Consider the following 65,941-nt stretch of genomic DNA (forward strand, 5'->3'; position numbering starts at 1 on the left):
TTTGCTACAATATTTTCGGCTGCTGCCACACCACACCACAGCTGCTTCGGTGGCGCGGTTTTTGCCAGCCCCGCCTGCAACGTGGTAGCCACGCGTTAATGATGGTTGAGCACCTTTGGCTTAATGCTTCACTCTCCCCACTCCTTCCGCTCGTCGAACAATCACTTTTTTTTTGGGAAAATGAGCAAAAAAATGGGAAGACGACATCGCGCGCACGCTCCGGGTAGATCCGAACAAAGGAATGCGAAGGAAAGATGCCCCCCCCATCGGGGCTCAAGGTGTGACCGGGGGAAGAGAAAAAAACCCACCCAAAAAGGGTCCGTATTGTAATTTGCTGGGTGGGTGAGAATGAGCCGCGATCCGGGCCCGAGTTGTTGCTTCGGCGAGAACCTTTGGCCGTGACGGTGTGCCGAAAATTAGAAGTCATCGGTGCCCGAGCGATGGTGGAGTGTCGAGCGTCAGCATCCCCGTCTCTGTCCGGCCCCCCCCAGCATTATCACCCTAAAACGATTACAGGAGAGCGTTCGTTCAGTGCCGTCCACGGCGTACCAGGCGCCTCCATCGGCAGGCCACAAACGACCAGGCGTCTCCATCCCGGGGCGCCCGGTTTGATGTTTGGTCCGCAGCGAGCAACGGGCCGATCACTTTTCATTAGAAACCATACGTAATTATGTTCATTTTCTGTTCCGCCAGCATTCTCTTCGAGTTTATGCTGCAAACGGGGCGGGACGATAGAGAAAATGAACATGATAAATTACGATCCCGCATAAAGGATCCTTGTTAAAACGGATCACGATCCGGTTTAATCAACCGATGTGCCGTCGTCCGAGACCGGATCGTCCTCTAGCTGTAGTCTTATCCAGTCTTAGTAAGCGATTGTTTACAACCAATCAGGTGCCGCATCTTGTTCGACTAGATCAGTTTCGCTGTCGCTCCAACTGATCTAGATCTAATTCAGTCATTATCTAGTTGAACTTGACAATCAAAGCAACCGAAAACGAAACGAGTACGAACAAACACGAGAAACGAAAGGCCACCGGGGCCAAACAAAGGACACAAGGAAACTATCGTCAATTAACTGTCCATGGCGTCTGGCGTTCCCAACGATTCCCGCGTTTGTGTGTGGACGTTTTAATGAGAACGTTCGAATGTTTGACAGCATGCCCAGCCAGTGCCGGGGCAAAAAACGGATTACGAGAGCTGGCGGTGGAAAATTAACAAGATTCGTCCCGGAGAGAATCCCTCGCCGGGGCCAACAAACAAGCAACCCAGGAAAAAGATGTACCCATGAAGACCATCAAAATCCGCTTACGTCCTCTTTGCGCTCGCGTATGAATAACATTAGCGTGCGCCGATCTGTCTGTGGCTGCTGGAAAAAATACAATGCCAAAGGTGCAAACTGGGACAAGTGAAGCTCCCCTAGCTGCTCCGACTCAGGGCCCCATCCGGCAGCCGGTGCGTCCTCACCATCATGTGACAGGTTGCAATCTGGCAAATCCTAAATCTCCAGCTCCACAATCGTTTGGCCAGGCCAGGCCATACTGTGAGTACCGGCCCGGCCCGTGCCCGGCACAAAAACGTGAGAAACGAACCAGCGGGCAGCAGCAGCATGCGGCTTGCCGCGCGCCCCCCCCCCCCCTGGCCCTCACGCCCCTGCCGTGGAGCGTGCCAAGGAACCGACTGCCGCTCGCTGGTATGACTTTTCATCCACAAGAGCATCCCGGTGCAGTCCCGGCGACGGCAAAAAGGGCACGAAGCAAAAACGCGACTACAAAAGCGGAGGAAAAAATACAGCAAAAATCCTTTCTCCCATTACCCGGCCGGGGAGAGGGAGCACCCACCGTGGCGCACCCCTCCGTGAGCACTTACGGATCGCTGAAAGGGCTGGGCTTCTACTGGGTTTTTCACTGGGGCTCTCGCTGTACACACTTGCGCCGTATCCTTTTGGCCGCCATCGGGCCGCGCTCGGTCCCGTTTTTGCTGAAACACAAAACCTGTACCGCGATTGTCCCCGCGGACCCCGCGCGAGCAAAGTACGGGGGCAAAACGGGAGGGCGGACGCCGTGTGGCCATCGGCTAAACATCGCGTATATATTTATGCTCACCGGCCACGTCCCCGCAGTGGCCAGGCGTTGTGTGTGTGTTGGTGAGTGAAGTGTGTTTGAGTGTTAGATGGAAAAGGTAAACATCGGGCGTTTCCATCGACCAGAACCCGGGTCCGGGTTGGACTGAACGGGGAATATTTTAATGGACATTAAATGGATATGGACACCCGACGTCCGATGGGGCGAGCGCTTGGAAAACCAGTTTTTCCTCCGCTTTTTTTTGCTGCCAATGCTGCCCCAGATTGTGTTGTTTGTTTAAACTCGTTGTAACGCGCCGCTCCAGTACCATCTACCTCTCTCGCTCGCTCCCTTACACACCCTCGTTAGGGTTGTTATCGTCCGCGGTGAAAGTTCCGTCCCGACGACGCCGACGATGACACTGTTGTTGTCCAACCCAAGGACCGCCCAAATTAGACTGTCCAACTCCCATTTGTCGCAACCCCCAGCCCCGGGTTGTGATGATTGTTGGAAAAGTTTTGGATAATTGGCGAAAACACCCCAGCGCCGCCGGATGATCCGGTCGCGCCCGGACTTTCGGGTGTCTCCTGTGTGTGTGTGTTTGTCACGTGTCCCCGGGTTTTCGGCATATCAAGGACGCACGCGGTGCGGGATCAACAATGACGAACGGGTCGGATTTCGGGTCGGCACACCGAGGACCGAACCTCTGATACTGATAGAACCAGAACCGGCACACCGTGACAGCGGGAGCGACCGACCAAAAGGACCGACCTTCAACGGGTACAGCTGGGGCCGGATGATAGAGAACCGCACCGCACCTTTTTTTTTGGGGGGGAGGGCCACTGAATGGAAGTAGATTTTCCTACCAAACACACCCCACCCGAGCACCGAGAGGGTGTTCCGAGACACCTGGGGAAATATAATTCAAACTTTCCAAAGGGCCCGCCTGCTTGCCACTCGCTCGGTCGCATCTTCGTAACGCGCAGTCCATTCGTAACGGTTCGATTCGTTGGCCCCGAGAGCGTCTAGCGTCTGTTGTGACGCGACATCCTTCTGGCACTTTGGGCCCCAAAACACGTTACAAATGTCGTTGCCAGGGGGGTGGGCGTAAGATATGGAGCATGAAATGTGGTCCCGACCCGACCGACCTAAAAACCCGTGAAAAAGGACCCGTGCATTGGGGCGAACTTTTGGAACTATGGTGGATCAAAACTATGTTATTATACGCTCCCCGGTAACCCCGGGCAACCCCGGGCCGCATACTTACGATATTCGACGTGGGCAACGTTGACCCTCTCGTTGATTTGTCACTCACTGTCCCGTTTTTTTTTTGCGGTACGCACTGTAATTCTCGACTCGTACCGGACCGGGTGTAACGGAAAATCGCGCACTCCACGAGCACTCTCTTCAGTTGTTTGGTAATGTTTCACACACACACACACACAGAGCGAACTAGTGCCAAGCAAAAGGTGGCCAACTTGGTGGCGGAACCGGCTGAAAGAAAACCAGAGAGAGAGAGAGAGAGAGACAGAGATTAAATGCTGACCGAGCCGAAGACCAGCGACGAAGAACAAACAAAACGATGCGGCTCAAGCGCATAGTTGATTTTAATCACGGCCAACAAACCCCGACTCCCGAGATTCCTGGCTGGCTGGCTGGCCGAACGGGCGCAGGAATCCCCCCCCGGGGGGGGCCACGTGGGGTGGCCTGCGGCGGGCCATAATGTTATGCATCTCAATTCATCAAAACTTTCCGTTTATCGTTCGCCAAATTCCACCAGGAGCTGTACTTCATCTTACACGTTCGCCTCTGCACGTTATCTTCCCCACTCATCACGTACGGACTCGGCCAACGGAGCTCGTGGGGGGCCGCCAGAGCCACGCAGGAACAGGGCACCGGGGGGGAAAGGACTCAAGCGGTCGGTCGGTCGGGGCGTGAATAGAGAGAGCGCGCACATCGGGAGCCACAAAAAAGACGTACAACAACTTTTCCATCTATTATGCATGCAGGTGTGTGCTGCTGGCGATGTGTATGTGTGCTGCTGATGAAAATTTAATTCTTTCCGTCTCTCTCTCTCTCTCTCTGGCTCGGTGTGTGAACCATTGCAGGAGGTCACACGTACACACGCACGCACACGCATTGACACACGGAGCAACATCGAACCGACTGCATCAAACAGCACTTTCACTCGCCATGCCAGTACTCCGGACGGCTACTCGATTCTTACCAACCCGACCGTGGGGGTCAAGAAGTAGGAAGAAGGCAGGGGTCCGGTGGGACACGGGTCGGTGTGGAAAAGTATGGCTTACACCGACGGACGGCATGGTCCACTTTGTTCGTCTCCTTCTCCGAAAGGATGTTTAACCGATGGACCGCCAAGGAATCAGGATGCGCCACTCCAACTCGGATAACTCGGAATGGGAAGCGCGATACGGGACGATCTCACCGTGGGGTTGCGTTAGAGGCAAAAGCTTGCTTTAGTAACCACCTTATCGTCACCACGTTCACGTGTTCCTGGCGGGGGGTGGTGTTGGTTCTTAGGTTGCCCCTTTGGTCCAGTGCATCTTCTTCTTGTTGGGGTATCCCGTTCTTTGCCTTCGAGATTGGTGGGGTTCTCTACTCTAATCCTTCGAACGCCCTGAAGCCCCTCACACACACACACACAGGCACACACAGACGGGCGCACCGAGCAGCACCGAGCGGGACGATCGTAAAGCAAGGACTGTGCGATGAAAATTCCATGAATCGGTTGAAATCATCCACCTTTTTCCCCAACTCGCTCGCTGTGTGTGGCGCCAGAGAGTTCGTGTTATTTTCGTTCGCTACTCTGCTCCCGACGGTCGGCTCGGCGCGGTTCGGTTCCCGATCGTAGACGGCCGTGAACTAGGCGCACACACACACACACGCAGTCGACGGGGCGCAACCGACGCAGTTCACGCACACACACCACGGCAGTCAGAACTGCAAGTGAAACCCCCGTGGGGACGCAGCACACCAGCTGGACAGTGGGCGGCCGGCCAGCACACCTCTCTGTTTTTTAGTAATGAGATGGACACGAACACACACACACACGCACGCGAGAGTGCACGGCCCAGTAGGGGTGTAAATGAGGATGACCCCCACACCTGCTGTGTTTCGCAAAGCTATAAACGTTTCATCGCCGCGGAACGGCGCACGGTTACTGACCGTACTCGGGGGGCGGGATGGGTTCTCGGGTTGCGATGCGGGAACGGAAGCTGAGGAAACGGACCGTTTGCTCCGACCGCCCGAATGTATATTCTATATATTTTTGTATCTACGAGTGTTTATCTCACACACGAGACTCCGGTCCGCTTTGTGCCAGATCTCGCCAAACGGTCGAGACATTTCTTCATTTGGCGACCCCGAACCTAATCACTTCCACCGTCGCCGTTCGGTGTTAAATTATGCAACGTTCAAAAAATTATCACCTGACAACCGACGGCACCGGAAACCGCGTTGATTCACCGGATGACGCGTTGTCTCCGCGCCAAGCGCGCCTGGTTCGCCTATTTTGCGCCTATGAACTGGCAAAGTTGCAACGTAGCGGCCCTCGCGAGCGCACAAACACACACAAACACGGTCACACAAAGTCACAAGGAGGCAGGCACAAGGGCCACGGCCGGAAAAGCCACCCGAAAAACCAACACACCCGGAAGCCCCGGGGGGAACGAAGGTCGATCGAGGATCGATCCGATCCGTCCGACGGACACGTGTGCAATGTGGCCGAAAGCGCTGGCGTCGGCCACTTTTTCTATCACTCCGTCCGCGGTTCCTTCGGGTGGCGGGGAAAACCCTCACTCTCTGTGTGTTAGTGTGTGAGAGAGAGCGTGAGCGTGGAGCGACAACAAACGGCCAAAAATAACGCCCCAAAGGAACGGGCCCATAGTGCGAGGAGTATCCGATAAAACAAAGGTGGTCTGGCCAAGTGGTTCGCGGAGAGAGCGAGAGAGTGCAAGAGCGAAGCTTCCTTTATCGTAGCGCATGCTTCCACGAATTTTCCCACCACTACACAGGCCGCACCTGGCAACGCCGCCGTGCGGTCGTGGTGGTGAGTGTTCGGTGAGTGAGATTTCACGGTGAGCTGAGATGAGTTTTCTCACACACCAAAGGTCGGTTCGGATTTTCTCCTCGCATTTCCACGATCGACCGACCGACCGAAGCCGCCCGAAATTCGCTAATAAATGTCTCTTTCTCGCTCCCTCCATCTCTCTTTTCGGTCCCCTCTTTGCCGGTGGAAAATTGAAAACCTTCACTCATCACATTCAAAGCGGTGATCTCGCGGTGCGTTTTGTGGCTTTGTTTCACGTTGCCTTTTCGCCACCTGTTTCTTTGCGAGAACCGCCTTCACTTCGCGCTGCCGACAGCAGACCGTTTGTCGCCTATTGTTGACGGTGATGGCACTTTGAAAATTGTGCCTCCATATTTCACTGCCGTGCGGAGGTACGGTGGCTATCGGTGGCAAGCGCTCCGAATTTATTGCCCCCGGGGACTATTTTGTCCACAAACCGATATAGTCTGTGGCCGGGCTTGGTCTGAGCCGGGCCAAAAGTTATCGAGAACCCATCGACGGCAAATTGGGGGGTTAAGAAAACGTAGACCGGCCAAGCAAACCGCCAATCCGATTGCCGTTCTTGCTAACGCACCGCCTAATGCATCGCCTTCTTTGATTTTTTTTTTTCGTTTCTATTTCGAGGTGGAAAAAATTCAACGAACTTTTTAGCAAATGAAGCCCATTTTTTGTCGCTTTTCGCCCCCAGGCAAAATAAATACAAGCGGCGTGAGGGTACGGTGTCCCTTTTTGGGGAAAATCCCCTGCCCGGCGATGGACTTTGCGAGCCATTCTCCGTTGCCGGCATTCCATCACAAGACATTAAAGTGTGCCGTTGGCCGAACGACGCGTATCGATTGAACTTGAATTTAGTTTCCAATTTATCACTGTAAGGTACTCCGATCTGAGAAGGAATCTTGCCGATTTGTATTTTTTTTGCAACTCTCACGTTCTTCGGGATATTAATAATTGCTAGTAAATTATGGAACACCTAAGAGGGCTGGGGCCATCGCCATTATTCCGGCCTTCTGTGTGTGACTCATCTTCTTGATTATTTGACTCTCTCTCTCTCTCTCTCACGCTCGCCGTATGATGTACACTCTCAGCTACGCCATATGCATTAATCACTAAGTTGTGCGGATTGATGGCGGAGCGCACGCCTCGCTGTTGATCTTAATCAGTTAAGTACCCTGGGGTTTAATTATGCGTCCGTCATGCAGTGTTCCGGTTCCAAGTATTTGCTAATTAAACGATTTGAAACGGAGACTGCCTAGCGCTGACCATTTCAAGAAGCGTTCAGCGAGCACCTGCAGCACGGTGGATCGGCGCTCGCCTAGGTTTCACTCAAAATCAAACAGAATTTATTGTACAAAATGTAGCACTAAGCCAAACAGAACTTTCTGCGCCAATAGTGCGTTTTCGGTATTAAAAATAAACCGTAGCCCGGGGTCGCATGCCTCACGGACCATTGGGTCCGAACGCAATCATGCCAGAGCATCGTGATTGCCCCCGGTTGGCGATGGTGGAAAAATCGTGCAAAATATCATACTCGGACCTTCTTATTGTGACCTCAGCCATCCCGGCGCCTGAGGTGATTGTTCGATTTCATGGTCAGCTGGGCATATAGGGCTCAATCCATCCACACCGAGAGGTAATTAATCAACAACGGCCAGTTGAGCAGTCCGGGTTCGAGGAGTGATCGAATCCTTCCGTTCAGCGCGGAGAATCTTACCCGTTGACGGGTACCGTACGCGGGAGCATCGATAATAATTGCACACGCTTTTGCACTCATTACCCTCGCTCGCCGGCGGGAGCCGCCCCGCCGGATCGGAGGTGAAGCGGAACAAGGATATCTGGTCCGGTACACTTCAGAACCCAATAGCAACAGCATGGCGTCACACACTTTTCCGGAACGGTAGTTAATGAGCAGCGGAACCCGTTTTAAACGCACCAGAACCCGGAACCACTCGTCAACGGGTGGCGTAAAAATAAAACCACACTTTGAACCCTTTGAATGGCGCACAGAACGTGTCCTTGCAACACCGGACGCAAACCTCTCGGACCGTTTGCGGTGCTCGCTCGACTGCGCCAAGATCAAAAGAAAATACACACTCCCAATCATTGCCGGGGCCATGGAAAATTGACCACCGTGTCTCTTTATTCTTAGGGTTTATTAGGACGATGGACGCCATATTATGGCTATATTAGTATCAATCGTAAAACAGATATAAGCAACGCCACCGGGTACTTCAAGTGCTTCAAGAACATCGATAATTATAGAACCCGCTAAGGGAGCGTTGTTCATCAAGGCGACTTCCGGTGTTGGTTTGAGGTTATGTATCCAGATGCCATTACCGATGCCATCCAGATTTTAATACTTGATAAACTAAATAGTTGTAACTGTGCATTAACTACTTCCGGTGAATAAGATCGTTTGCATGGAGACGCCTGGTAGGTTTCAAAACTAACACTCCGACTTACGGAATCAATCGGTATGGCATCGGGAATAGGAGTATCACGCAAAAAATTGGGTTTGCATTACAAAGGAAATGCTGAAATGACGATCAAATCCACAGAGACGTTTGTGATGTTTGTGGTAAGTTGTTAAAGGATCTAAAGTATTTCTGTGGACCTCCGGATAAGGCGTCGGTGTTTTGCAACAAGTCGAGCTAGAGTAAAATGCAAACTATCAAAATATTGACAGTACCGCTGTAAGCAACCAATGTTTAGTTTTTAGTAAGTTTAATGTACTTTTAATTAAGTTTAAAATAAATGACTCCTCAAACAGAGAGAAATTTTTTGACATTAACACGGTTATGAGCTGTGCAGGCTGACGAAATGCATCCCAAGGCGGAATGGGTCCCCGCGGGAAAGGTAAATTCAACAGGTGCATGAATTTCACGCTCACTGACGCGATTAATCGTTCCTTGAATCCCAACCCGTTCAAGATCTAACGCATTCCTGGTCCCAGGTTCGTCCGCGCTCGACCGACTCAACGACGATGTGCGGCGATGGGCTCGATATTTCTGTTCGTAATATGTTTCTCACAAAAAACGACGGACCACCCCACTAACCTGGGCGTTGTGGGACATCTGATAGGAGATCGACCGGGGCCGCCTGCGATTGAAAAGGACATTCTACGCGGGGGTGTGTACCGGCTCGTTGCGTAGTTATGCAGTTGATAGGCGCTTTTCGAGGGCTGGGACGATGCTGGTAGCCTTTCCGTGTCGTCATTCCGTCCCCTTGCGGCCCATAGCCCCGGAGGTTGTAACGAAAGGCCCACGCACACACCGTGGGATGCACGAGATGTACTGCCACGAACAGATGTACCCGCGTGCCTTCGTGGAAGCGGTTCCGTAGCCAACCGTGGCAAGGATGTTGCGAGTCCGTGGGACTGTTTCATCATAATCAATGCCCCGTTACCTGGCACACACCCCTTTATTCCCCGAGTTACCGTCTGCGCATAATCGTTTGATGATTTTAATCGTAGCATAATGAAAATTTATCAAAGCGTTAATCTGGAGCTCCGGGCCAGGTTACCTGTTGCCGGGTGACCACGTTGCGGACGGGTTGATCCATCGTTCCGCTGTGCCGAAGGACGACCGATCCGATGCACAGTAATGTCCACACACGGCGCATCTCTCTCTCTTTCTCTTCTTCAGGAGTAGCCTTCGTCTGCCGCAGCATGCGCCATTTTTCTCAACCGTGACCGGATAAACCGAATTAGTGTGCTCGGTTGAGCGAGAGCAAAGGACTACCGACCGATGCGGCGAGCGGCGTTATGGCCGTCCGTTCGATCCTTGGCTCGACCAGGACACACGACCAACATCCCACCCCACCCCCACTTACGGGAGGTTTATTTTTATCAAGTTCCTCGCGTTTGTTTTGCCACGCCATCGTCCTACAGTCTGCGACAAGGTGGCTTTTTGCCGTAGGGCGTCGGGTGTCCGCATGAAAGGGCACAGCGTGATGCGTGTATGTGCGTTAGTAATTGGCAGAGGTACAGTGTAGAACATCAATTATTTAATCACTTCAGCAAACTTCCAAACGACCGTGTCAAACACGGTTGCGGCGATTCCGTTTCCCGATCACGCTGTGGCGAAAGGCCGCCTTGTGCTTTCGGATAATGAGGCAGTATTCTTCCTCAAGAAACAATAATGGTTTGGTATAGAGTTGATATAATTAATACTATATTATAAAGATTGAGTAATATAACCTATCTAACAGACATTTGCCAAACGGAACAAAAAAGAATGCACACCACAGGGGCTGCCGCCAGATACGACTAAGTTCCCAGGAACTTTTTGCCGTAAAGTTGGGCCTTCTTTTCGAACGCCGGCGATTTGATCGCAGTGTTGGGCGCGTAGAACGGATTCATCAAGTGCTTAATGTACGTTTCGTACATTTCGTTGAAAAAGTTCTTGATACCCTCATCGTTCCGATTGTCATGGACCATCACAAACCGGAGGTGGCTCGCCGTTACGAAGCCCGATACGAACCACTGGTTAAACTTGTCGATCGATTTCAGGTACGTGTTGTTCGTTTTCCATTTGTGCTCATCGATCAAATCGAGGGCCGCGTGTGCGATGAACTGATTCAGGTGGCGATGATCTTCTTTTTGCTGGTGAACAAAGTGGGACATAGCAAAACAGAGGGAGCATTATTGAAAGCGAGCTAAGCCTAGGACCAAACCAACGACCACCGATCAAAGTCACTTCGCTACCTTCGCTTCCTTGTTGACCGTCACAAACTCCGTCTCGAAAATGGGATTATCGTTGTGCCCGACGATTGCAAAGTAATAGCTGCTGCTCATCTTTTCCAGGGAATCCTCAAAACGATCCGCGAACACGTTAGCTCTTTGCGTACAGAGAAACTTGTTTTGTTTACATCGATGCGAGTGCGAGACAAACCAGTCTGTCCGACAAACAACAACGGGACGTACAACAAAACCGAGAACAATTGCACTTGTTTGGAATTTCATATGCCCGCCGTTCAACTAACAAGCGACATACGATGGCACATGTGAAGTTTCGAACTTGACCTTATACACGTAACGGCGGCTTTCAGAAGACGTCAGATACAAAGGGATCCTTCTACTCTAATACGGTCGTGAACCTGCGTTGTTCTGAACGTTGCTTAAAAGTGTATAATTCAACAAATTATTTATTACTCACTTAGCAATTCTAATAGTAATCATCAAAACACTACAAAAGGTATAACTTTACAGCTTTATTTCACTTAAAAACTCACTCGACTGCCCTTCTCGTGGGAGTTGGCGTTGGGGAGGGCCCGGCAAAAATGATTAAATACAAATGCGTGCAGCCCGGGGGCAGTTCCTGTTTTGTAGTAGGTTTGTTAGGGACTTTTACTTATATTACAATAAACGCGTACATACAAGGGCGAAAGGAAGGAAACATGTTATGTTCTTATGTCGATGTGTTTTTGATTTTGTTCACCGTTTCTGCTCAGAAGAAGCTCTGTCGATTGATCATAACGTAACGCTTAAAAAGGAGTATCAACGGCATTTGTGGACGAACGAACCACCGACAATGACTTCAATACTTGAATGGACGAAACAAGACGTTTTTCAACGAAACAACTATGTGCTATCACAAATCAAACACCCCGGTAGTGATCGTACTGGTTGTGGTGTGGCCGTGCTAATCGGTTTCACCTGTGCCAGAAGAGAATACCAACGGTATTAACACGGAAAAAGAGAGCTACTGCACTACGGCGAAAGCAAAGTAATACGGTACTCTTATGAAGTATACATGTATATCGATAAAAGAAGAGATACTTTACGAGATTCCTTATGTTAGCGTACACAGTAACTGATTCGTTGTATTAGTTTAGTTAGTTAGGTTAAGCACTTGGGATAAAAGGTAAAGCATCAGGTGCACCCTCTTACGTACTGATATTAGTAGGAGCCACCACTTGGGAGCTGCAAAAAAAAATACACATATGCATACTTTACATAAAAACTGTGATCGACGCGAACGCGGTAGGGAAGTTTGCATCAAACCTAACCGAACTCAGTGAACCAAGCGGGTCAAACATTACACGTGTCATACAACGGAGCTGCTGCCCGTTCCGTTCTGCCGCACTTAAGGCATTCGCACCGACAAGGCACCCCTATTTAAAGCACTATTATACTGGGTTGTCCTGGGAACTGGAGTCTGTACTTGTAGTCTCTACAATAAAAAAGAAATGGTATACCAATTGAAAGGCAAAGCGGCCTAGCTTTCGTGGATGTCGGCAAAATGCGCCATTCGCCGGTCAAACAACACGCCGGTGTGTGCGGTGTCTTGCTACCTAAAATGGGTCACATTTGCGCGTTTCTTGAGCACGCTCTCTATCATTGCTCGGTATAAATGCTTCCGCGAATACTGTTCCTGTCCGTCGATGGCCGAGCGGGTCGGTGGCCGGTCACACACAACCGTACTCGTACCAGATCGCACTGTCACGGTTTTTTGGATCCCCCTTCTTCTTGCCGCCAGTGCTTCCCGCACCGTTCGGGGCACCATCCTTCTTGTTGCTGTCCTCGACCCCACACGCCGGACTGGAACCGGGCGCATGAGCGGTCCCTTCCATCTGCTGCTGCTGGGACTGTGGACCACTGGGGACCACATTCGAAGTCGTTTCCGTTTTCAACGTCGTCGTCGTGGTGGAGATTCGATTTAGCAAAACAAACGTCGGTTCACCGCCACCGGCCGGTTGGTTGTTTGGTGCGCTATTTTGGTTGTCTGGCCGCGGTGGGGGAAGTGGTGGGGGGGTCGAGTTCGAGGGCGGTGGCGATGGATTAACGCCCGTCGTCGTCGCCGTCGCCGTCGGTGTACTGGAGCCGGAATTTACAATCTTATCGTCCAGATAGACCGTCCGTCGCGTGCCTGCTGTGCCGAGGTTCAGCGCATCGGTTGCCGTATCGAACCTGCAAAACATTGGACATTTTAGTGCACGTTCGATGTGTCGCCCAGCGAAGAGCACCGCGCACCCTTGGAAGCTGTTACGATGGGCCGGATTTACGTCGTCCCGCCGGGAGGACTGCAGACTGCTGCGGATTCCACCGCGAAGCAGGGTGGCATTGAGTGCCTCGTTGTTCGGTTTCCGTTGCAAGCTTTGGCGCAGCTGCGAACTGCGCTGCAGAAGATTGGTGTCCGATGCCACCGAGTTCGGTTCCTCGATGCTGTTGTCCGACTCGTTGCCACCGGATTCGGAGCCCATCGAAAGGCACTGGCTCTGCGTGAGACGTTGCTCTTCAACCCACGAGCGACGATTCTGGGGGAACAAATTGTGAAACAAAACATGGTTAGGTGATCGCGCAGCGCAATACTGTGTAGCGAATATTCATCGCAAACCAAATAGGAACAAAGTAGGCTAAAGATAGGTAAAAAGGTAATGTTCAACAAGACTAGCAGTCAGTCAGTAAACTGTCGTTCAAGGAATAGGTCGATATTTTAGAGAGATAGAAAAGAAGGAGTAAATGAAATAAAAGATATCAAGTAGCGACCGCGATATTATTAAAGATATTACAACTGCGCTAAACATCCTTACCCTATTCGGAACGCGATTCATCAGTTCCGAGCCGGCTCGACGCATCTTTTTCACCAAATTAAGGCCAAACGGTTTCCTAGAAGAAAAGTAGAATGCGTTGGGGTCAAACTTGTCACGAGCTGATGCGACGCCGATGCTCACTTTTTCGGAGAACAGCTATCGAGTTTACGGTAGTGTTCCATAATTTTCTCCTCCAACTTTTCCTTCTGGCGGTTCAGGTTGTTCACCTTGTCGGTGAAGTTCTTCTCCTCGTCGTGGTAGTGTTGCTTGTCCTCGAGCGAGTGCGTCAGCAGCTCCTGGTATTGGGCCAGAATCTGCGAAACGTGATCCATCAGCGTGCGCCGATCAATGTCCAGGCTGGCGTTCATGTTGAACAACATCTGGGAGTGCGCAGCACCCGAAGAAATATGGATTATTATAAACGGCCAGCCCATCGACAACTTGACCCGCTCCCGCACTTACTTCGCATCTTTGGTGTATTTTGGTGTACTCGATCTCGAGGTTGCTGATTTGTTCCTTCTTGTTCGTCAGCTCTCCGGACAGTTCGGTATTGCGCAGCTTCAGGCGACTGTTCTCCGTCCGGTACGCCCGGTACTGATCGTGGCAATTTTTGTAGTCCTGCTTCACGCGCTCACTCTGCGTAAACAGACACCGGAAGTCATCCTTCAGCTTGGAGTGCTCGGCGCGCAGATTGTTCAGGTTCGTCAGCCCGTCCTTCATCGAGTGCTGCTCGGCGCGCAGTTCGTCGATCGTTTTCTCCAGCGCTGCCGTCCGTTCGCGGTGATCGCGGTTCTCCGTCTTGAGATCGCGGATCGTGTTCTTCAGCAGTTCTTTCTCGCTGTTCAGCGCATCGTAGTCGCTGCTCAGCTGCTCGTGCAGACACTGCAGCGCGACGTAGTCATGCTGCAGCGACTCGTACTGCTGCCGTTTGGCTTCTACCTGCTTCACCAGCATGTCCTTCTCGACGGCCAGCTGTGAGTTGGCCAGCTGCAGCGCGACATGCTGCGTGTTCAGGGACGCAATCTGTGACCCGAGTGTGGCAACCTTCACCTTTTGGCGGGCGTTTTCCTCCTGCAACGACTCGTGGGCCTGCAACACGGACGAGTGTTCCTGTTTCAACTGCTCCAGCTTTAGCTCGACCTCCGACGGACCGGACGTTTCGGTGGACGGCACGGGTGCAGTTTCGTCGCAGTTCGAGAACTCGATGTTCTTTTCCACCGTAAAAATCTCCTGCCGGTGGCAGAGGACGCAAATGTCGGCTGACTTGGTGCCACCGGACCCGAACCCGCCAGCGAGCGGCCCGTGATGGTCTTTGCCCGCGACGCTGAGCACAATCTCGCGCACCGTTTTGAAGGATTCCGGGTTCTTGCACAGCTTCTCGACAAACACCTCCACGTTCAGGTCGTTCCGCTCCAGCTCGCTCTCGTTCAGCCCGAGCCGCTCCAGGTTCTGTTTCACCTTTTTCGTCGCCATCGTGCCATCGTACAGATCTTTCTGCAGCGTCGATATCGTGTCGCTGTGCATCTTTTGCTGCGACAGCAGCTCTTGGTTTTCTTTCTCCAGTTCCTGCAGCTTCAAGAGCACGCTCGAGCCTTCCTGTACCTGGCGCGCGAGCTGCTCGATGTCCTTCTCCTTCGCCTCGAGCTGGCCGCTGGCCGTGTCCAGGTCGTGCTCACACTTCTCCAGCACCTCCTTGTACTTGACCAGCTCCTTGGTTAGGTTTCCGTTTTCCCGCTCGACGGTGGAGCACTTTCCGCGCAGATCGTACAGCTCCTTCCGGGTGTCATCCAGCTCCCTGAGCCGCTCGTTCAGTTGCACACTTTCCTTGCTCTTGCTGTCGATCGATCGCTCCAGATCGATCGTACGCCGCTGGATGCTTTCGAACAGATTCTGCACCCGCTGTTTGTCCTTCGCCAAAGCCTCGATCTGTTTCTCCAGATCGATCTGTCGGATCCGATCGAGCTCCCGATCGTGCGTCTGCCGGTCGATCATCTGCTGCTTCGAATCGATCGCATCCTGTAGCTTCTTGTTCTCTTCGAGTGCGTTTTTGAACACCACCTCGAGCTCGCCATTTTGCTGCACCAACCGGTTACAGTTGTCCTGGGTCTGTTCCAACCGCAACGAGAGCTTCTTTTTGTCCTTTTCCAGGTCGAGAATTTTGTTCGAATTTTCGTGAAACGACGCTTCCTTCAAGCTGTCGAGGGCCGCCAGAAGTCGACGATTTTCCAGCTCCAGCTTGAGCGCACGCGTCTGAAAGAGAAGAAAGCAAGCAGCACGCTACAGTACGAGTACGCCGCAAGCACGGCGAGGCGTAATTCACCTGCGCATTGGTCGTTAACTGCTCCGACAAACTGTTGTCGTTCGACGGAAAATCTTCCGTGTCCGTGTCCGATTGAGTCTGGTTCGCCACGTTCGCATCCGATCCGGCCATCAGGTTCTTCGTGGCCAGCTGTAGCTGTACGTTCTCCTCCAGCAAGTCCTGCAACTTACTTTTGTCCACGTCCCTCTCCAGACTCATATCGTTCAGCATCTGTTTGAACTTGATGATTTCCGCCTCGAGCGTCATCACCTGATCGCTGCGCTTCCGCGATCGCTGCAGCTGCTCCTCGAGCATTTCTCTATCGGAAAAGAAACTAGGCGTTTAAAACCGCGCCTGGCCATAACACGCGCATCCCTGTGTGCACTCACTTTGTCTCCAGCAGCATCCGATTGTCCTCCCTCAGCTCCTCGACGCGCGTTTTGTAGAACTCGGCGTCGGATAGTTTCTCGCGCAACTTTTGCACCTCAACCTCGAGCCGATCGGCCCGTTCCGAGCGTTCGCGCAGTACATCCACCTCGTCCCGGTACGCAGCGGCCCGGCGTGCTTCCGAGTACCAGTCCTGGCTTTCGGTGCGCAACTTTTCGTACTGGTTGCACTTGTGGTCCAGCTCTTCCTTCACCTCCATCAGGAGTTCCGCTTTTTCCTCCAACTCTTGCCGTAGCTTCCGCAGCTTCGACTTGTAGTCCGCCAGTTCCACCGCCAGGTGGTTGTTTTCCGACGTTGTGGACGGTGTGTTGGCCGTGCTGGTCGAGGCGGAGGAAGCATTGTGGAGGCTGCTCTTCGAGCTGGAACTGTTGACCAGTGCCTGCTGCTCGCTGTCGGTGATGAGCGAACACATCCACTTGCCGTGGTACTGATCGCGTTCCTTGGCGAGCCGCACCAAATGCTTGCACATCAGTTCCGGCGGCAGCTGATCGACCGCTTCGGGCGTCAGGACCAGTGTTTGGCTGTCCGTGACCTGCTTGATCACTTCGACGATCGCGTGCTGCGTATTCACGTCCAGCTCTTTGATGCGTGCGATGAAGATCTCCTTGTTCGGGCACTGGACGGCGGCACCCAGCAGTAGCGTGATGAGCAGCTTCATCTGTTCGAGACCGCCGCGCGTCTCGGGTGAGTGGCCCAGGATCGAACAGTCCGGCAGCGTCAGGATCGTCTGGCCCAGCTCTTCGTCGTACAGGTTGCGCAGGTTCTTGACGATCGCATCAAAGTTGCGTGTCCGGGCCGTCGCGAGCGGTGTCAGCCCGTCCATGTTGCGAATCTTGGCCGGATGATTCTGTGGTTCCGGATCAATCTGCAGGTACACGGTGTGCAGTATGGTGCCGTCGAGCAGCGACACGTACCCGGCAATGATTTCATGCCGCGGCAAGCACGACTCAATCTAAACGAAAAGAAACCACAAAACGATATAAATATATAAATAAATAATAAACCCACCCACCGGAGATGTGACCATTCCGTTGCGAAATGGAATCGGAATTTGTAATTCGGCCATCAACCCAGAAGCGCGACGAAGCGACCTTACTGACTGGCATGGTTTTCTTCACTTGGTGTTTTTTTTCCTTTTTTTGGTTTCAGTTTGGCGCTCAAGAGCGTTTCAAGAAAAGGGTCAAAAACCAGCCACCCACAAATGATCGGTTGTTGCTGGTTGCTGGCCTTGCAACGGAGTGAAGTGGTTGCTTTACGGATCGCAGACATTAGCCAGTGCAACTTCATCGGCGCGCCGCCGCTGGAGATTCAGTTTCATGCCCTTTTTCTATCACCACCCGTCCTCTATTTATAATGTAGCGAAGGCAAAAAACGGTCGCTGGTATGCGCCGCGGCGAATGTTTGGACAGCGCCATCACGGAGTGCTTTGAAACGATGTTATTAATTCGGACAGAAATAAGGCCGTTTTTGGAAATTCAGGTGTTTGACGAATGGACGGGGCGAGACCAAGCGGCTACGGGGATGTAATACAAAGCAGGAATCTTTCGAATCATTCACATTAGACCCATTCGTTCAGACCCGACGGATGGGGGCAATAGGCGACGGACCAGTTCTACCCCAGACTGTCGCAAGCACCAACCGTAAAACGGTCGCGAAATGTCCAACTTACCCACGACACGAGTGCTCCATTTACAAACTCTTCGATTTCGCTGGTCGACATATTTTGTTCGTTTTTTATTCGTCCAACGCGCAAACACACACACAAAACGGAAAAGCATGCAAACTATCGCACGAAACGACGGACGGACGATGACGGAATTACATTTAGCTAATCTCACGCAGGTAACTGTGCATTCCAGCTGCATTCGCGAACCGCGAACCAAGAGGGTTTTCGGGGGAACTGATCAAACCATTTCCGCAGGCGGCGGGACTGCGGGAAATCCTTTTTCTTGCCGTACACACACAAACACACGCAGCTCACCAAGCACGAATGCGATTTTCTTTTGTCGCAGGCACCTTTCGCTTTCACGCAATGTCTCTCCTGACGTTACGAGACGCTCAAAAAAGGTGCTCATCGCTCAGTGTTGTGACAGCCCAAACGAAAAAGCACTCGCTGCGGTCGAATGCCAAAACGCACTCCGACAGACTTGGTACAGTCCGACACATTGAATTGGTTAGTTTAGGCGGTTAAAAACGGTGGTAGCAACGATCTCCTTAATTCGTTTCATACTTTCGAACACCCTGAAAGTGAATATTCAATGACGTAAGGAAAGAATATTTATCAGTAAAAGGCATCACACCATGAATAATCTACACACATCTTGGGTTGATTGCAACGCCAATCGGCAAAGTTCGACTTTCAAAGGGGAAGTCCGACCGTCAAATTTTACTTGAATTGAACCAAATAACAATAGTTTTCAGTCTTTATGTTTTTGCTTTTGCTTTGTTTTCAGAAGCTTTGTGAAAATACGTTAATAAAACGATCCAAATGAGTGCCCTCAGGGCCACTCAAACTACAGGAGCTGTCAAAAATTGACGGATTGTCAAACGGCAAAATCCATTGAAGCCAAATCTTTGTTTAATAAACACGTGCAAAGTGGATGAATTTACAAAATCGCTTAAATAAACGATTGCAGTCAAAATGGAAGCTTCGGCAGTTATTAAGCAAGAGGATGGTGTTGAGTAAGTCGGTGTTTAATAAATATTAAAAGGTATGATAGCGAATTATTTTCCAGAAGCGCAAAATGTCGATGGTGCCTGTCGGCCAATGATGCTTTGAAGCCTCTATCGAACGACAATTCGGGGCAATATAAACTACAAAAAATTTTCGATTTCACCGGTCTTCAGGTAGTAAAATTGCAACAACAGACATCCCACCCTGTTCTACAAGAACAACTGCTCTATGATACACATATTTTTACAGATTAAGCCATTGCCTGGAGTTCCATTGTATTTGTGCACCATGTGCGAATCTCGTTTGAAAAAAATGGATCTTTTTCGCTGGCGATCCAATGAAAAAAATGATTTGGTCGATAAACTGATTGAACAGCAGAACACAGCGAAGTACGAATCAGAAATCACTCAAGATCTTCTTGCTCACGAACAAACGGTTGGCACAGAAATATTAATTAAAACGGAAGTTACCTCGCCGGATGTAGCGAAGGATTTGCACTTGAATAAGATGATTTGCACTGCTCATCAAGCGAACAGGACAAATGAATTTTATGACAACCAACCTGATGATTTATTCGAGGCAGAGGCAAACCCTATTACAATCAAATTAGAGTATGAAGAGGTCGATCATTGCTTTTCAAAGTTTCCATCGTTATATAACCTAAAGGTTCATATTCGCACTCATACCGGCGAAAAGCCATACCAATGTAAAGTATGTGACAAAGCCTTCCATTCGACACAGACACTAGCACAACACTCGAAAATTCACAATAAGGATCAACAGCATCAGTGTCCTTATTGTTCATCAACGTTCGCACAGTTATCTAATCTAACGATTCACATCCGTACTCACACCGGCGAAAGGCCATACCAGTGTAAAGTATGTGACAAAGCCTTCTATTCACCAAGCAGTCTGGCACATCATTCGAAAATTCACAACAAGGACCTGCAGTATCAGTGTCCTCATTGTTCATCGACGTTCGCACAGTTATCTAATCTAAAGATTCACATCCATACTCACACCGGCGAAAGGCCATATCAGTGTGAAATCTGTTATAAAGGCTTCTGTTCATCAAGTAGACTGGCAAACCATTCGAAAATTCACAACAAGGGTGCATGTCGTCACAGTCCTCATAAGCCTTCATAGTTTGCCCGCTCATCAGAATTAAAGATTCACATCCGTTCACATTCCCTAGCGAAATGCCATACCAGTGTAAAATCTGTGACAAAGCGTTCAGCCAATCAGGCAATCTAGTACGTCACTCCAAAATTCATAAGAGGAAAGAACCTCATTAATCTTCATTGTACATTCAAGTATGGGTTTGTATGATTGCTGAATCAACCCAATAACATTATTATTCTGGGAAAAACTGGACTGTGAATGAAATAAGACATTTTTAAAACAACGAATGAATAAAGCAGTTAAATGTGGAAAAGAACTTTTAAAATAAAATGAAAATAAGGATCATCAAGAAACACTACCTTATTCTTGGTTTTCGACGTTTGTCTTAAAGTAATAACTGCAACACCTTCGTTCACCAACTTGTTACGCCCGCCGTTCTAGTATCGCTATCGATGCAATCCTGCCATATCGGTTGGTTCGTCGTCCGCTATTTCCATGACATGACCAGCCCACGGAGCCTGGCGAAGCGTGTCGGCACGTGGTGGCACATAGTGCAGTGCGCACAGCTCGCTGTTGTAGCGGCCTCTTCATTGTTGCTCCAAAGTCGGTGCAAAAAGTCAATCTGATCGGCAGCTCCAAAAGTAAGGAAAACTGGTAGAATTGTGTGTGGCTTCTACTTCCGGAGCGAATGTCGCGAATTGTGTGTGGCTTCTTCTCTGGAATGTCACGAAACGCTAAAAATGAATGGGTTTTTGAAACATCGAACAAGATGCACCAGGCTTTGTAGACCACGACGGAATCCCTTTAATAAATGGAATACCCCAATTCCGATTCAAATCGGAAGCAACTCTGACCCCAAATCATAGAAACTGTTTAAATAAAATGATCGAAAGGAATGCTAAAAAAGCTGCCCGTACCAACTGTCAAATCGAAAAATATTCCCTATCAACCCCGAATCGGGAAAATAACCCATAAACAAGAGGAACTCAACGGCAACTCAAAGTAGCTCACCAGCAAAAAGAGTGACAGTTGCTGGGTAGCTAAAGATCGACAGTTTCTTGGCTTGCCATACATTTTTGCCCAGTTTCTCATAGTGTAGACGACGACGACAGACGCTGTCAAAAATCTTTCGGTAGTTCAAGGCAGAAAGCATTGAAGCAAAGTTTGTTTATTCTACAATTGCAAAGTAAACGAATTTACAAAAGTTCTGCTCAGAAATAGACGATTGTAGTGAAAATGGAAGCTTCGGCATTCATTCAGCAAGAGGACGGTGTTGAGTAAGTTGGTGTTTGATGCATATTAAAAGGTATAACATCAACAGTACATCATTTTCCAGAACCGCAGATATCTGTAAAGACCATCTTGGCCACTCTGCCGAACAAACGGTTGGCACAGAATTGTTAATCAAAACTGAAGTTACGGCACCAGATGGTGCGCACCTTTTGCAATTGATTGACCAACCTGATGATTTTTTCGAGTCAGAGGAAAATCCAATTGCAACCAAATTAGAGTACGAAGAGGTCGATAAGCAGCTGCAAACAACGAATGATGTTATGGGTCTTGAACAGGATGACCTTAACAGCCATCGTAAAAAACATAAGCACCACCGTCCTCATTATTCCACAACATATCCAACGCAACAAACGCCTTACTCGGGAAAGGTAAGTGCGAAATGCGGAAAATAATTTTAAGATGGTAAAAAAGAAAAAGTCGTTATTCATGTTATCCGCAGAAAAGAATGGCGAGCCATAACGGAATCGATAGATCGGAGCGCGTGGTCTACGAAAGGAAACGAGTTCTGGTAAGAGCCGCTTTAAAGGATTATGGAGATGGCCGATAGAGTATTATTGTTTGTCTGTTTTCTGTTTTAGTGGACACGTGAACTGATGTTTAAAGTCATTGATGCTATGAAGGAGGAACCACTGCTGTGGAACAGCAAGCACGTGCACTTTAAACATCGTTCCAAGAAGAATGCAGCGTTGAATCGAGTTGCTGCCCAGCTGCAGCTACCAACGGAAGCGGTGCGCCAAAAGATGGATGTGCTGAAAAGTTCATACCATAAAAACCGCCGAAGGCTAGAAAACCAGCCGGCAAGTACGATACGATGGTTTGCCTTCGACAGGCTATCGTTTTTGGCTCCTGCTGGAGAGGTTTCCGGAGCCTCGGATGTAACGGACATCTCAACAAACAGTGAGGTAACTTTTTTTTCTTATTTCAATTACACTATGTACACTATGAACATTGGAATTGGAATTGCCACCAGGACAAATTGTGTTGCCTTGCATTCTGTCGATACTTCCAGCGGGACAGTATTGACTCCTCGATTCATTGTCCCTGCGCAAAAAACTATGCAGGACAATGCAGGCATTTACAACCTGTTTCGCTTTTACCGGCTGTAATCCCATTTATTGGTCTAGCGAAAACCCTAGACTTTCATGCCAAAATTCCAAAAACATTTTCAATAACGATTGGAGCTCTGCACAGCCGATAGTAATATGTTATTTTTGATAGGCCTGTTGGATGTTCGGGATAGGGCTTCAATGCTTCGATAAAGCAAATACTTTATAAGTCACCAGGACGTACGACGTAGAAAAAAAAAGGATGTCAGTTGATATCATTATTAACACACATATAATATTTTTTCAGAACATGGAAGCAACATACATGGGATCACAAACGCTGGCGGAATCATCATCAAAAAGAGGTACGGCCATCCCACCCACGGCACAGGAAACATCTCGGTCAAATAATTATCCCGGCGGGGATACTTTGGAAAGGCTCCTGAAGGTGATCGAAGAGGGGTTAAAGAAAGATAACAACCCTACGTGGTCCGATATCCTGGGGTCGTACGTCTCCATGGCGGTGAACAATGCTGGTAATCGGCCAGATACCGAAATGCGGCGGCTGTATAAGGAGATCATCCGTCTGATGGAGAGGTTCCAGGATGGCGGGCTTTCAGATATGGGGCCATAACCCTCAGCCATTAGCATTTGAGTGAATAAAAGCCTCAAATATACAAGTTTTGTATATTTACTTCTTAACACTAAGCATCTTAACAGCATCAGTGCCCCTACTGTCCTTCCAAGTTCTCACAGTTATCCACCTTAACAAACCACGTTAATATTCATACTGGCGTAAAATCTTATGAAGCGCATTAACACAACACGCTAAAATTCATAACGAGGACGAATACCAGCAGTGTCCTCATTGTTCCTCCAAGTTTCGACTGTTATCCAAATTGAAAACCCACATCCGCATTCACACCGAAAGGCCATACCAATGGTGAAAATCTATGAGCGTTCATGTCATCAAGCAATCTGGCACATCGCTCCAAGATTCACGAAAAGGGCCAACATTATTAGTACGTTCATTGTTCCTTCAAGTGTTTGTTTCAATAAGTTTGAATTATGTATGTTTGCTGAATCAGTTGAATAATTTTTTTAAATAAAATACACTCTTACATTCTGCTCCATGCGGTTCTAAGGAGTTATTGTTTGTATCATTGGCAACTAGTTGGACCTGATGAGGAAAATGCATTGTTAATGGAAAGGGATAATTTTGTTCGAATTTTCTTTCATTTTATTGTCGGCACTGTGTGTGTGTCATCGAGTGAGACTTACTGTAGCTTGCAGCTGTCAAGTCAGAGGGCCTTTGTCAAAATCCTGTAACCAAAACAAAGTCTGTTTTCGTCAAACTTGTAATCGCTGCCACTGTGGTTGAACTGATAGTTGGTTCTATTGTTCGTAAACGATGGAGAAAATTGTAACGGTAAGTAACATAGATAATTGGGGCTATCGGAGTATCCATCAGGATGAAGTATTGTGCAAGGTTTGCTGATTGACCACGCTGATTCTAGGACGATGTCCAAGACGCCAACAACCTGTCTGAAGAGGCCGACCAGGCCGAAGTGCGCGTATTTGTGGCCAGTCTTCTCGAGCGTTACGAGCAGAAGGCCGCGCTCCGTCAGCAGAACCTCAACGTACAGCATCCGGCAGAGGAGTATTTCTACAAGTATGACTCGAGTGTGAAGAAAAACACGGCCCTGGTCAAGAAGCTCAAACAGTTTACGGCACAGCAGCTGCCGGCGCTGATGAGCGATGTCAGTTCGCTAAATCTCACAAAGTACATTTCGGAAGTGAGCTCCGCCCTGGTGGAGGCCAAGCTGAAAATTAGCGATATTCCCGCCGCCATCAGTCTTTGCAACTATCTTCATCAGCACTACGCCGAGTTTGCGTCGACCCTGTTCGACAACTGGCAGAAGGTGCTCCTGGTGAAGCCCGGTGAAAAAGTGGCCAACGTGAGCAAAATGCGGGTCGATCTGCGCTTTTATGCCGAACTGATAAGTGTCGGAATCTTCACCAACAAGGCCGGACTGCCGCTGCTCGGTGCTTGCCTGACGGGGCTCATCGCACAGGACAAAAACGAACACGTGAATCTGTCGATCGTGCTGTTATTTTGCAAGCACTGTGGCGACGAGTACGCCGGGCTAGTGCCGGCCCGGGTAGGGCAGCTGGCCGCTAAGTACGGCATCTCGTTGCCCGGTTCGCAGCTGATTCCACCCGACAAGCAGGGCAACTTGCGCAACCTACTGAAGGACTACTACCAGTCGCTGGCGGAGCATCTGCGAACGGAGTACATGCAGCTCCAGGTGGCGGAAAAGTCCAAGTGGAAGATGCTGCATGCGAAGGGCGAAATAACGACGGAAAAGCGTGAGCAGCTGCTGCAACTGCAGACTTCGTACGACAAGCTGTACTCGTCGACCAAAACGCTGGCCGAATTGCTGGGGGAACCATTGCCCGAGTTACTTGCGCTTTCGGAGACCACTGGACCGCTGGAGGGGTCCGTGGTTGATGGCAAAGTGGAGGGGCTGGAGTTCGGGCAGCTCGATCCGTGGCGAGACGAAGAGACAAAATCGTTTTACGTCGATTTGCCAGATTTGCGCCAATTTTTGCCCAACTACTGCGGCAAGCGAGAAGAGGAGAGCGATGCGGAGGCGAGGGCAGCTGCCGATACGGAACCGGCCATCACTGAAGAGGCGCTCGATTTGGATGCGGAACTCGAACAGGAGCTGACCGATGCGGAGACGGGAAGCATTCCCGAGCAGCACCAGCCGCAGGACAGTGAACTCGGCGATGGAACGGATGTGTCCGACATGTTTGCGGTTGGTGAAGATGGTCTGGAACCGAACGTGCTCGAGGAAGGAGGCTCGAACGCCAGCAACCCTGCAAACAACCAGGACAATCGAAAGTACTTCGAGCAATTCGTCCAAGCGCTTCAGAACTGTGTCAACCGCGAACTGATCGATAATGCGGCCATCGATTTCCTGCTGAACCTTAACACCAAGAGTAAGCGCAAACGGTTGGTGAAGGTGTTGTTCGGAGTGCAACGGACTCGGCTAGATTTGCTCCCCATGTACGCGCGGTTCGTAGCCATCATCAATCTTGTGTCCTCTGATGTGGCCACCGAGCTCTGCCAGATGCTGAAAGTCGATTTCAAGTATCACATCAAGAAAAAGGATCAGATCAACATCGAAACCAAGATCAAGGTGGTTCGCTACATCGGTGAGCTGGTCAAGTTCGGCATATACAAAAAGCTGGAGGCCCTGTACTGTCTGCGGTGTCTGCTGCAGAGCTTCCAGCACCATCAAATTGAGATGACCTGTGCGTTCTTGGAAGTATGTGGCGTGTACCTCTACAACTGCCCGGAAAGTCGCCTTCGCACCAACGCTTTTCTCGAGCAAATGATGCGCTTAAAAGTGAACACCACGATGCACGGCCGTCACGCCCAGCTGGTCGAGAACTGCTACTACTTGGTCAAGCGGCCGGAAGGATGTAGGATGGCGCGAAAGGTACGCCCGCTCATGCACACCTACATCCGGCAGCTGATCTACCGCGAGCTGGACAAAACGAACGTGGACAAGCTGATCAAACTGCTGAGACGGCTGGACTGGGACGACCCCGATACGTTCGACTACACGGTGCGGTGCCTGTCGAAGGCGTACAATATCCGCTACCACCTCATCCGCAGCATGGCCGATCTTCTGGCAGGGCTGTCCTCGTACCAGGAGAAAGTGGTCGTCCGCGTGATTGACACCGTGTTTGAGGACATCCGTGCCGGGCTGGAGATCCACGACAACAAGCTGGCCCAGCGCCGTGTAGCGATGGTCAAGTATCTGGGCGAGCTGTACAACTATCAGCTCGTTGAAGCGGGCAACGTGCTGAACACACTGTATTCGATCATTTCGTACGGGGTGCAGCCAACGCACAGCGCCACTTCCTCGGTGGTCGATCCGCCCGGCTCACTGTTCCGCCTGAAGCTTGTCTGCGTCCTGTTGGACACCTGTGGCCAGTACTTCACGACCGGCACGAACCGCAAGCTGCTCGACTATTTTATCGTCTTCTTTCAGCAGTACTTCTGGTTCAAGAGGTCGCACCCATACTTTCAGGGGCAAAATACTCGCGATCCCTTCCCCATACTGGTGGAGCACATGTACCGGGAATGCTTGAAGAATTTGCGCCCCAAACTGAAGCTGTACGCGAGCTACGAGCAAGCTGTAGCAGCCGTCGAAGCATTGCGCCAGAAGCTATATCCGGGAGTGGACATGAGCTCTGACCAGCCGTGGGTAGAATCGGACGACTCGCAGCAGCAAGGATTGCAAACGATTAATGAAGCGCAGGAAACGGTGACCGATCAGAAGACGGAAACAGAAGACTGTACGTCGGATTTGGAGGATGAGTCCGAGGGCTATAGTAAGTTGCGGCGTGGTGGGCCGCTCGATGAGGATGATGAAATGGCTGCGGACGACAATGGGGGGGGCACGGAGGTGGATGAAGCTTGTTTCGAGCAGGACTACGATGAGGTGGCGGTAGAAGCCGACCCCGAACAGTTGGTGGAGGACTTAAATTTTGAGCGCGAGTACGAACGGATGGCATCGGAATGTTATCTGCAAAGGGTGAAGGACTCGGGCAAGGTGAGCGTGAAGCAGATCCCGATTCCCATCACCTTTCGGAATGATACGAAGAAAACTTACGACCAGCTGCAGGTAAGAAAAGGGCGCCGTGCGGCTAGGCAGTTCGCTGCGCTGCTTGTAGAGTGTTGCCACGTGTGCCACTAGAACACTACCATCAGACGATCCTTTTGTTTGCAGGAACCAAAAGTGGAAAAATCCGACATGGTGCCGTTCGCGTTGATGATACGCGGTAAGGGTAAGCAGCAGCAGTATAAGACATTTGAAACACCGGAAGACAGCCAACTTGCGCAGTACATCCGTGAGCAAGAACGACGCCAGCAGGAAGAGAAGGACAGCGTCAAGCGGCTGACGTTGAATATTTCCGAAAGGCTCGAGGAAGAAGACTATCAGGAGTCGCTGACCCAGCCCGTACGCGGAATGGACGTGCTACGTGCGCGCTCTCTGAAACCGGTTAAATTCAAGCATCCTCGTGGGGTGCCCGACGTGGATGCCATTTTTCACTAGGAAGAGGATTACATCAATTCTGCGAACACTGTACATCATTAGACCATGAAGTCAAGGCACACAAACAATGTTAAACGTGCGCTAACTGAAAACATTCGTTGAATCCAAGTCACCGACGTAGAACGAAGATTTTTTTGTTTCATGCACAACGATTGATTTCTTTGTGTTTTCTTTGAGCGATGGACGGATGTCCTTTTGGCCTGCGCCGATCGGTGGTTGTGATGCCGTCAGAGTGACTCTTTTCCGTCAAACCAACAACTGTATTTCACTGTATAAATACTAACTTTTGCCCAAGTATCCTTCGCTAATCCTGATTTCATTCGAATAATCAAATGTACAACTCACAGCATGCATTTACAACTCACAGCATCAATGATGCTGTCAAAACGTGGCCGCGATTGTCAAAATCTCTTCCATCGAAGAGACTTTTGTTTACTGTTTACGACCCGATTGAATAACCGGACTCGCGTAAAATGAGCGAGAAACCGAAAACAACTGCGCCTGGCGACGGTATTCGTTCCATGCGCTCGACTAACGTTTTTCGTGCGATCAACTTCGAACTTTACGCTAAACCAGTAAGTACAGCATGCTGTTCGATGGCCATTTTAGCGATGGGTTTTTTTTCGGCTATTGCTTTCAGAATGTGGTCGTCATGGGCATTGGATTGGTGTGTCTCAGCATCACGTTCGGTTACATCGCTTACATGCGCTCGAAGTACGAAGGCCTAGGATACTACACAGCGGTGCAAGAGGACGGCAAAGAGGTGTTTGTGAAACGAAAATCAAAATGGGAATAAACTAAGATTCATCGAACGCGGCCCTGCAACTGTTTTCTGCAAAGTTACAGCATTCGTTTATTTGTTACCGGAGAACCCTGCCGCGTGCGCCCGGTTCGATATAACGGTTGAAAAGGTTCTCAAAAAATAGTTTTCCCGTGCTCCGCTGCTGTTGCTTTCATGAGGTACCGCATGGGCCAGTTGCTGCCAATGCGTCGATCACGGACGGTCCCGCAAATTCTTAGGACAATTTCAACGATTCCAGTTGCTCCAGCAGCTCAGTTTCCGAGTTCAGTTTAATAGTTTGCGTGGCGTTGAGCGACTCGCCCCGTTCAACCTTTTCTTTTAGCTGCTTAATCCCCTTCAGCTTTTTGTAGATGGCCCGAATTTTCTTATCTTTCTCCAAGTCGCCCGTTATAGACTTCTTTGTCTCGCCAACCGCTTTCGTCTCTGAGCCTTCATCGTCGTTATTGTTGGCAATCGCGGAGTCCGAAACGGTGCTTGCAAGGTTTCCGTTGGCTAGATCAACAATACCGCCGCTATCGGGTTTGCTGCTGCTGGGACCTTTTGCTGCACCAGCGTTCTTCGTCGGCTTTTTCTTGGAGGGTTTCGCCTCCGACGTATCGCCAGGGGTTCCATCAGCCGCAGCTAAATCGGGAGCTGGGGCCGCGGCTTTCTTTTTGTTTTTCTTGGCCTGCTTTATCTGTACGGAAGACCGATACCCAGGAGGCAAACCCGGGATCGGTGGGCGCAAGTCGATGGTTTGGCCACCGCCAGTGATGACGATGTTGTTGCGAGCACCGGGCGGCACGTACTTTTGCTTGCTAGCCTGCGGCGTCGCGGACACGATTCCGGTCACCTTTTCGTCGGTGATGGTCGTTTCCTTGAGCGAGGCCGGATCGCAGCGCTGCCAGATCACCTCCAGCAGCTCGCCGGTCCAGCTGTACTCGCTAAGCAGTGCGCCAGAGTAGTGCCAAACCTTGAACCCGTTCGCCATGCGAAGTCTCGGGGCCGTGGTGGCCGTCAGAAACTTGTCACCAGTCGGGCTCCACTCCAGCATGGTCGTGTCGGGTGCCTTGAAACTGGCCAGCTGCTTGCGTCGATTCAGGTCCCATGTTTCGATGTATCCCGGGAGATTTCCGAAGCCGCCGAACACGATCAGGTTACCGAAGCCGTTGTAGTAGATCGAGTTGCGGTTGCCCGGCTCGAATTCGTACACGGCGTCGCACTTCAGATTGAAGAGTGTAGCCCGGGCCGGCATGAATCCGTACACCACACAGAATTCGTTCGACTTCGGGCTCCACGCCACGTCGTGAATGGGCCCTTCAGCATTCAGTTGCACCGAGCACGAGTCCCCTTTCGGAGTCATGTAGTGCAGTGCCTGCTTGCCGTAGTACGAGACTCCCGACTGGTCGACGTCCGTACTAGTCATCAAAATGAGTCCAGTGCCTCTGCGATTCCACATCATGTCCACCTTATCCGCCTGGTAAAAGAAATGAATGAATCGGCATGATAATTCGAATCGCGATGGGCCGACGATAGTTGGACCTTACCTGAAAGAAGCTTTTCGAGGCCACCGGTTGGTTCATCTCCAGACAGGGATACTTGAACAGCCGGCACATCGATGGGCCTCCCTTCGTGCCGGGAATGTAGACGGCCACGTGCGGCGGTGATGGTCCCGGTGCCATGGAGACACCACCATTTCGCAGGCCACCGAGGCGCTTCGACACGCGCTGGAAGCCGGCACCGGCCGGATCGGTATGATCGTAGAACAATACCTCCCCGCCGACCAACAGCGCGGCCAAGCTTTCGTCGCTGCTCCAGTGCATCTGCCAGTCGTGGTGGCGCTTCTGGATGGCGGAAAACACCTCCTCTCCCGTCTCCGCCCGATAGATGTAGAGGTTCGGCTTTTCCTTCACCACGTCCTTCGGGTTCTCGGTGTACACTTCCCACGTCATGAGGTACGTGCCGCGGGACGAGAACTGCAGAAAGCAGGCCTTCGGACGTGGCAGCGAAGCGATCGTCCGCCAACCATTCGCCACCTCGCACAGCTGCACCGTGGCCCCGTTGGCCCAGGCCAGAAATCGACCATTGGGACTGTAAACAATAGCGCGGCAAGATTTACTCTGGTCGGGGGTAAAGCTTGGGTCCGGAATGAAGTTGAGCTGTTTCTGTTGTTGGTCGGGCGCCCACACTTCAACTCCTCTAGCGGATCGTACTGTAAGCCGGACACAAATTTTAAGGTTATACGGGGTCGCACTGGTTGCACCAGCCAGGGGAACGGTATTTCTACGAGAGGCCATTGATTGCTTTTCCACTTATTTCACATATTCCGGGGCAAAAAAGGTCGGCCAAATCCAAGCGGAGAATTCCGTGACGTCGACACCAGAACATGCTGCGACACCGTTTCCCACAGCGGAACGCTACCGAAGCAACGTTCCTTGCGGTTGACCTGTGTTTCATCTTTGGGATTTCAAAACACTTGGCAGTAAGTAGAGGAGGAAAAGGGGCGCATCCGTTACTGCCGCTGTTACTTACGCGCTACTGTAGGAGTTACAATTCCGGTCGCCATTGCACAGTCCTCCGGTCACGATTTCGTTTCTTCGACTAGCAGAGCAATCCGCGATGGCCAAGTGTCAAATTGGCTCCTCGTGGTGACATTTCGGTGTTTTCCACGCACCAAAGTGACAGCCAAGTGTTTCTAGGGCGCCACACGGTGCGTAACTGCGGTGCCACACGGCACATAACAACGGATATAACAGCCTCATATAACAATTTTGACAGTACAGCGACCAGGCGTCAAAAGCGTTGTGGCTCAGCAAACCCTATAACACGACGTTATACCGGGCGCATACCAGATTTGACACTATGTTACGTGTTACGTGTTATAGTTATGCACCGTGTGGCATCGCAGTAACAGTTTGAGCGGCGAACTGGACGCTATATTAGCGTGACAGAGAGTGAAAATATTGCTCGCTGTTGTGTTCTCTTTCTGGCCTTTGGTGAGCAAAGAGTTCGCCGTGAAAATTTTCTTCTCAGTATGGAGAAACTGAGTGACTATTTTGTTCGGGTTGTCAAGGTTCGTATAGTTGTAGGTGTGGTGGTTGGGGCGAAATATTTCGGGCTGTTTGGTTTTTGACAGATTATTTGTGTTTACATTTGCAAGTTCAAGATCCATTGAGTTTTGATGCGAGAATTAAAACAGTTCTATGATGAATTTGTGTTTGAATTACAAGTAATAATTAAGTTAAAATTATTTTGCATGCTTGTGATACAATAAAACCTCAATGACTAGTCTTCGATTAGTTTTAGAATACACAAGGTGTCTCAATGTTTTCCCCCGAACAAAAGGGCAAACGTCTGTTCTGTTGACTTTGGTGTATGGTACAGGTACCAAATATATTATGCCAATCAGCGTGTGCCGGCTATACCGTACAACGTGTCTCGTGTATCTTACTCCAGCAGCGTGCTTCCAACAAGCTCATCTTAAAGTTTCTTCTTGCGAAATTCGGTAAGTTTAGCGAAATAGAGCACAAATGGATCATCGAATTCTGTTAAACGATCGAAACAAAGTTTGATGGTGCGAGTGCTGTAAGCGATACAATCTGGGCGATGGTCGTACAAATTTATTCCTTATGTATTTGTATGTATTTGTATGTATTTGTATTTCATCATATTGGTTTTTTGTTGCCTCTTTCTTCGGGATCTTACGAACATGCGGTTGTATTGGAGAAGGCAGCACGTCATGAACAAACGACAGATCATGCACGAATTCGACATCCCTTCTTGTTGCTTCAGCCGTATCAGCAGCCTTGCTAGAGCAGGAAACGGTAGTGACAGTACCGGCGCGAGCTTCATTGGACCGATGCGCGTACTTGATGGTGAAATGCGCGTGGGAAACATCCGTTTTAACGAACAGAATGTGCTCGGCAAGGGTTGTAGGGAAACGATCGTGTTTCAGGGTAGCTTCGAGAAACGGGAAGTGGCCGTAAAACGTATCGTACTCAACAGGCGCATTACAGAGGAATTGGCGATACGTCAAAAGTGCAACGGGCACGAGAATATGGTGCGTTACTATTGCACCGAGCTGGATCAAGAGTTTCACTACATTGCCATCGAGCTGTGTGCCGCTACGTTGCAGCATTACGTTGAAGGCAAAGATCCGCCGATCGTAGGTGCAAGCATGGTGCCGGTGTCAGAGTTGCGACATAAAATCTCTCCCCTCGAGATCTTGCGCCAAACCACTAACGGACTTATGCACCTCCACGGACTAAACATCGTTCACGATGCTATAAAACCGCAAAACATTCTACTCTCCCTGCCCGACAATCTAGGGTGCGTGCGGGTCAAGATTTCGGGCTTTGGGCCGAGCATACTGCTGCGCAACAGTAATGAGACGTTCCCGCGATACTCCGACTCCAAGGGACGGATCGATCCTCATATGGAGTTATGCCAGAGAATCGCCATGTCGGACATTTTGTCGCTTGGCTGCGTCTTCTACTATGTGCTGTCGAATGGTTTTCACCCGTTCCCCTACCACCACTCGGGCGTTGTGTGGAAGCGTGCAAAACACTTCGGTGAGTTCAATCTCGGTAGGCTGCGGCGCAAGAATACACCTCCGGACAACCAGACCGTGCTGGCGGAACAGATCATACGCGACATGATACAGCGTGATATGTCAAAACCACTTTCGACCCGTGCAATCGCAAATCATCCATTGTTCTGGGACAACGACCGTGTGCTGGCGTTCCTGCTAAAAGTGAGCGATCGAGTGGAAAAGTTAGAAATTATGGCTGAACCCCTGTGTTCATTGGAAAAAAACGCTCGCTTTGTCGTACGGGACGACTGGATGTACCATCTGGACACCGGATTGACGGAAGATCTTCGCAGGTCCAAGTTCCGTCGCTACTATGGATGCAGCGTGAGTCACCTGTTGCACGCCCTAAGAAATAAGGTGTGCATGAGCGGAAGGAAGAACGTTGATACAAATCGGTTGCTAATTTTCAATTTGTCCCACTATAGAAAAGTCACTACCTCGAACTGACGCCAGAGTTGCAAAAGGCCCTGGGAACGATTCCACACGAGTTCACCAACTATTGGATTAGTCGGTTTCCGCACCTTCTATCGCACAGCTACCACGCCCTGGCGAACAACTCAGGGGAACCGATCTTTCGTCAGTATTACAACGACGAGGAAGATAATCACACCAGTGGTGGACCACAGGTGTGGCCTCACATACGATATAAGTTCACGAAACCAGCGTACTTTCATCGGGATGATAACGACAACGACGAGCTGAAACATTACTACGAACTCGAGCAAGACATGAAAACGAGTACCGAAACGGGTACTGCCACTGAGCCTGGTGGCGGGAGCTACAGTGAAACGATAGACCTCGGTGATGGGGAAATGCGCGTGGGAAACATCCGTTTTAACGAACAGAATGAGCTCGGCAAGGGTTGTGAGGAAACGGTAGTGTTTCTGGGTAGCTTCGGGGGACGGAAAGCGGCCGTAAAACGCATTAGTGCCCACCGTTTCACGTTGGCCGATCGCGAAGTGAAGCGACTGTGCGAGAGCGATGCGCACGAGAATGTGATACGTTACTATGGCACCGAGCAGGATCGACAGTTTCGGTACATTGCCATCGAGCTGTGTGCCGGTACGTTGGAGGATTACGTTACGGAGTTAAGCAAAGCGCCGTCAGCCATCCTAGAAGCAACGACAGAGACGGTGTCACTGCGAGATAAAATCTCTCCCCAAGAGATCATGCACCAAGCCACCAAAGGCATGGCGCACCTCCACGGACTGGGCATCGTCCACCGGGACGTAAAACCGCAAAACATTCTGCTATCCCTGCCCGACAATCGAGGGTGCGTGCTGGTCAAGATCTCGGACTTTGGGCTGAGCAAGAAGCTGAACAACGGAAAGGAGAGCTTCTCGCAAAACTCGGGTGTGACCGGGACCTACGGATGGCAGGCTCCTGAAATGCAGCCTGACCTGCGTGCCACCACGTCGGTAGACATTTTCTCGCTTGGCTGCGTGTTCTACTATGTGCTGTCGGATGGTTTTCACCCGTTCGGAGACAACCTCAAACGGCAGGCAAACATACTCTCCGGTGAGTACGATCTCGGTATGCTGCGGCGTGAGAATCCACTTCCGGACAATCGGACCGTGCTGGCGGAAGAGATCATACGCGACATGATACAGAGCGATGCGTCGAAGCGACCTTCGGCCCGTGCAATCGCGAATCATCCACTGTTGTGGCACAACAAGCGTGTGCTGGAGTTCCTGCAGGATGTGAGCAATTGGTTGAAAGGGTTAAAAAATATGACCGAACCACTGAGGTGGTTGGAAAAAAATGCTTCTTTAGTCGTACGGGACGACTGGATCCACCATTTGGACGCCGTTATGAACGATGGTCTTTGCAATGTGGCTACAGGTGGCTTCATCCGTGGCTACAAAAAGGACAGAGTGCAGGACCTATTGCGCTGTATCCGAAATCACGTGTGTATGAGCGGAAGGAGGAGCGTTGACACAAAGCGGTGGCTAATTTTCAATCCTCCCCACTATAGATAAATCACTACAACGAATTGACGCCGGAGATACAACGTGCCCTGGGAACGATGCCGCACGAGTTCACCAAGTATTGGATTAGTCGGTTTCCGCGCCTTCTTTCGCACGCGTATCACGCGATGGCGAACAACTCCCGGGAACCGATCTTTCGTCAGTACTACAACGACAAGGAAGATAATAACACCGGCGGTAGATCACCGGTGGGGCCTCACAGAGGATACAAGTTCACGCCACCAGCGTACTTCCATGAAGATGATAAGGACAACGACGAACTGACGAACGAACGCGTGACAGACATGAAAAAGGGTAACAAGAGCCCAAGCGACGGAGGTAGTGCTGAAGCGAGGAACATGCCTACCGGGAGCCACAAGAAAAAACGGGGAACGTACAATTTTGGTAAAACCATGTCCGGTAGGTTCATTACACGCCAGCAAGTTCGTGAGAATGACAGCGGGGCATTGGACGATCAACGAGCCTCGGTGCAGGGAGCTGACGCTGGCGGGGAGAACGATGCGATCTCCGATGGAGGTGTTAATCACCGGCGACGGTATGTTACTGCCACTGGTCCTGGAAACCTCAACAGTACCTCTGTCACCACCGCTAATCAAAACAACACTGGCAAACGCCGTCGTAAACGAAAGTCGAAAGCCAAGTGATATTTAATGGTATTGCCGCCTCCCGGCCCGAATAGAAACCAAGGCAGCAAGAATATTTTAGAATCTTTGTTTGTTTTTTTAGTATGGCAGAGATGCAGCCTACTTTCTAACCTACAGGTCTTAAGCTTAGTACTTTTATTAAATTTTGATAGTTCTGTCGAACGAATACGGCTAGAAGAGCAATGCAGAAGACACTTTTTGAAAGTATACAGGCGTGGCTGGTAGAGCAACGTTTGGAAGCTGAGGCTGCAGCTGCTGCTGGACACGTTTGCACAACTTACTTACAGCGAACACCTTGTTAACCGTTTGTTGTTAACCTGTTTGTTTACCATTATTAACCGTTTGTTCCTTGTCAACCGGCTGTGCAGAGCTAGAGCGGAATTGCGACCGACTGACAGCTCCGCTGAGCTGAGACTGTTATACGCTTATATCCGTAGCTTGTGAATGTGCGGTAGTATAAGTATAGACCTATATGTAAATATGTATTATGTAAATAAAGGGCGATGATGCATCACGTTCCTGCCCCCCTGCACTGCCAGATAGATGAGGGCGAGAAACAGGATGTTTCCCGCATCGGGAAAATTAACAAAAAAAAAAAAAAATACATCAAATAAGAACTTACATTATCCTCTGTTTGTAAACAAATCGTTTGACAACAGTGTTTACGCTCGGTTTTACGTCTCCACGGACTCATAAACGTTTTGACATAAGCGCAACGATTTGACATTACAGATTAATGTCAATTCGAGTGTTCACGCTCGTGTGGCCCCCCCTTGGCAGTTTGATTTGAAGCGTAGGGTTTTTGGAAACACTTGCCGATAGATAATTGGCTTGGGCCGGCCTGGTAAAATATTCTCTTACAAAAGTCCGAATGTAGTGGAGTGGAAAATCACTGAATACTACTATGCTTTGTAGCCACACATTTTAATTTTGAGTTGTTTGGAAATGTTATTCCTTTAAACGAAAAATGGATCATGTCTCCGCTAACGCAATCTCGTGAGAGCCCTGCGAAGAGCACTCACGGAACCCGAACGAAAAATTCACTCAATTTTTCATTTTTTTAATCGCAGAATTTCAACTTTTGAGAGTCCCTCTCACTATGGCCGTTTTAGGGCTATAAGTGACGTCATCGTACAGTTATAGGACTAAACGGGCCCTTACAGCCCTAAAATTGAGGGCCCGCCGTGAGCGCCTGGGTGGAGAAATTTCCCCTATATTTTTATTTTTCTTTCTTTCTCTCCTCTCTCTCACATTGAACTGTCAGATGGTTCGCTGTTGTAAACAAAGTGTTGGATTTATTCAGTATCACAACTTAACAATTTTTTTGCAATTATTCAACTTTTTGGCTTCCGCCATGCACTTTGCTACACTCTATGTCTATGTTTAGCACTATACATCGCAGGTTTCCCAGCATCATTTATCATCCGCTGCATCGTAATTGCATCGTTCGCTGGCTTCGCTGCGTCGCTGGCATCCAATGGCACGATGACAGTGGTCGGCTAAAAATGTAAACAAATGCGGTGCACTTTCATTATTTATAAGTAAATACTTATCGAGAAATGCTTCCCGATGCTTAAATTTACTTACCGAAATAAGCAACAGCTTAAAATTCACTATTTAACACTATTTTTACGTCGATGATGCGATGTCGATTTCCTTTTGACGTCGTGCCTTCTACGCTGAAAATTTGAACTGTTGAAAATTTCTTCTAACAGTTTGAGTGGCGGACTGGACGCTATATTAGCGTGACAGAGAGAGAAAATACTGCTCACTGTCGCGTTCTCTTTCTGCCCCTTGGCGAGAAAACAATTCGCCGTGAAATTTTTCTTCTCAGTATGGAAAAACTGAGTTACCATTTTGTTCGGGAACCGTGCGTGAACGAATGAATTTGGTCGTAAATCGTGCGAAACATCTTTCGCACGCGGTCACGCAGTACCAGGCCAGTGCGGGATCGCCAAACCTCGTCGCCAGAGCGATAGAAGATTACTTTCTTAAAATAGCCCGATACTCATCGTAGAGCGAAGAGGTCGAACAACCTGCCGAGAACAATCTCACGCGCTGCTGCTTCTGGCTTTTTCTACTCTCGGCGCGTTCTGCATCGCGGAGACACACTTGATCTTCAAACAACCCCGCGCTAAGGGTACAGTATATTGTAGGGCTTACTTTTTTGAGGGTTTCCAAAGTGCGAACCTCTTGCCCAATCTATGTGCGCGCCAATTAGCGACTCTCTTGCGCGGTACCGATCACGTGTTGCGCTTGCTAACGCACTGTCTCTCCAATTTCGCAGCCCTAAAAATGGACGATTCTCCGCATCACGTCCACTTCGACGAAGCGGTGATAAATGATGAGATGCACGACAATTGCCTTATCTACCAGGTTGCGCCGGACGGAACGTCGCTGACCGTACACCTAGGCTTTCTGCAGATAAAGCATCGGTATCGGATCGAGCTGAATGTGCCCGCGCAGATGCTACGAACGGCAGGATTCGATGTCGGGGCCAACAGCGCCTTCGTCGGCCAGGACATTCAGATACCGAATCTCCACTGCAAGCTGGTGGACTTTTGCTCCCAAACAGTGGCGGTGAAGGGCGAGGACCACTTTGTCATGGTGATCGAGTTTTTTGCGCACAAAGAAAAGCTGCTCAAGGAACACCTGCATTTATGCGGGAAGGAGGAAACGAGCCGCACGCTCGAGCTGGTTCTGGTGGCACGCGTGCTGGGCAGAGGCAAAGGGACGCCGATGCTGCGCAACGGTATCCACTGCATGGGCGTGGAGAAAGGCGACGAGGATGAGTCGGAGCTATCGGATTGGCAGGGATTTGCGCCGACAAAGTAGATAGCACACACATATTTACAATACACATCTTTCAATTTGCTCTGCCATTGTTAGTGTAATAAATTTGAATCAATCCAAACAACCATCTCTCCGATTCGTTGCGACAACCACGGTTGTGTGTGAGCAAGGCATTCGTGTTGACTTAGCGCGGGAGATACGCGTTTTCCCCGAGAGCGGGCTCAGGATCTTGACCTTGTTTACATCGGCCGCGGAGTGGTGTTTGTGGTTTGTTTACAAGCGGAAGAGCGGAGATCCCTTCACCGACGAAAGTTCGAGCCTTTGCTTTGCAAAAATATGCTAAGTCGGTTTCTGGGTGTGGAGGCAAAGCTGATGGTCCAGGCATCCAGGGATTGAAGGTAGAATGGATTGAATTGGAAAATCACGGTTCACTAAATTTCGACCACCAGACCGGCACTAACTTGTTGATTGTACGCGAATAAAAGATGCTGCTCCGAATCCGTGGACGCGAATCCGAGTTCATCGCGCGCTCAGGGAGTTACCTGAGTGCTTTCGCGCGGCGTGAGTTCCTCGCTGCGCTGCTGTCAAATTGAATCTGTCGGCAGCCATATTTTGTTTTTCGTGCATCGCCACTTTCGGTCGGAAGGCTGTGCGTTTTCAGTATCGCTTTTCTACCACAAATCTTCAATGTCACGATTACGAAGCTAGGTTCGGCGTAAGCTAAGTGAAGGTCGCGTGTGAGCGGAACGGGGTTGGCGTAGCGTAAGCAGACGAAACACCGTGCCTTTTGGTGCCAATGGCTTACCGATAGTGTCCACCACTAGTCGTGTCCCTTCCCGGCTCCCAGCGAAAGAGGGAGAGAGAGTGAGAGAGAGCAGAAATCGAATCTGCCCTTGTGCAAAAAAGCGGTGAGAAAGTGGTGTCCCGCCCGGCCATCCCGACGCAGTAGGCGAGGAGTGCCATTTCCGTGCGATGAACATGCGGCCACTGAAACGGCCCCGGCTGGGGCCACCGGATGTGTATCCGCAAGAGGCGAAGCAGCGGGAGGACGAGCTGACGTCGATACACGTCAAGCACGGTTTCGCGACCGAGCACAAGCTGTCGGAAGAGTTCGGGACGGCCCGGAACTGCAACGTGTCGGCGAGCAAAGTCGGGGCCTACTTTAACGCGATCCTCGCCAAAAAGGAAGAGCTGATGACGCTGCCGGACTCGGGGCGGAAGAAGCAACAGATCAACCCGAAGGACAATTTCTGGCCCGTAACGGCTCGCAACAAGACGACGCTGGATACCTGGTTCAAAGATTTGGCCGGCACGAAACCGCTGAGCAGCCTGGCCAAGAAGGCACCGTCTTTCAACAAGAAGGAAGAAATCTTTGCGATGCTGTGCGAGAACCAGGTCACCATGCAGCGGGCCGCCTGGTTCATCAAGCTCAGCTCGGCCTACACGGTGGCGGTGTCGGAGGCCAAGATCAAGAAGCGCCAAATGCCCGACCCGGCCACCGAGTGGACGGGCACGATGATCAAGTTCATGAAGGATCTCGTGCCGAAGCTCCACGAGCACTACCACCAGGGGCCGCTGCAGGAGAAACCATCCTCCGGTTCGGCCAGCTCTGGCGGTGGGCTAGGGAACAGCTCCGGGGGCAGCGGTGTCACGGGCCTTGGAATCGGCGGACCGTCGGGACCGTCAGCGACTATTCCACCGCCCCTGTCAAGTCCCGCTGGCACCATGCACAGTCCGGCCGGTGGCAATTCCGTCGGTGGCAATTCCGTTGGGAGTGGTGTTGGTGGCGGTTCCGGAGGGCCAATGCACCCCCAGCAACAGCAGCAGCAGCAGCAGCAGCAACTCCAGCAGCCCCTTTCGCCCCAGGAGGAGCAGCGGTTGGCGCAGAAGCAGTGGAACTACTCGACGCAGCTTTGCAAGTACATGTACGAAGAGGGGCTGCTGGACAAACAGGAGTTCCTGAACTGGATCATCGATGCGCTGGAGAAAATGAAATCGTCCCCGAATGCCGACGATGGGTTGCTGCGAATCTACCTGCCACTGGCCATGCAGTATCTGCACGATTTCGTACAATCGGAGCGCTTCTGTCGCCGTCTCGCGTACGCTGTCTCGAAAAAGCTTGCCCAGCTGATCAACCAAATGGCCGACACGCACAACGTGAGTCTCAGCTCGGAACCGGATGGCGCCGGCAAAGGAGACGACGCGGCGCCGGCGACCGGGAAGGATGGAAAGGGCTTCGACAAACAGTCGACAAAAGAGGGAACGTTGGCCGCACGGAAAGCCAACCCGTACGAAATGATCTTCACCGAGTTCCTGCACTGTTCGCACCATCGGGACGTGGTGCTGCAACTGGCCTGCATCCTGCAAGTCATCACGCTTGAGTGTCCCACGGCGCTCGTGTGGTGTGGCGTTGGTGAAACGCGCGCCTCGTCGGTGCTTTCGGGTAGCCCCCTCGATCACCTTGCCGTGGCACCGTCGGCACTACCGATGCCGGAGCGGTACAACGGCCGGACGAACGAAGACATCCGCCGGCAGCTGTTCGAGGCGGAGGAGAGCATAAAGATTCGCTCGCGGCACGCCGAATCACGGTGGTGCATCGACAAGTGGCAAACGGCGGCCGGGAACGCGAGTCTGAAAATATTGGCCACCCTCGATGCGCTCGATGGCCACTGCTTCGATCGGATGGACTCGAACAATTCGCTCGATTCGCTGTTCCAGAAAATATTCCCACCGTTTCAAGTGCAACCCATCAAACCCCAGACCGGGGACAGTGGGCCCGGCAGCGGACCCCACAGCTGTTCGTTGTCGCTGCCCGGGATGGGGCCCTCCGGTGCCAATGGGACCGCCAGCGATGGCAAGGATGCGGCCACGAAGCAGTTCGAATATGTGAGTGCCCGACGACCTCTGTCTGTGGTGGGCAATCCATAATTCTTTTCTTGCCATTCATTCCAGAACGTTGAACAGGACGCGTCGATCGTGAAAATTCTGTGCGAATGGGCCGTGTCGTGGCAGCGTTGGGGCGAGCACCGGGCCATGGTGGTCGCCTGGCTGCTGGACAAGCGCCAGAACGAGGTGTTCACGGCGCTCGAGAACGACAGCTACAGTAACAACGCGCTCAACAATTCGGACGACAAGGACTCGGTGCTCTCCGGGAGCGGCCTCAACGGTGGTCAGCCGGTGTTTCAGCACATCCTGATGCACTTTCTCGACCACGACGCGCCCGTGCAGGAGGAAAGCGGGGGGCTGCAGAACAAATCGCAGTTCACCAACCTGGTGCACCTATTCAGCGAGCTGATCCGGCACGACGTGTTTTCGCACGACGCTTACATGTGCTGCCTGATCTCCCGTGGCGATCTGCTGACCGGATCCGGCGGAATGATGTCGCTCGACAGCCACGGCATCTGCAACGCAGGCGGCGGCGGCGGTGGTGGTCTGGGCACGGGGCCGATTTCGAACAAACCGGGCACAACTTCGTCACCGAACGACCGTGGCCTGGACGACGATGTGCTGCAGACGGACTTTAAGGCGAAGCTGGAAGATTTGGACGATTCGAACGTGGATGACGATCTCGATAAGCTGCTGCAGCACATCAAGGAGGACCAGCAGAACTCGATGGACGCGCCCGATAGCCCCAAGGACCCCGAGCAGGCTGCCCCGTCGGTGTAAGTCACTCTCTGAACAAAAGCTCGGTGGAGCGCTCCCCATTAAATGGCCCTTCTCTGTATTCTCCTGTCCTTCCACAGCACCGGTTTGGGGAAAACGGAATCACCCAGCCGGCATTTTCTGTACACGGAACACTTTCCGCTTTGCCAGGACGATCCGATTTCGCAGCACGACTGCAACCAGCGGTACATCCTGCTGTACGGTGTGGGCAAGGAGCGCGACGAGAAGAAGCACGCGGTGAAGAAGATGTCGAAGGAGATCTGCAAGCTGTTTTCGAAAAAGTTCAGCATCGATGTGGCCGAGGGCGGCAAGGTGAAGAAGCACTCGCGCAGCGAGTTCAACTTCGAGGCCACCTCGAACAAGTGCCAGGCGATGTCGTACTTCGATCAGCACCTCGTGACGGGCCAGTGCGCGATGCAGGTGCAGGAAATGCTGAACAGCTTCGCGATCGGCAACAGCAACTATCTGCCCGTTCAGGAGCACGTTGCGTTCCTGTTCGATCTGATGGAGTCGGCGTTCAACATCTACGGTCTGATCGATACGTGTATTCAGATTTTGCGCGAACTGCCGGAAGTGGAGCAGCAGCTGATTGGCAAGAGCTCGCTGGCCCTGGTCCGGAGTTACACCACCTCGCTCAGCCTGTACGTCGTGGGGGTCCTGCGACGATATCACTGTTGCTTGCTGCTCTCGCAGGAACAGACGACGGCCATCTTCGAGGGCCTGTGCCGGATCGTGAAACACGTGAGCAACCCGAGCGACTGCAGTTCCGCTGAGCGGTGCATTTTGGCGTACCTGTACGATCTGTATTCGGCTTGCTCGTCGCTCAAGGCACGCACGCAGCAGGAACCGTTTCACAATGCGTACCCAAAGATCAAGCAGGCGCTGTACACACCGCTGCAACCGAGCCCGTCGGCACACACGTACAATGCGCAGTTCATGAGCGACATCATCACGAGTCCGCGGCGGGGTGGCAAAATCGAGGCCGGCTGGGCACGGCAACTGAACGAGTCCGCCTCGAATCGGTACAGCTTTGTGTGCAACGCCGTCGTGGCCGTGACGCGGGACATCGACAACGACTGCCTGAACGATATAGCGGCGATGTGTGCCGAGCTCACGGCCTGCTGCAATTCGCTCAGCACCGAGTGGCTGGGTGTGCTGATCGCTCTGTGCGGCTCGAACCGAGAAGCGGGCTACTATGTGGACGTGCTGAGCCAGGTGGACGTGCAGAACACCAACATCCACAATGCGCTGTCGGTGTTCACGAGCATTTTGGTGGCGCGCCACTGCTTTTCGCTCGAAACGTTCGTCACACATGTGGCCCTTCCGTCGCTGGTGAAGGCGTGCAATGGGCGCGCCGAAACGACACCGGAAATTGAGGCCGGTGCCCGACTGTCGTGCCACCTGCTGCTGCGACTGTTCCGTACGATCGAGTGCCCGCAGCCGGGCCTCTACTCGGTGAGCACGTCGCCGAACCCGATCACGGTGGTGGGGAACGCGCACAACATTAAGCTGAGCTGCGATCGGCATCTGCTGGCGGCGGCACACAAAAACATTGGCGTAGCGCCCGTGGTGGCGGTCCTCAAGGGAATACTGGTGGTCGGTGATGCGACGGCGCACAAAGTTTCGTCGATTTTTGGCACCGGAAAGCGCAGTGGCCTCAACACGCCCGTCCACCCGGGCAGCACACCGAAGAGCATGACGGGCTCGGGCGACCTCAGTCACATTCTCGGCACGAGCGACCTCTCGATTCTGGGCAATCCGGACGACCCGATGCTGGATGTTTCGTAAGTGTTGTGACCTCACTGTTTACTGTGCAGCGGCGCGCGCGGCGGGGACGGTCATTAGTTTCTCGAGGGAACTTCGTTTTTGTTTTTGGACCACGGCGCGCGTTACGTTGCGTTGATCTCCCTCTCTCTCTCTCTCTCTCTCTGCCCAGTCTGCTTTCTCGTCTCGTTAGTTGATTCAACGATTTATTTCTCTTGTTTCCTTATTAGGATGATCGAACTGGGAGAACTCTCTCCAACAGCGGCTTCCTCTGCTCGGTTGTACCCTAGCAGGTGTGGTTCGAATGGTTTGCGGTTTGAGTTTGTTTGTCTTACTTTTATTTTACTTTATTTTATTTTCCTGTCACATCATTGTGTTGCGTATTTTTCGTTTGTTTTTGTGTGTTTTTCCTTTTTTGCTTCATGTTATATATCGCCGCAAGATCGCCGCTATCTCACTCTCTCTCTCTCTCGCTCCCTCCCACTGGGTCACCACAGTGTACACACACGCACACAAGCGCACACACACATACACACCCATTCATGCCAGCCTCCGCCTTCTTGGATGCACTTGCCGTGGCTGGAGTTCGCGCTCAAGAAAGTGGCGCTTTACAAGAATCGCATGGCAACCGCCACCTTCAACGGTTGCTTCGATTGGCGACCGAAAGCGTTGACTTGCGGTGCGGTGCTTTCTTGACCCCGTTCACTGCCACAGCGTTCTGCCTTCCGGACTTCCATTATCAACTGCATCCGCTTGGTGGTTCCCATTTTTGGTTTTCTTTCTTTTTGTTTCCCACTTTACGTGCATTTCGTTCCACACACACACACATTTCCTGTTCCGTTTGCGCTCCCCATTGCAGTCACACCTCAGCATCTCAGTTGTGCGCCTATCTGTCGTGTCGGAATGTCGGGTCCATCATGCCGCTTTAACACTGTCCGCGTTCAATTCCCCCCCACAGGCAACAGAACTCACATCTCAATCAGGAGAACGCAACCAGCCTTTCGGACTTTGCACAGCACGTGCTGCGTCAGATCTGCTCGCAGGTAAAATCAAGCTTCGCCGGCGCCGGCGATCGTGAATTAGTTGTTTGACCATTTGTTTGACCACCTTTCGCCAGGAATGGGTACTCGAACGGTGCCTGCAAAATGCCGAACAGCTGTGTGACAAGGGCATACTGATCGACAACATGCTGACGGCCAAGCAGGCCCAACGGTTGCTGCACATGGTGTGCTACCCGGAGCACGAGTCCAACCTGATCGCCGAGCTCGATCAGAAAGCGATCATCGTGCGCATTCTGGAGAACCTCGAGCAGTGGTCGCTCCGCATCTCGTGGCTCGATCTGCAGCTCATGTTTAAGCAAACGAACTGCAGCTCGCCGGAACTGTCCAACTGGCTCGACATGGTGGCCCGGGCCGCGATCGATGTGTTCCGTGTGAACGAGTTCTGCCTGATGGGTGGTGGTGGCGGCCCGGACGCGAAACTGGAGAAGGTGAAACCATCGACCTGGCTCGTGGCTCCGCTCGTGTCGAAGCTACCGAGTGCCGTGCAGGGTCGCATACTGAAGGTTTCTGGCCAAGTGCTAGAGAGCACGAGCATGTTCAGCAAGCACAAGGACGGGAACGGTGGCAACGGTAGCAGCAACAACAACAGCCACAGTCACGGGGCCAACAGTAACAGTTCGGTCAGCTCGAACGGAAGCACGTTCGCCAGTAAGCAGTCGGCCCAGCTGAACCATCAGCCCTTTCTGGGGCTGGTGTTGACCTGCTTGAAGGGACAGGACGAGCAGAAGGAGGGCCTGCTGCAGTCGCTGTACGCACAACTTTCCCAGTTCCTACAGAATCGCGATCAAAGTGTAAGCGCTGTATGTCGTATGTCTTCTCCCTGTTCCGATGTTAATGGGTTGCGTTTATGGGATTCGGATTCTTGTTCCAGCTGGAAACCGTTGGAGGTATCGAGGATCCGTGCGGTTTCGAAAAGATGCTGGACGCGCTGCAGTTACGTTACTCCCTGGTTGGTGGACTGTTTGATGCGATCATGAAGAATGCCACCTCCACAACGGACTGGGCGATACTGTTCGCGCAGCTGATCAGTCAGGGTGTGATCGACCTGAGCAACAATTCGTAAGTTGATCAGCCGTTCTCGTCAGAGGACTGTCGTTTTCAGTCGATGTTTTACAACCGTTATTGCAGTGAGCTGTTTACGACGACGCTGGACATGCTGGCCACCCTGATCCATTCGACGCTGGTAAGCGACAGCCAGACGGAGCGTGACGAGAACAAGAAGCTGTACACGAATCTCATGAAGAAGCTGCGCAAAGAGCTGGGCGACAAGAATGGGGCCTCGATCAAGTACGTGCGCCAGCTGCTGCCGCTGGCAAAGCAAACGTGCGAGGTCATAGCCTGCGAATCGGCCGGTTCGTCGACGGATGCGAAAGGCAACAAAATCAACATCGACAGCATCGAGAAGAAGCACGTAAGTGGGGTCGAGAGTGTGGAGCTCTCTCAAGTTTGGCGGTTGCCCTGGATTAACCTCTTTTTTTTGGGTTCTGCCAGGGACTGCGCTTGGCCGACAAACAGCGCGTCAGTGTGTGGGACCTGCTGGAGGGCCATAAAAACCCTGCCCCACTGTCTTGGGCCTGGTTCGGCGCGGTGAAGATCGAGCGAAAACCGCTGGCGTACGAAGAAACGCACCGTTTGCTAAAGTACCACACGCACAGTCTGTTCAAGCCGAGCAGCTACTACTACGAACCGCTTCCGTTGCCCCCGGAAGAGCTCGATCCGTTGCCGGACAAGCTGAAGGACGAAATGAAGGCCGACACCCCGTCGTCCGATCAATCGCCCGCGCCGAGCACGAGCTCGAAGAAGCCGAAAGCGACTCGGAAGCGTAAACCGAAGGTCACCGCCAATCAGGCGCAGCAAAGCCAACCACAACAACAGCAGCCCGTCCTGCCCGCATTGGCCCCGGCTAGCGGACCGCAGCAGATGCAGCAAATGCAGCAGCAACAGCAACTGCAACAGCAGCAGCAACAACAACAGACCCTCCAGCAGCAGCAGCATCTGCAGCAACAACAGCAGCTGCACCTGCAGCAGCAGCAACAGCAAATGCAACAACAACAAATGCAGCATCAGCTGCAACAGCAGCAGCAACAGCAGCAGCAACAGCTTCAGCAGCAGCAGCAACAACAACAAAATCAATTACTAATGCAGCAGCAGCAGTCCAGTCTTCAGCAGCAACAGGGCAGCATGCAGCAACAGCTGCCTCATGGACCTCAGGGTCAACAAGTGGGCATGACGCCACAGCAGACGCTACAACAGATGCAGAACAGCGGTCTGGGCGGAATGCAAATGGGTGGCCCGATGAACCAGCAGCACATGCAGCAACAGTACGGCCAGCCGAACCCGGGCCAGATGGTTGGCCAATCCGGTCTCGGGGGAATGCAGCCGTCCATGGGTGGCTTGGGTCCCGGTGGTATGGGTGGCGGGCTGATGAACCAACAGCAACAGCAGCAGCAGCAGCAGCAACCGCAGCAACCTCAGCAACAACAGCAAGGGCAACAGGGGCCACAACAGCAACAGCAAGGCAATCCAAATATGGGCTTCGTAGGCAACCCGATGGGACCGATGGGTCAGCAGGGTAGTGGCGCACAGCAATGGGGAGGTTACAATCCCCTGCAGCAACAGCAGCAGCAGCAACAGCAACAGCAACAGCAGCAACAGCAACAACAACCTCAGCAACAGCAGACACAACAGCAGTCACAGTCGCAACAGCAATCGCAGCAACAGTCCCAGCAGCAACCGCAACAGGGCGGCCCTCAGCAAGGACCGCAGCAAGGAGGTCCCCAGCAAGGATCACAGCAATCCGCGCAGCAACAGTTGCAACAGCAGCAGCAGCAGCAACAACAGCAGCAGCAGCAAATGTTCTACAGCGGCATGGGCCAGGGGCCAAGTGAGTTATGGATTTGATCCCGTACACACCGGAAAAGGGCCTAACCTATCTTTTTCTCGTTCGCAGTTAATCGCTACGATCGGCCACAGCTGAACAACTCGAAGCAGGCCCTCTCGAACATGCTGCGCTCGAAGCTGCCGATGAGTGGGCCACACCCGGGCAGCTTCTTGCAGCAACAGCAGCAACAGCAGCAGCAGCAGCAGCAACAAGCGCAGCGGAACCCACAGCAACCGTTCATCCGGGGGCCACTGCGTGCCGGCATTCCGGGCAACCCGGGTGTCGTGGGCAACCAGGGTGGCATGGGCCCGGGCGCAATGAATCCGGCCATGGCCGGAGCTGGGGGCGGCGGTCTAGGAACGGGCAGTGGCGGTGGTCCGGTAATGGGTGGTCAGCAGGGTATGGCCGCCGCCGCGGGCATGATGCAGCAAGGTGGGCCCGGCCAGCAGGGACCCGGTGTTGCTGGAGGCGCCGGTGGTGGTGCGGGTGGTGGTGGCGGAGGTGGTGGGCTGGGCGGTCAAGCGACCGGCATGATGGGTCAGAACGCTGGCATGATGGGCGCATCCGGTGGGCCCTCGATCATGGGTCAATCTGGAGGCAGCATGATCCAAACGAGTATGCTGAGCCAACAGAACCCCGCTCTGGTCGGGCAGGGTATGGGGGGTGGCGGTGGTGGTGCCGGAATCGGTACCGGTGGGGGCGGAATGGCTGCCGGTTCCGGAATGGGCGGCAATGCTGGCGGAATGGTCGGTGGGTCGGCGGGAGCAATGGGAAGCAGTGGCGGGATGGTCACCTCGGGCGGTATGGTTAGTGGCGGGATGGGTAGTGGTGGTGGGATCAGTGCCCCGGCCATGGGCACCGGCCAGGGTGCGATGGGCAATAGCGGGATGGGCAATACGGGCGGTGGTATGGGCAACCCATCGATGGGCAATCCGGGCATGGGTATGGCCGGTATGCAGCAGGCGGGCAACATGCAGGCCCAGGGCATGTTCCAGGCCCAGAGCGTGCCGTACCAGAATGTTGGCCAGAACTATCCCAACTACGGCAACCAGGGAATGGGCCAGCAGGGCGGTCAGGGTGGTATGATGGGCAACTTCAGTCAGATGGCCCAGCAGCAGCGCAACACGCAGGCCGAATTCCTTGCCCAACAGCGGGCGATGGCCGCTGGGCGGGGCTACGGACAGCACGCACCGAACGTCACGATGGGCAATATGGGCGTTAATCAGGGCGCAGTTCCACCGTACCCGCGGCAGGGTGGCAAACCGGGCGTCGGCGGAAATATGCCCCAAAACCAGCAACAATTTCAGCAGCAGCAGCGGTTGCGCTTGATGATGCAACAGCAACAGCAGCAACAGCAGCAGCAGCAACAGCAACAAGCGGGTAAGAAACTCGGACGCGACGACCGGATTTCATATAGATCGGTAACACTTTCCTGCTTGCTGTCCGTTTTTCAGGCATGGGCCAGGGAGGGAACGCGCAGGGTTTGATTCAGAATCAGGGACAGGGCATGAGCACGCAACAGACTCCGAATCTCGTGGCTCAGCTGCAGCGATCGATGCCCAACCAGAACAACATGATGGGACAACAGTATCCGCACCAACCACCGCAGTATTAGGAGCACACGGTACAAGGAATGAGTAGCGGCAATGAACGATGAAAGACAAACGCTATGTTAATATATTTATTACCACTGTGACTTAGCAGAAACATTTATACAACAAAACTAGCGGAATAAGACCAAGGGAGTCGCTCGCGCAATAAAAGTGACGACGTATAATGTACGTGTATAGTTGAAATCGCTTGCACATCCTTCTAATCCTGGCTATCGTTGGGGCGGCGGCTAAGGGCCACAATGTTACGCCGACCAAATCGACCGTAATTTGAAAATCATAATGTAAACAAGTTTGAGAACCACTGGATCTCGTGGAACGCCGAAAGTGACAGCTGCGGGAAAGCAAAACATGTCAAAACATTGGGCAGCATTGTTGTGTGACGTCAGACCTTCACCGGTATCCGGGAGTTGCGTTCTTTTGGGTGATTCGAAACGTATTTGTCCTTCGATGGAATCAAGATCGCCGAATATTGTGGCCGGAGAAGCGTCAGAAACGGATGACGACGAGCTTGAGGTAAGACATTATGCCCACTCCGCAGAGTGGACACACTGAGCAGAGGAAAAGATGGATTTGGTTTCGCTTTGTTCAGGGAATACCGGTAGCGCAAGGATTTCCCCATTTATCACCACTGCATGTAGCAGCTACCGGCAGTGGCGACTCAGCCCCGCCATACACGTTCGCTCGGGAAGCGGTTGAATCATCGTCGTCGTCGGCTGCTGTGTCGGACGAAGAGCTGCAACGGTTGCAAGCGCGCCGTGCTATGAGTAAGTAGGCGATGCTTTCGTTGGAAGTTCCGAATGTGTCCGTCCGTTTCGTAAACTTGTAGACGAACGGTGCGTAGCGCTGCTGAACGAGTTTGTCCACAACACCGTGGCGTCCGTGTCGAAGCAACTGAACGAAGCGGATAGTTTTTTAATGAAATCACAGGTAAAACGTCCAACTAAGCCACCAACCAGGTGACTTGTCGGTGTAAGTTTCTTACCAAGCTCTCCGTTTGTTTTAGATGGTGCTCCAGAACGTCACAACGGCGGTGAGAAAAACCAATGAAAACACGCACCAAATGCAGGCCAAGTTGCAGCACATCGTGACGTCCAACTTTGTGCCCAATATTAACATTTGAAATGCAAAGTATTCGAATCCGTTTTGTAAATTAAAAATATCACATCATGGGACGAAACAGAGCAAAGATTTGCGAGAAAGAAAGTAAATGGGGTTCATGGTGTCGCACTGTCAAAGATCGCAGCAGCCAGTGCGGCAAAAAACATCAAATCAACGCTCCCGCGCCACGTGCGCACGCTTCGGGTGGGCCGAAACGGCACACTGCGATCGACTGGAAAACATTAATTGCACAGCGCGATCGTCGCATATCGCGCGAAAACACCACACCAAGCTCGTGGCACGCGCCCGCGAGGAAATAGAAATCGTATTGGGCGGACCGCCGAGGAATTGACCATGCATCACGCGGCTCATTGAAGCAGGTCAGCTCAGCTCCCGTTGGCGTGTGGCGGTGGCCCGAACCCGCCGCCCGTGTTATGTCGGTGCGGAATGTGTGTTGTTGTTTTTCGCGCTTTTCTTTTGTTTGTTACCGTCAGCGCGTTTTCTTCCCTCTCTGTCTCTGTCCGTCTCGCTCCCTGTTTTGCTATTTGGGGCTGTACTTTCTGCCAAGTTGATTTCTGCGGCGGCGGTGCGGGAAAGCGCACGGCCAATCACGCCTGCTGCAGTGCCTGAATTGAAATCACTACTTTGCTATTTGAAGGGACGAAAAGCGAATCGAAGAACACACGCCCGGCCCCTGGCGGTCCCTGTTGTGGAATGCTTTCCATAGCGCGCACGTCATACAATTAGGTGAAAATGTGCCCGGGACAAGAGTTTTCACGCTAGTCAAACTCGCCAAATACGCACACGTCGGGCACGGTGGCATATGAAGCGCAGCGTAAGTCAACGAACGCGCGATAACGGCAGCTCCAGTGTCCGCGCCCTCGCGCCTGGCTGCATCGCATTGGTGGCGGAATGCCTTCATCCCCAGAGTCCGGCCGATCTGCGGACACCATTGAATGCGAATGCGTTATATTCGGAACACGGTGGCGAGGGAGGCTGGTTTTCGGGGTATCCCGGGTGGACGAGAGCGATGGGGGTCGGCGGAGGCCTCAATCACTATAATCGGACGCAGCAGCGCAGAGCTCGTCGAAAGTGGGTGGCCACCGCCGAAGAGAGAAACACAATTTATGACTTTCTAATGAAGCTTCCTGTGGCCTGCCCGGTGGCATCGGAATCGCACCTCACAAATCGCATCGATTTTCGTTTGGATTTCGTTCGCTTTTCTACGACAGGCGCGTCAGCATTAAGGAATTTGTCGGCCGAAGGAAACGCGGTGGCCACTCTATATGGTAATTTGGTCTCAACGCAATAAGAAAAGTTTCGATGCGAAATCGGTAAAGGTCTGCTGATCGGGGTCTGGCGGAAGCGGGGACATTTTATATCATCGAAAAGTGAAAATGTAATTCTAGACAAACTAATAAAATTCGAAACAAGCTGGTCCCGGTGGCCAATCACCATTCCTTGTCCGAACGACACAATTAAAACCTTTTATAACCCGAGGCACGATGTGGTGGCGTGGTGTCGCTCGGACCGACCATTGAATAATAGCGCCGCGGATTGCTTGCATAAATGTTCCGTTCCCGTGTCGCTCCCGCCAAAGAGCACCCCATTCTGCCCTTCCGCCGGGATGGGACGGCCTAGTGGAAAGTGAAATTTTCGCCTGCGTACGTTTGCCTGCCTGCCGGAACCGGAACTGGTACGGGGACCAGTTCTCGAATCCGTCGATCACCACCTGGCAACAATATTGTGAAATGGTCAAGTCAGCAGTGGCCCACATTTCGCTGATCTTTAAACAAAGCATCCATTTCGACCCATAGGTGTGACTGCCGGCACATTCTGACTGTAATCTGCGTTGTTAGGATCGCTTTCAAGGTGTGTCCTGTCATTCCGGTGAGCACCTTGGTTCGTGCCGGGGTCAGAGCTCGCCGCTGCTTGATCGAACAGTCGAAGAAAGACTGAGAAACGAAATTGAAGAAAAGTGCCACATAATTCGGCAATTCGCGCGATCGCAGGGAACGAGCGCGAGTCCACCAGGGCGAATGTTTCTCTCGCTGCTGGTGTTGCCCGAGAGTTAGTCGAGGCACCGAAATGGAGACGGCCAACTCCGATGGCCGGATTTTGTGAATGTAAATATGCAACACTTTCTCCGTGCCGCACGAATCTACGAACTGGCTACACATGCCAGTTCCGGACCCGGACTCTTCACCACCACCACCAGCATGGTACGGTTCCAGTGTCCAATCGGCCTGACGTGAGCGACCTTTCTACGCGCCACGGCTCTGACCGGCCGGGGCCAGTGAATAAATAATTGAACAAAACACAGTCGCGACTTGCGCTTCGAAATCGCGACCCAACTCATCGCGGGGAAGGCACAAAAAAAGTTCGTCATTTCGGATGGCAGCCCCCGCCCACGGATTGGGCCTTCGAGGCTGGAGACCGGTTGCAAACCACGTGCTTTGCATACCAAACGCCAAACCTCGTGGGGGCCTTCTTTTCAACGTTCCCCCCCATATCCGGAACTGGTGTCAGCGGAATGACGACGACGATGCTCTCGATGAGCCCGTGATATGTGAGCGGACGGACGGGCGGACATTCCATTTCTCCAGCCACATCAACCCCCGGAGGACCCGGGCGGAATATGGTTGCTGGCCGGTTGACAGGTGGTCAGGTGTAAACACTTTTAGTTTCACACGCGGTTGCGCTCGTGCCACGGCGGCCCGTGAATGGGGCGAACGTGAGGCGCGCGATTTTCGCTCGATGCCGGGTGGCTCGACATTGGGGCGGTTCCATATCGAAAACGGAGGTCACTGACTCGCAGTAGGAGCCCAAGCTGCCGCCTTGGGCTCCCGGGAATCCGTCCGTTCGGAATGGAGGAGAAATTGAAGAAAATTTAATTTGAGGAAAAGGCGATCGAAAGCCACCAACGATGGTGGTGCCAATGATCGGCCCGGCCTGGCTGCTGGTGCTGGTGCTGTGATCGCACCTCTTCCGGGCGCTTTGGGCGCAGCGAAAAGAGCGCTTTAATTATTCATCTGAAGCAAAGTGTGTTAATGCCAATCGCCGGAGCGAATTGGCGGAGGATCCGGTTCGTGACTTCGTAGCTCGTTAGGTCGCCGCCGGCGGGGGCCTTCAGGCGAGCTGCCAGTCGACAGGCCGATCGGCAGACCCAACCCGTACTGAGCCGTACTGGGGACACTCCAATCTCGCGACGTCCAATTATGTCCAACGGAAAATGATCGTTGAATAATCGCTGACGATAATCGTCCGAAGGGGGACGCGGTTTTACCTAACGAACCGCCGAAGGATTGCTGGTAAGGGCTGCCGGCGGATCATCCTGACCACTGCAGGACTTGGCAGACGCGGGACCGTTGGGCCCTCGAGGATTAACCTAAAAGGCGCGTAGCGACAGCACGTTGAACAGGCAAGTGGCCGGGCGCGATGCGAACAAGGCTACGAAAACCAGTGACCTCGTCCCGCCCTCGCCTGGGAGGGGGAATGTAGGAAAGTAACGGGAATCTCGGAATCTCTCGGCATCTCCCTCGGAATTATGGTAATGACTGTTTGCGCGAGTGAAAAACGTTGAAACGTTGAAAACAAAAAACAACAGAAAAACAAAACGGAACCAGGGGATGGAAGGCTTTGCTTTGTTCGTCAATCTGTCACAGGCCTCGGTGCGCGCGTTGGGTGTAAATATTTGCTGCAATTGGCGCGTCCCGATGGTGCTGTCTGGTATTCAGGGACCTTCGGAGAAGTGTTTCGAAGAGTATGCCTCTTGCTTCGATCTAGCTCCATGATTGGAATTTACCCGTCTGGGTCAGACGGCCTCAACAGTTTGGCGCCGGCACATTTATATAACCCCATCGTTCACTAGGTCATGTACAAATTCGTTGCTCGTTCTGTTACCGGATGTTCATCTGCTGATTTGATTGTACCAAATAAGGACACGTTGGTAATATCTGAGGCTCGAGTTTTTGGGCTCAATATGTGTCAGACAAATCAACGATCGTACCAAATGTTGTGAAAGTTTTCATCTTTCACAACATCCTTTTTGTTACTATAAAACTGAAGAACTGAGGTTTGAAATAAGCTTAAAAAAGGCCACGAATCCTGGCCCAAATATCTCGTTTGCGCTCAGAAGCACTTCGAAAACTAAGGTACATCCCAGCCAGCGGATCCAGACGCTCGGACCTTTCACTATCTGACTACTATCCGGTTCCATGTTGGCAAACATTTTTTGTTGAGTGGAAGATACCGAAAATGAGCTAGTGATTTTTTGTTTTCTCAAAAAGGTTCGATACGATCAGTCGATTGGTTAATGAATGATTATTCCCATTTAACGCCACCCGTCCTTTGTGACCCTTAATGGGAATCGCTCTCCACCATATCGTGCCGCGCGTATATGTGTCGCTGAGTACAAGTTTTGTTGGTTTATTGTTCCATTAGCTCAACATAAATTTTACAAACATTTCCCGCTTCGTTTTCGCTTATGCTAATTTATATACTTTGCTGTTCGGCCGAGCGCTCTCAGATCCGGTGCTAATGACTGCTGTTTGGGGATGCCTTTGGCGTGGCCCCGCAGACACTGTGCGTGCGCAACGAATGCATTTTTCTGCACTGATTGTTTCAGTGGGCTTTGTGGACGGGCGGCACATGACGGAACTATACCGTTGCACTACGGCGACGTTACACCCAGAGGTTCCCAGAGATAAATCCCCCGGGCAACGTTTCACTTCGCAGCACCCATTATTCGGCTGCGATTGGCAGCGATCCGAAGTTTTGACAAATTATCGCACCTGTTGTCAGCAAGTGTTTGTGTTTAAAAACAATCTACTCAAAACAACGTTGTGGGGTTGTGCAAACGCCCAAGCATCGTGCTTCGAAGAAGCTGCACAAGATGGCTTAAAGTTTTCTATCGAGATGCTCACCGATCAACTGTTCAACGTACAACCCATCACAAATAAAGCCTCCGTTGATTGTGACGATGAAAATGGTTTCCTTTGACGGGAGGACGTAAATCCAAGAGTTGAGACTCCCAAGAATGCCTCCAATGATTCTCTAATTGTCACCAGATCCGAAAGACCCAACAGAGCAAACAACAACCCCGATCGGGTTGAGGATCAAGAGAGCGATTCTCCTCCCCAAAGACTCGGTGGCCTCTCCTAAGGAGTAAGCTATTTTCGTCCTAAAGGCGCTGTGCAGATGTTTAGAGGGAAATTTGTGATCCAACGCTAATCTTTGCTGTGATCGTATTTATTTAAAAAAATCTCGGCACTCGGGACTAGATCAGCCACACACACACATACACACACAAGCACAGGCCATTGGAAAAACGAAAAATGGAAAGAGAAAAGAGGGAAAGACCGTAGCATACGTCGAAGAAGCATGCGTGTGCCTCCGAAGCGAGCGAGGTTCGGTGGTGATCGTCGCCAAGGAGACGTGGAGCACCCAGTCTGCTGAGATGCTGCCACCAACGTGCCAGTTCCCCAGCACAGGTACGTGTGTGTGTGTGCTACGATGACTGTGTGTGTGTGTGCGGGCGCCGAGCACTGATAATAACGAGAGCATCTTCCATCCGTTTCGTAGCTTAAAGCGCTATGCGTCGCGACTCGAAAGCATGAAAAAGGAAACATAAAAAGAGCCCACACCCGCAGAACAGTAAGACAGGAGAAAGGGAGAGACAGAGAGAGAGAGAGAAAGCGCTGTGCCACCCGAGCCGCAATAGAAAGGGTTGGAAAGAAAGCCACCGAAAGGCGAAAGACGGTGAAGGAAGGAAAGAACGAACGGCACCCTGATACGGGGGAGAGATACACATTTGTAACACTTTTTTGCCTCTTTTTCTTTCCTACTTCTTCGAACCACCACCCCCTCGTCTCGCCACCCACCCAGCCAACGCCAAGGGGCCACCGACGGCGGAGTAACATCGTTTCGGCATCGCTGAGCAGCAGCGCCGAGGCCCGACACTGGCCCCGGGCCCCCACTTTATGGGGTCCAGCGATGGCGCACACGCAACGCGAGACGATGGAGCGGCCGCTCCGCGGCTCGGCGTGAAAGCTTCACCGTCACCGACGACGGGCGGACGGCAGAGTGGGAAAGAAAGTCGGCACGGCGCGGCCGAGATCTCTCGCCCGACGGGCGCAGCTTCGGTGGTCGCGGCGGTATCGGCGAAAAAAGTTTTCATTAAGAGTTTGAGAAGTAGAAACAGCTCAGTCAGTATCGAGGTGTACACGGTTGAAGAAAGTAGTGTGTCTCCGCCGCCCTGTGTTTGCCGTCCCAGACCCAGAGGAAGCGCGGTGTAGATAGAGTGCACAGAAGTAGAGCGCCGTTCGTTTTTTGTTTTAGTTTTATTTTTTCCCGACCGTGTGGGTCAGCTGGTTCCGTTCAGTCAGTTGTTCCTCCGCCGAAGTGAGTACCCAGCGATCCCCGAGTACCCGAATCCTGCTGCTGGTTGGTGTCGGGAGCCCCCGGGAAGTTCTTGGCACACAAGTTGAGGAGGAGGACAGCTGAGGACACTCCCCGGGGGCTCCCCGTGGGCCTTTGGGGAAGACAAGACACACGCCCATTCTGTGAGATTGTCCACTGTGAACACGGCCCGTGTGGACCGGCGGGTCGAAAGTGTCGGGTCAAAACCACCCTACCCCATACCGAAGGTTGCCAAAAGCTCCACGTGTGAACCTCGTGACACTTGAGTTACGATCTGCGTACTGGACAGTTAGCGCATGGTAACTGTCATCAAGTTTGTACCGAATAACCGCCGTGAGCTGTGGGACTGCTACTTGTCACGGGGTCGCGGCCAAACACCCGTGAAAGCAACAGCAGGAAGCACTTCTAATCCAGCCGATCGAGGACGATAGAGAGAACCTACGACTCGATGAGAGATCGTGTGCTCCAAAGTGGGAGAGAGAGAGAGTACTGGGCCCACTTTTTATGACCCGCTTTCCGGCTGAACGCGCCAAAGTGCCGTTCGAAACGGATCGCATAATTTTGGAATGGTCAATGGTTGTGCGAGGTTTTGTGCGAGTTCAAGATTCGTTTCGTTGTTGTTGTTCCGTATCGGAGCGAGTTGTAAAGGAGCCCCAACTCTCTCTGTCTGTCCCATTCGGGAGAGATCCCACTTCCTTTCAGCCACCCGAGCACGGTCCGGGGCCGATCGGCTGCCACCAGTTTGTGTACCCGTTTGTGGACCGCGTCACCGCGCGCCCCACCGGATGACGGGCAGTCGAATGCAAATTCAAAGATCCCCATCGGCCTCTGGAGCCAGGGGCCGGCTGGTGCTGGTGGTGGTGGTGGTGGTTTCCGGGCCCCCACTCGGGCCGTATATCGAACAGATAACGGTTCCAAATTGAGGAAAGAATCAATATTAATTATTATGCCGCTTTTGACCTAGAAATCCCTATCCCCTGTCCGAGTTGGATTCGACGGATTGGTCGGTTTGGATTGGGGGGTCGTCCGGAGCCAGTTCGGAGCGGTTTTCCCGGACCGCGGGATGTACGCGGAGGGGTGTTGTTAAATTGGTGCAACAAATTTTGCTAGAAGATTGTTGCACGGTTTCGATTGAGCATTTGCTTTGCTTGTTAGCTGTTTGCTTTCTGCTGGAAGTCACCCGGAGCTAGAGTTTCGCCATTTTTTGTTGATCATACATTGATTTGATGATTTGACGACTTGATCAACAAACACACTTCACAAAGGATGCTTGGATCTGCCGTATGTGTGCTGTCACATTTCTGGCTCTTGTGAAAGTGAGGCTCGAAAACTGTGGCTTGCCCAAAGAGATAGTGTCAAAAAACAGCTAGCAGCTTGAAAAGCTGTTCCACAAATGGTAGGAGTCAAGGATTTGTTGTTACTCCCGAAGCAGTTTGACACCGGGCAACCGGGTCACCGAGCGTGTTGGCTATGACGCACCGCCCCCGGGGGCCTTCTATCGAGCCCGGCCCGTGTGGCTTCCATCCGGTAACAGCGCCCGGGGTGAGGCCAGGGGAACAAAACTTTCTCTTTTCTTTTATCACTTTCATTTCGGCTCCACTCGGTTCGTAGGCTTTTGAGCTGAGCTCATCTCGGAAAGAGAAACCTGGTGCCGGACACTTGCGACACGGCACTTGTGGCACGTGTGTCCGTGTGTGTGTTAGGGCCCAATGGCCACTGGGCACCGGTTACCGGCGATGAGCACGTCCTTCCTGCGGCGGTGCGAAGACGATGATGTTAAAAAGTGAAATTTAAGCGTAAATTTAACGACCAGCCGGACCCTGGGTCCGTCCCTCGGGTTCGTCGCTTACTTGTTTGCAGTTGAAGTCACTTGTTTCGTTTGGCCAATTCCTTGGCTGTCTCGATCTGAGTAAGCCTGGCCCAGGTTTGTAGAGAAATAATTTATACAGCGCTCAGCTCACCACAGACCGCCGTGCAACGGTACCCAGGCTAGTTCCCACCAGCTCAACAAATCAGGCTGGTGGTGGCCAGAAAATATGGAAATCCGACCGGCGGCTTTCCAAGCAGCTAATGAAGATCCACCGACTTTCTATCTAATCGGCAGACAATTGTACTCACCGCACGATACGATTAGCATACTTTCCTCGGCGGCTGCGGCGGCCAATTAAGTGTCCGATGCTCGCTGCTCGCGAAGGGAATTAAATATGGAGATGAGACGCCCCGGGGGGTGGCCTCCCTTCGGAGGCCACCGGAGGCGAAGTAGGCCACACCCGTAGGCCGCCCGATCACATTCGAAATGTAAAGCAGATAATGTGGCTCTCAATTAGGTGCTTTCCACCCCGCGGTCTAGTTGGCGGCGACCGTTGTGATCTTCCGTTCCGTCGATTCTACTGGCCGGCGGGGAGGGGCTCCTGTGCGGGCGAAAGTTGCCCCAAAGTTGAACCATAGAAGATGGCACAGGTCGACGAGAACGTCGAACGTTTTTTTGGGCCTTGTTTTACATTTTCGCTGGCATTCGTTCGTTCCACGCCCGTTGCTAGTTCGACGGCGGCGGGCGAAGGCCACGACGGGGAGAAAGTTGATTGAACCATAATCCCACCCACCGTAACCTGTTTGAACTTTCCATTTCTTCAAATGTTCTCCTGTGTGCGTGCTCCGGTCGGCCGGCTGCTGGATCAAGTAATCAAGCGGTCCGTTTTGTCGGCTCCGTTTTACGCGCTGGTCCTTGGCCCTTTTTATGGCCCTGCATGTCGATTGGCTTCGTAGAAGAAGGAATGTGTTAATCCTCTGTAATGGAACGTATTTTTCGAGTCGCTGAAGTTCGTGCCATGAGGTTCAACTTTAGTGCGCCCTCGCCAAGGTCATTGATGGTCGTGAAGTTGATCCTGTCCGTCTAGTAGCTTCAAAACAGTAAAACGAACACGAAGGTCCGTTTGGCGAAAAGATTTCATCATTTCAGGGTGTTGGCCGCCTCGCCCTGTCCCGAACACGATAGGGGAAAAAGGAAAGTTCACTTTCAGCGAGATTCCTTCGCCCGGGGACCTGTTGCTGGGTTGTTGGGAAGAGAAATTCTCCACCCAATCGTCGCTCGATGGGGGGCCGTGATGGCCGTTGACCGGTGCGCAAGCCGCACGCACACATACAGCCACGCAATGGTCCACGGACAAACACGTCCGCCCGTAGTAGTGCACCTTGCGGACGAACGATCACGGTCAAGGAATTTAGTTTTTGAGGTCTCCGGCCACGGGCGGCGTGAGTGGGGCGCGCCCGTGCGGTAGTGGTGAATGAATAATTAGCATATCATTCGGCGGCGGCGGGAGGTCCGGATGCCCGTTCACCCAGAAACACAGTTGTGTGTGTTTGGCCGCAAAAGAAAGTTGCGGATCGAGCAGCACCGCTGTTTGCCACCGGAACGAGTTCACTGGACCCGTCGGCCGGAGCTCGGACAGCTTCCGTGTCGCTTCAATTCATTCCTCCTCGATCCGTGGCCCCCAATGGGCGTGTTGTGAATTTCGTCAACTTTACCATAGCTTTTCTTTGTTTTTCAGAAAATAAAAAATGAAAGTCACATTCCTGTTGGAGCTATTACTAATTCTGATCATCATCGCCTTTGCCGCCTCCAAACCGGTTAACGACGGTAACTGTCGCTCCGTGTGTTCTGATTCCGGCCGGCCGGCGCAGTTCTGTGGGGAGCTAATTAAGGGCTTTGCCATTGCAGAGGGACGAAATGCACGCAAGGGTGCGATCATCTCGCGACAGACGGCAGAGGAAGCGTTAGCGGGGGAAGTGGTCGGTGCTCCGGTGCCCGTAGCTCCGGTCGCTCCGGTTGCAGTCGGCGGCGGTGGTGGCGACGACGACGACGATGACGATGATTCGGACGAGTTTGATCTCGGCGACGATGATGACGATTCGGCCGAAGATGATGACGACGACGCGGATGATGATGACGATGATGAAGACATTATCGGTAAGCATGGCTGGGCGCGCGTGGGTTTGCGAACCTCATGAAGCCGACATGGGGCCCCGGTCGATCCATCGGCAAGCGGGATTTTCTTGTTTCTAACGGGACCACCCTCTCTCTGTCTTGTGTTTGCTCCATTTTGTTCGGTTCGGCGGGCGCGCGCGCGCAAGCAGGCTCGGTTGAAGATGAGATCGACGATGATGATGATGACGATGATGATGACGACGAGGAAGCGGTTGCTCCCGTTGCTCCGGCCGCGGTCGTTGACCAGCAGAAACAGACGGCCAACCAGGCGGCTCCGGCTGCTGCGGCCGCCGCCTCCGAAGAGGATGATGATGACGATGATGACGACGAAGATGACGATGCGTTGTCTTTTTTTGGTGACGACCTTCTAGGAGCCTTCGACGATGACGATGACGACGATGACGACGATGACGATGACGACACGGTGGCTGCGGCGCAGCCGGTGCCCGTTCAGCAGGTCGCGCAGGTCGTCGCCGAGCCGGTCGCACAGGTGGCCGCCGCTGCTCCGCCCGTGGCCAAGAAGACCAAGAAGAAGGTGGCCAACACGCAGGCCCTGCTCGACTTGGCCGAGGCGGCATCCGCCCAGAACGAAGTGGACAGCCCGTTGAAGAAGCCGGCCGGCGGGGACCTGGATGTGAACAGTGAGGTGAACAAGATTGCCGAAACGCTCGCAAACCAGGGCGGCGGGGCCGACGCAGCGACCGGCGTGACCGACGCCGTCGTCGAGGAGGACGAGGAGGAGGAGGAGTACGACGAGGGCTCGCCAGAAAAGGTACAAAATCAAAACACGAATAACAATAAAGTTGACGTTGTTGCCAACGCTCCAGCTCAACCCGTAACGGTGACGAAACCGGAGAAGAAACCGGCGACCGGGGACGATGACGACTACCTGTCCGCGTTGGTGGGCGACGACGACGAGGACGATGACGACGACGATGACGATGATGACGACAGCGAAGAGGCGCCGGCGGCAGCGGCGGCGGCCGTGGTGTCCGGGGGGTCCGCATCGGCGACTGGCCAGAAGGACGAACAGCAGACGACGAGTGGGGTCGCCGAGCCGGAGGCGGACGACGACGCCGAGGACGACGACGATGACGATGACGACAGTGACGAACTCATCGACGAGAGCGCCGTGGAGGACATTGCCGAGACCGACGTGTGAGAGCAACGTCCCGAGAGTCGGTGCAGGAAACGGTGACACACCAGCAGACCTGTACAGACAGACAGAGCGAGAGAGAGAGAGGATGGCCACCCGAGCCAAGCCAGGAAGCAAGACCCCCTTCGCTATCGGGCGAACAGAGATCAGTGGTGTGCCGATAGTCGACAATGGGAGGGAAGCCATTCCTTAGCCAACTGTGGCCTGAAACCAACCAAACTGCTCCTGTACCGGAACGTGAGACTCTCATCTCTTCTTGAACCTTCCACACACGCAACTTCATCGACTCTCATCGGCCGAAAAGAAGACCTTCCAGCGACAGAAGACTCATTGCCGCATCGACACACAAACCCGTACTACCCGCTTGCGCTGCCTCTTTCGTCCTCATCAACACAGCGTGCTGCGAACTTCCGTTTTACGATCAACCGATCAGCAGCCACCGCAGCGCAACGGACGAACGCAAACTGACTGGAACACTTTAAGATAATTTATTTATTTATTTAAATTATTTATTTATTTAATTTATTCGTACGGTCCCCGTACGTCCGTGACAACAACCGACTTACTACTACCGCTACACCGGAACAGGAACGAGACAGTGATAGCCCGACGATCGCTCAACACCCAAAACCAGGCACACGACGCAAGAGAGACAATAAACAAAGAACAAATGACGAGATTGTGAATAAAAGTACCCAAGCAGGTGTTGGTTTTTTTCTCTCTTTTGTGCTTACACTTCTACCGAGAGGCTGGTACCGCACCCTTGTCCCCGAACCGCGGCACTAAGAGTCCTCTTCGGAATCGGATTTCCCGGCCAACATTTGACTACATCCCATACCGTTGTTCGGGTCGAACGTCGGCTCGAAACAGCGCCGGAAGATGTGGCGCATTTTCGCTTGCTTGCGTCTCCTTTCCTCGATCACTTCCGGTGACACGGGCACGATCGAAATTTCGGCAGGATGTGCCTCGCTGGGGTCCGCCGCATCGGGCTGCACTCCATGCAGCAGTTTGTGACGTTTCCGGGGTGGTACCGCAGAGGCCCTCCTGCTGAGAGCCTCCACTGCTGCTAGGTCCAGAGACGCATCATCATCATCGAGCAGCAGCGCGTTCACTGATGGCCGCACGGAAACTACCGAAGATCTAGTGGATGGGCCTGCGCCCGCATCGAGGCTCGGCGTCGGAGCGTCTAAGCCATCGAGGAATGGAAGTTGTTCGGTGTTAAACAAGGCTTCTGAATTTGGTTTGGGTCGTTCGGGGGCCTTGGTAGGGCCATCCGCAGCACGACCGACGTCGTTCGCTGCCGGCAGCACTGCTGGCGCTGCTGGACCCCGGTCGTCTTCGTTCGCTGCCGGAATCTCTTTGGGGGAATGATTGATGCCCCCGTTGGATGCCCGCGAAACGTTGTCCGACAGGTTCGAGCTGGCGGTATTGATGTCTGCGGTGGCGGTGCGGGCGACCGATTGCTCGGTGACCTTCCGTCGTTGCGCTCGTGCCGGCCGTGCCGATGGCATCATCGTGCCCATGATAAACTTTACCTGCACTAGGCCAGGCTTTTTCATCTCCAACATCAACGGTGCTCCGGGCTGCGAGAAACTCATTTCAATGTTTAGCTTGCTAAACGCTCCGAACAAGCTGAGGGATTTGAATTCCTTGTAGCAGAAGATCAGGTGTACCGGTTGATCGAGCTTGTAGGATAGAAAGGAGGACGAGTGAATGGTGAGCGTCGACCGCAACGAAGACCGATCGTGCTGATCGTCGTCCACGTGGTTAGACACCAACGTTTTGTCCGGCTTGAAATCGAACGCTATCTCCTGCACCGAGTTGTGCAGATGGATTAGGATGCTCGAAAACACCTTATTATTGCCCACGATTTGACTGGTAAACGATTGCTGCAAACGGAGGGAATTGATATTTTCGTCTTCGAGCAGACAGATTTCGCGCGTCTTCACTGCCTCACTCTTGCACCGGAACTGAAAAACCAGCTTCGATTGAGCGACATTCAAGCATACGTCGCAACTTTGGATCTGGAAAGGATGCGAACAGGCTTCAGTTCAGGGTGTGCAGATTCACACCTGGTGCACTGGTGCATGTCCTGGTGGCTTACTTTGGTTATGTTTTTAAAGATTCTCAACAACGGGCGCACCGACACCTTGCAGCAGTAGTCATCCGGAGTGCCGGTGCCGGTCGCATTGCTGTAGCTGAGGAAGAAGTCACGCTCAAACAGTGCGGCCGCGTATGCCGTGTTGGTGGAATTGACCGTTTTCAACTCCAAGCCGTCCGGAGTCGCATCGAGGTACAGTTCGTTGCCGACTTTTGAAAAGCTGTTCACGGTTCGGGCCAGTACTACAACAAACGGTGGAACGCACTTCCATTAGATAAGACCAACCAGGGCAAAGGAAAAGGATGCTTACATTTCACATTACCGCCAATAATCGTGAAGTTCATTGCGAACCAATTCCTGCAATAACCAGAAACGAGTGAGCAACAAATGGAGCAAATAAAAGTAAACAAAAACATACCACCACCGGCGAGGTTAATTTGACAGCCGGCTGATGGCAGTGGACGATGTTTATAACACCAGGTTGAGGTAGGATCGAAACAGTACTTCTGACTTATCAGTAAACTTTATTATCTTCACAAATTGACTCAAATTGATTGATTCAAATGTAGAAACGATTCTCGTTTTAATACGAATTACCAAAACCGATGTGTCACGATCGGTCGAAGGCGAAAGATAATGCAATTAAGGGAAGCCACTGCGGTGCACAACCTTGTCTTGACAGCGATACTGGTGCGAGCCACAACAGATCTAGTTGGCTCTTTTATCGTCAAGTGGTTCTCTGATTAAAATTGATCAAATATCGCATCGCCTACTGTGTCCACGATGGATTTTACGGGAAAAGTGGTTCTCATCACTGGAGCATCGTCGGGTATTGGTGAAGGAACCGCGATCTATTTTGCCAAATTCGGTGCTTCGCTCGCTTTAACGGGACGGAACGAGGCGAACCTAAAGAAGGTAGGCGAAGCCTGTGAAGCCCTATCGAAGAGCGCCCCGCTGTTGCTCGTTGCCGACGTTACGAAGGAGCAAGACAACCAGCGGGTTCTCGACCAGATCGTGGCCAAGTACGGGAAACTGGACGTTCTGGTCAACAATGCCGGCATTATCGGGAGCGGATCGATCGAAAGCACGAGCATGCAGCAATACGACGAACTGATGAACACCAACGTACGTGCTGTGTACCACTTGACCATGCTGGCCACCCCGCTGCTGGTGAAGACGAAGGGAAACATTGTGAACTTATCGAGTGTGGCCGGTAACCGTTCGTTCCCGGGAATACTGGCGTACAGCTTGTCGAAGGCAGCGATCGATCAGTTCACTCGCTGTACCGCCCTGGAACTGGCCCCGAAACAGGTGCGCGTGAACGCCGTCAACCCAGGTAAGCGGCCGCAGGTGGAGCGAATGGTCCGTTTTCAGTTGTAAAGTCCGGTTCCGCTTCCTTCCAGGTGTGATCGTCACCGACATTCACAAACGCGGCGGAATGGATGAGGAAGCATATGCGGCGTTCCTTAAGAAATGCGAACAAACGCACGCCCTTGGGCGGCCAGGGGTCCCTGAAGAAGTCGCAGCAACGATTGCCTTTCTCGCGTCGGATGGCGCCAGTTTCATTACGGGCGTCACCCTGAACGTAGACGGTGGCAGACACGCGATGTGTCCGCGGTAGGGGTGTTTCGGATGTATCGACGATCAGCATCGCTTACAACATTGTGTCAAGCAAAAGGAGGATATTTTTATTTTAATTCGTA

The 65,941-nt window shown here is 52.2% G+C and overlaps 14 protein-coding genes across 14 annotated transcripts in view; 9 read left to right on the forward strand and 5 right to left on the reverse strand.

Annotated features, from left to right (window-relative positions):
- Nucleotides 1-10,404: 10,404 nt before the first annotated feature.
- On the reverse strand, nucleotides 10,405-11,002 carry LOC128273582 (probable trafficking protein particle complex subunit 2). Its single transcript, XM_053011578.1, has 2 exons — nucleotides 10,856-11,002; nucleotides 10,405-10,753 (listed from the first exon to the last, which is right to left on the reverse strand). Exons 1-2 carry the CDS (start codon nucleotides 10,943-10,945, stop codon nucleotides 10,418-10,420), a joined length of 426 nt encoding a protein of 141 aa, XP_052867538.1. The 5' UTR covers nucleotides 10,946-11,002; the 3' UTR covers nucleotides 10,405-10,417.
- Nucleotides 11,003-12,486: 1,484 nt separating this feature from the next.
- LOC128272233 (girdin) lies at nucleotides 12,487-18,162 on the reverse strand. The gene is made up of 8 exons (XM_053010005.1): nucleotides 18,099-18,162; nucleotides 16,372-17,381; nucleotides 16,004-16,301; nucleotides 14,146-15,933; nucleotides 13,825-14,063; nucleotides 13,684-13,759; nucleotides 13,124-13,407; nucleotides 12,487-13,060 (listed from the first exon to the last, which is right to left on the reverse strand). Exons 1-8 carry the CDS (start codon nucleotides 18,147-18,149, stop codon nucleotides 12,559-12,561), a joined length of 4,248 nt encoding a protein of 1,415 aa, XP_052865965.1. The 5' UTR covers nucleotides 18,150-18,162; the 3' UTR covers nucleotides 12,487-12,558.
- Nucleotides 18,163-20,677: 2,515 nt separating this feature from the next.
- On the forward strand, nucleotides 20,678-23,198 carry LOC128274832 (uncharacterized). The gene is made up of 3 exons (XM_053013150.1): nucleotides 20,678-20,707; nucleotides 22,097-22,319; nucleotides 23,113-23,198. Exons 1-3 carry the CDS (start codon nucleotides 20,678-20,680, stop codon nucleotides 23,196-23,198), a joined length of 339 nt encoding a protein of 112 aa, XP_052869110.1.
- Nucleotides 23,199-23,882: 684 nt separating this feature from the next.
- Nucleotides 23,883-27,761, forward strand: LOC128272542 (regulator of nonsense transcripts 2). Its single transcript, XM_053010368.1, has 3 exons — nucleotides 23,883-23,993; nucleotides 24,082-27,267; nucleotides 27,373-27,761. The coding sequence occupies exons 1-3, from the start codon at nucleotides 23,976-23,978 to the stop codon at nucleotides 27,697-27,699; spliced, it is 3,531 nt and encodes a 1,176-aa protein (XP_052866328.1). The 5' UTR covers nucleotides 23,883-23,975; the 3' UTR covers nucleotides 27,700-27,761.
- Nucleotides 27,762-28,135: 374 nt separating this feature from the next.
- LOC128275328 (small integral membrane protein 8) lies at nucleotides 28,136-28,531 on the forward strand. Its single transcript, XM_053013793.1, has 2 exons — nucleotides 28,136-28,274; nucleotides 28,340-28,531. The coding sequence occupies exons 1-2, from the start codon at nucleotides 28,173-28,175 to the stop codon at nucleotides 28,493-28,495; spliced, it is 258 nt and encodes an 85-aa protein (XP_052869753.1). The 5' UTR covers nucleotides 28,136-28,172; the 3' UTR covers nucleotides 28,496-28,531.
- Nucleotides 28,444-31,100, reverse strand: LOC128275327 (eukaryotic translation initiation factor 2A). Its single transcript, XM_053013792.1, has 3 exons — nucleotides 31,013-31,100; nucleotides 30,028-30,692; nucleotides 28,444-29,957 (listed from the first exon to the last, which is right to left on the reverse strand). Exons 1-3 carry the CDS (start codon nucleotides 31,044-31,046, stop codon nucleotides 28,716-28,718), a joined length of 1,941 nt encoding a protein of 646 aa, XP_052869752.1. The 5' UTR covers nucleotides 31,047-31,100; the 3' UTR covers nucleotides 28,444-28,715.
- Nucleotides 31,101-32,360: 1,260 nt separating this feature from the next.
- Nucleotides 32,361-35,703, forward strand: LOC128274834 (uncharacterized). Its single transcript, XM_053013157.1, has 3 exons — nucleotides 32,361-33,395; nucleotides 33,497-34,978; nucleotides 35,047-35,703. The coding sequence occupies exons 1-3, from the start codon at nucleotides 32,361-32,363 to the stop codon at nucleotides 35,701-35,703; spliced, it is 3,174 nt and encodes a 1,057-aa protein (XP_052869117.1).
- A 1,955-nt stretch (nucleotides 35,704-37,658) lies between these two features.
- On the forward strand, nucleotides 37,659-38,607 carry LOC128273637 (UPF0687 protein C20orf27 homolog). Its single transcript, XM_053011652.1, has 2 exons — nucleotides 37,659-37,843; nucleotides 37,991-38,607. Exon 2 carries the CDS (start codon nucleotides 37,999-38,001, stop codon nucleotides 38,536-38,538), a length of 540 nt encoding a protein of 179 aa, XP_052867612.1. The 5' UTR covers nucleotides 37,659-37,843; nucleotides 37,991-37,998; the 3' UTR covers nucleotides 38,539-38,607.
- Nucleotides 38,608-39,468: 861 nt separating this feature from the next.
- On the forward strand, nucleotides 39,469-49,596 carry LOC128272493 (mediator of RNA polymerase II transcription subunit 12). The gene is made up of 12 exons (XM_053010315.1): nucleotides 39,469-41,382; nucleotides 41,449-42,158; nucleotides 42,240-43,943; nucleotides 44,154-44,243; nucleotides 44,882-44,966; nucleotides 45,041-45,775; nucleotides 45,856-46,043; nucleotides 46,113-46,395; nucleotides 46,476-47,783; nucleotides 47,826-47,868; nucleotides 47,935-49,245; nucleotides 49,320-49,596. The coding sequence occupies exons 1-12, from the start codon at nucleotides 39,469-39,471 to the stop codon at nucleotides 49,478-49,480; spliced, it is 8,532 nt and encodes a 2,843-aa protein (XP_052866275.1). The 3' UTR covers nucleotides 49,481-49,596.
- A 329-nt stretch (nucleotides 49,597-49,925) lies between these two features.
- LOC128273882 (uncharacterized) lies at nucleotides 49,926-50,598 on the forward strand. Its single transcript, XM_053011945.1, has 4 exons — nucleotides 49,926-49,991; nucleotides 50,068-50,242; nucleotides 50,305-50,405; nucleotides 50,482-50,598. Exons 1-4 carry the CDS (start codon nucleotides 49,926-49,928, stop codon nucleotides 50,596-50,598), a joined length of 459 nt encoding a protein of 152 aa, XP_052867905.1.
- Nucleotides 50,599-60,554: 9,956 nt separating this feature from the next.
- On the forward strand, nucleotides 60,555-62,143 carry LOC128274112 (coiled-coil domain-containing protein 1-like). Its single transcript, XM_053012201.1, has 3 exons — nucleotides 60,555-60,633; nucleotides 60,715-60,963; nucleotides 61,131-62,143. Exons 1-3 carry the CDS (start codon nucleotides 60,555-60,557, stop codon nucleotides 62,141-62,143), a joined length of 1,341 nt encoding a protein of 446 aa, XP_052868161.1.
- Nucleotides 62,144-62,919: 776 nt separating this feature from the next.
- Nucleotides 62,920-64,582, reverse strand: LOC128274840 (cell cycle checkpoint control protein RAD9A). Its single transcript, XM_053013165.1, has 3 exons — nucleotides 64,549-64,582; nucleotides 64,242-64,480; nucleotides 62,920-64,161 (listed from the first exon to the last, which is right to left on the reverse strand). The coding sequence occupies exons 1-3, from the start codon at nucleotides 64,580-64,582 to the stop codon at nucleotides 62,920-62,922; spliced, it is 1,515 nt and encodes a 504-aa protein (XP_052869125.1).
- A 439-nt stretch (nucleotides 64,583-65,021) lies between these two features.
- Nucleotides 65,022-65,941, forward strand: part of LOC128272826 (3-oxoacyl-[acyl-carrier-protein] reductase FabG-like) — a 958-nt gene continuing 38 nt past the window's right edge. Inside the window, exons 1-2 of the mRNA XM_053010708.1 lie at nucleotides 65,022-65,574; nucleotides 65,642-65,941. The exon at nucleotides 65,642-65,941 is cut by the window's right edge and continues 38 nt beyond it. Of these exons, the coding sequence (XP_052866668.1) occupies nucleotides 65,022-65,574; nucleotides 65,642-65,859 (771 nt within the window). The 3' untranslated portion in view covers nucleotides 65,860-65,941. The remainder of the gene's footprint in view (nucleotides 65,575-65,641) is intronic.
- LOC128272827 (3-oxoacyl-[acyl-carrier-protein] reductase FabG-like) overlaps nucleotides 65,922-65,941 on the reverse strand; it is a 904-nt gene continuing 884 nt past the window's right edge. Inside the window, exon 1 of the mRNA XM_053010709.1 lies at nucleotides 65,922-65,941. This exon is cut by the window's right edge and continues 884 nt beyond it. The gene's annotated coding sequence lies outside the window, so the exon portion shown is untranslated.

This window comes from Anopheles cruzii, chromosome 3 (genome assembly GCF_943734635.1).
Source record: "Anopheles cruzii chromosome 3, idAnoCruzAS_RS32_06, whole genome shotgun sequence".
In the NCBI taxonomy this organism is placed as follows: Eukaryota; Metazoa; Arthropoda; class Insecta; order Diptera; family Culicidae; genus Anopheles; species Anopheles cruzii.

Coding starts and splice junctions, on each gene's coding strand:
- LOC128273582 (XM_053011578.1), bottom strand. CDS start 10,945: ATGAGCAGCAGCTATTACTTTGCAATCGTCGGGCACAACGATAATCCC. Junction 10,754..10,855: donor CGGTCAACAAGGAAGCGAAG/GTAGCGAAGTGA, acceptor TTTGTTCACCAG/CAAAAAGAAGATCATCGCCA.
- LOC128272233 (XM_053010005.1), bottom strand. CDS start 18,149: ATGTCGACCAGCGAAATCGAAGAGTTTGTAAATGGAGCACTCGTGTCG. Junction 17,382..18,098: donor ATGGAGCACTCGTGTCGTGG/GTAAGTTGGACA, acceptor CTTTTCGTTTAG/ATTGAGTCGTGCTTGCCGCG. Junction 14,064..14,145: donor AAATACACCAAAGATGCGAA/GTAAGTGCGGGA, acceptor GCGCACTCCCAG/ATGTTGTTCAACATGAACGC.
- LOC128274832 (XM_053013150.1), top strand. CDS start 20,678: ATGCAATCCTGCCATATCGGTTGGTTCGTC. Junction 20,708..22,096: donor GCCATATCGGTTGGTTCGTC/GTCCGCTATTTC, acceptor TTTCTGTTTTAG/TGGACACGTGAACTGATGTT. Junction 22,320..23,112: donor GCTAGAAAACCAGCCGGCAA/GTACGATACGAT, acceptor GTAATCGGCCAG/ATACCGAAATGCGGCGGCTG.
- LOC128272542 (XM_053010368.1), top strand. Junction 27,268..27,372: donor AAACTTACGACCAGCTGCAG/GTAAGAAAAGGG, acceptor TTTTGTTTGCAG/GAACCAAAAGTGGAAAAATC.
- LOC128275328 (XM_053013793.1), top strand. CDS start 28,173: ATGAGCGAGAAACCGAAAACAACTGCGCCTGGCGACGGTATTCGTTCC. Junction 28,275..28,339: donor TCGAACTTTACGCTAAACCA/GTAAGTACAGCA, acceptor TATTGCTTTCAG/AATGTGGTCGTCATGGGCAT.
- LOC128275327 (XM_053013792.1), bottom strand. CDS start 31,046: ATGGCGACCGGAATTGTAACTCCTACAGTAGCGC. Junction 30,693..31,012: donor TGTAACTCCTACAGTAGCGC/GTAAGTAACAGC, acceptor TCCGGCTTACAG/TACGATCCGCTAGAGGAGTT. Junction 29,958..30,027: donor CCTCGAAAAGCTTCTTTCAG/GTAAGGTCCAAC, acceptor TTCTTTTACCAG/GCGGATAAGGTGGACATGAT.
- LOC128274834 (XM_053013157.1), top strand. CDS start 32,361: ATGCGCGTGGGAAACATCCGTTTTAACGAACAGAATGTGCTCGGCAAG. Junction 33,396..33,496: donor GTCGCTACTATGGATGCAGC/GTGAGTCACCTG, acceptor GTCCCACTATAG/AAAAGTCACTACCTCGAACT. Junction 34,979..35,046: donor TGCGCTGTATCCGAAATCAC/GTGTGTATGAGC, acceptor TCCCCACTATAG/ATAAATCACTACAACGAATT.
- LOC128273637 (XM_053011652.1), top strand. CDS start 37,999: ATGGACGATTCTCCGCATCACGTCCACTTCGACGAAGCGGTGATAAAT.
- LOC128272493 (XM_053010315.1), top strand. CDS start 39,469: ATGAACATGCGGCCACTGAAACGGCCCCGGCTGGGGCCACCGGATGTG. Junction 46,044..46,112: donor ATCGACCTGAGCAACAATTC/GTAAGTTGATCA, acceptor CCGTTATTGCAG/TGAGCTGTTTACGACGACGC. Junction 47,784..47,825: donor AGCAAGGATCACAGCAATCC/GCGCAGCAACAG, acceptor CAGCAACAACAG/CAGCAGCAGCAAATGTTCTA.
- LOC128273882 (XM_053011945.1), top strand. CDS start 49,926: ATGGAATCAAGATCGCCGAATATTGTGGCCGGAGAAGCGTCAGAAACG. Junction 50,243..50,304: donor GCAAGCGCGCCGTGCTATGA/GTAAGTAGGCGA, acceptor GTAAACTTGTAG/ACGAACGGTGCGTAGCGCTG. Junction 50,406..50,481: donor GTTTTTTAATGAAATCACAG/GTAAAACGTCCA, acceptor CGTTTGTTTTAG/ATGGTGCTCCAGAACGTCAC.
- LOC128274112 (XM_053012201.1), top strand. CDS start 60,555: ATGAAAGTCACATTCCTGTTGGAGCTATTACTAATTCTGATCATCATC. Junction 60,634..60,714: donor CTCCAAACCGGTTAACGACG/GTAACTGTCGCT, acceptor TTGCCATTGCAG/AGGGACGAAATGCACGCAAG. Junction 60,964..61,130: donor CGATGATGAAGACATTATCG/GTAAGCATGGCT, acceptor GCGCGCAAGCAG/GCTCGGTTGAAGATGAGATC.
- LOC128274840 (XM_053013165.1), bottom strand. CDS start 64,582: ATGAACTTCACGATTATTGGCGGTAATGTGAAAT. Junction 64,481..64,548: donor TATTGGCGGTAATGTGAAAT/GTAAGCATCCTT, acceptor CGTTTGTTGTAG/TACTGGCCCGAACCGTGAAC. Junction 64,162..64,241: donor TCTTTAAAAACATAACCAAA/GTAAGCCACCAG, acceptor CATCCTTTCCAG/ATCCAAAGTTGCGACGTATG.